Source organism: Arvicanthis niloticus, chromosome 23, assembly GCF_011762505.2.
Source record: "Arvicanthis niloticus isolate mArvNil1 chromosome 23, mArvNil1.pat.X, whole genome shotgun sequence".
Taxonomy (NCBI): Eukaryota; Metazoa; Chordata; class Mammalia; order Rodentia; family Muridae; genus Arvicanthis; species Arvicanthis niloticus.
The window spans coordinates 9,822,932-9,883,879 of NC_133430.1; the positions used below are offsets into that span (position 1 = coordinate 9,822,932).

Consider the following 60,948-nt stretch of genomic DNA (forward strand, 5'->3'; position numbering starts at 1 on the left):
GCAGGGGACTGCAGCAAGGCACAGCTCAGTAAACTATTAAGTGGAGGAATTAACGAACAGGCCCTAATGGAGAGCTAAAGCCGTACTGCCCTCCGGGGCCTGACCCACTTTCCCAGCCTACACCAGCTGCTAGGGAGCGGCTGCCCCTCTCGAGCAGCCTGCCTCTCTGTGAGCCTTTGATTGAGTGGCTCAGCCTGGTGCAGGAGTTGCCCAGCAGGACTTTGTGGGGGTTGGAGGAGGATAAAATGGAGGAGGTCCTGCCTTGGAGATGAGGGTGGGGTCCCAGTGATATCTGAGAGAGGGCCTGGGTGGGTATGTCTTTCCATGCTTATGTGCCAACCCCCTTACATCTGACCCTGTTGCGCACACTTGTGGTCATGGTGAGCTAGTTCTGGGGTCATCACGCTATTCTAAGGGCTAGAGGACAAGTATTTCAGGCTTCGCGACTCAAATCTCTGTTGCAATAAACTCGACTCTGCGCCAAAGCAGCCTTGGAGGAGATACCTGGGCAAGGGCAAGAGAGCAGGAGTGTGCCTGGGTGTGACTGGCTCCGAATGGACGTGGACTGTAGAAGTATGCCCCGTAGCACACGACAACAATACAATCGCGCTTGGTTGCCCACCAGAGCTTGGTGGTGAGATGCTGAAGACCTTATGTACTGGTCACAATCTTGACAAACTTGAGAAATGAAGCTAGCACTAAGCAGAACGCCTCCTTCTTGCTTTCGAGCTTTCCTAGTACCAGAAGGTGTGGCGTAAGCTGCTGGGGGGGAGAAAAGTCCTTAGCAGTCTTGCCCAACTGTGAACCCGTGCGGTCCCAATAACGATTAGCATGGCAGCATATGTCTATTAAGGAAATAGTGGTGCAAGGGTTATGGGGTTACAGAACACCCTCTGAATTAAGGCCCATTTCACAGAAGGAAACACACACCAGAACTATAAATCTGATCAAAAACCCATGGGTTGGGAAGCTCACAGGCACCAAGGGTAAACCTATCACGATTATTCTGCCAAGTGGACACAGGATTGAAATGCCCTCTAAGTTTATATCTCTCTGCATGTAGATTGCTATAGTATTGCTCTCAGCACCCATCAGAGAATTTTCTACGGTGGTTGGTGGGTGACACGAAAACTCACAACCGGTCAAAGTGCAGAGAAAAGGTGTCAGTGGAATGGTCGGCCACAGAGAGGACGGACATCTGCATCCCCCAAGGCTCAAAGACCATTGTGGAGGACAGAGTGGAAAGATTTTAAGAGGCAGAGGTTGGGAAGGACCAGAGAAAATGTCTTCTTGGTATGACAGGACCACCAAACTCACGAACGCACAGCAGTTAACTCACAAGACCAAGACAATCAACATTCCAGCGTGAAGGGGGAGCCCCAGCGGTAACTGAGGAACTGTGGACAGTCGATGGCTATTGGGAGATGGAGTCTTTTCTTTAATGCTATGGCCCTGGTGAGCCAACCACATGCCAGTCCCTTTCGAATGAGTGTGAGGGTAACCCAAATTGGGCTCCATGAGTTTAAAAGAAGAGCAAGAAGTTAGGAGGGGTGGGGGATGGGGAGTAGATCCAGGAAGAATTAGGAGGAAGAGCGGGAGAGAATATGATCAAAACTCATTATATGGAAGATCTCTAAATATTAGTACAATTATGATAAGTTTTCTGAAAGAAATGTGCCTTTTTCTCCCCCTTTAGCCCCTGGCCCCTTTCTACTTTCCTCAATTCAACCGTGTACTCCAGTTTAAACAGGTAATTAATTCTACATCAGTGGTTCTCAACCTGTGAGTTTCAACCCCTAGGGGTCAAATGTCCCTTCTACAGGGGTTGCCTAAGGCGAGCAAGTAAACAGTGTATCTTGATCACATAGACACTCCCCCTCCCCCTCCGTCCAAGGCACCTCTTACATGCACCCCCATCCCTCTCACAACCATCCATGCAGAGTGTAGCCAGAACCACCTGTTAGAACATTGCCTTGATCTTGTGTAGTCGGCCTTGGGCAAGTTATATCTGGAAGGAAACACTTCACAGCCCTCTCCTTATTCTCTGTACCTTCCATGCTTACAGCCCCTCCTCCACACAGTTCTCTGAGCCTTGCTGGGGGCAGGGGTGTTGATACGATGTCCCATTTAGAGCACTCAGTAGACATTTCCGTTAACCAGTGATGTGTCTGATTTTACTGCCGAGCAGTGCAGAGAGATGCTTCTCTGGCCAAGGTTGAGGGGAACACTAATGGATGTAGAGACATACATATTTAGAAGGCAGTTTGACGTGTCCACTTACTAAGACTACAGTTCCCCAGGGGGGCCTATGACCTCCTGGGCCATGGTCTTTTGACTGGATTTATAGTACCAGGAATGAATTTCCTTCTGTGGAGCAGCCCCTAAATCTAATCATAGAGTGGGTTGGTTACCCATATACCCTTCGTACCATTGTTGCTCTAGTGAGTAAATCTTACCCGGCAGATCAATACTACAGCATTCCAACTTTCTCTCTGGGCGGTCGTGTTGGCCATTTTCACCCTCGATGTATTTAGTTTCTCTTTATAGCTGAATAAAATCTCATTGTGCATATCCACTATGTTTTCATTATCCATTGTTGACAGACATTACTGTGCTTCCATTTTCTGATTGCTGTGAGCAGAGCAACAACAAATACGGGCGTATAGGTATCTCTGTGGTTAGGATATAAGATTCTTTGAATAAATTTCCAGGGGTGGTACAGCTGAATCATACAGTAGTTTTATTTCTAGATTTCTAAGAAACCTCCACACTAATTTCCATAGTGGCTATGCCAGTTTGCATCCCCCGCCAATGGTGAAAGGGGGCTCTTCCTCTCGACCACACACCATTCCACATTTGCCATTATTTGTTTTCCTGATCTTAGCCATTCTGACTGGGTCGGGATGGAAAAAAAAATCAATGCAGTTTCGGTTGCAACACTTTTATAAATATTTCTTAGCCATTTGTATTTCCTCTTCTGAGAACTCTCTGTGCAGTTCCGTGGCTCATTTTTAATTGGGTTGCTTGCCTTCTTGCTGTGTAGGGTTTTTTTTTAAGTTCTTTGTGCATTCTGTTGGATGTCTAGCTGGCAAAGAGGTTCCTGTTCTGTAGGCTGCCTCCTCACTCCAATGTTTCTCTTGCTGTACAGAAGCTTTTTAATGTCACGTATCCCACTTGTCCCTTGTTGATCTTATTCCCTGAGCTGCTGATGTCCCGTTCAGAATCCCCATACCTGTGCCTATGAGATGAATGATATTTACCTGTGCCTATGAGATGAACGATATTTCTACTTTGTCTTCTAGCAGATTCAGAGAATCAGGTCTTACCTTGAGGTCCTTGGTACCTTTGGACTTGAGGCTTGCGCAGGGTAAGGGATAAGGACCTGCTTCCATTCTTCTGCACATAGCTATCCAGTTTCCCAGCATCGCTTATGGTAGATGCTGTCAACTCTCCAGTGCAGCACCTTTCCCACCTCTTAGTTCAAGAAGCCTCCCACTGTCCTGCTCAGGAGTCCCTGGAGTGACAGGGCCTGGGCATGGTGTGAGAGACGTGCTTGCAGTCATCTGAGCACCCACAGATTGGCCATCTGCTCATCTCCCTGAGAACAGCAGCCTCCAAGAGGAGCATAAGGGGCTGGCATGGCAAGGATGAGGACTCATAGGACTGCGGGGCAGACCAGGGACATGTCCTGAAATCAGAGCGGGGGACACTCGGCGCTCTGCCAACAGGCAGCCCAGCGCCCGCTGTCTTCCCTTTCAGAAGAGTACAGGAACAAAGCCAGCACAGCTGTGTGCTGCCACCAAGCAAGGACAATGACTGGCATTCTGTCCTGATTGTTTCCACTCTCTCCCTTTCTAAATGTAAAATCCAGAAACATGCCTAATAATATTGAAGTCCTCTGTGTGCCCTGGGGTGGGGAAGAGCCAGCCAGCCAGCATTTCCTGCCATCTACCCACTTCTGCTCAGGGATTAAAGTGACCTTCTGGAGCGATGTGTACCCAGAACTCCTCAGGAGTTCATTTCCAACAGCCTTTTGCAACTCTGGAAGATGAATACAAGAGACGAGCAGTCTCCCTGCTGCACAGAAAGGGGATCTGTGCAGCCATGTGTGGCTTAAAAGTTACTCTCGCCAGGAGAAGGCCCAGGGTCCACGCCAGCCATGAGAGGACTGTTTCAGGCTCTGCGTGTCTACACCACACTCCGATGCTCCTTTCTCCACTCTTCACAGGGGTGTGTGGCCCAGGCAGAACTTAGCCCAGATTTTGCTCCCAAGATGTCACCTGCATATGCTAATGTACCTTCAGAATAAGGAGCACTACTGGCTGCATCAATGTCTACTGAATGCTAACATAATTTCACATCCCTGTCTGGTCCCCTTGGACAGCCTAGGGCCTGGCCTCCCGTGTTGAACCACAGCTGGCATGAACGCAGCACCTGACACTGTCAGCTTGGTCAAGGTTTTGAAGAAACTGCACAGAGCAATTGAACTTCCTCTTATGAGAAGTGAGAGCAGTGTAGCGATTTAAACGAGAAACGCTGCTGCAGTGGTCACCATTTGAACACTTGGTCCCTAGTTAGTGGTGCTATCTGGGAAGACTTAGGGGGTGTGGCCTTGCTGGCGGAAGTACGTCATTGGGGGTGGGCCTTAAGAGCATAAGGCTGCTGCCTACTCCTACTTTCTCTGCTGTGTGTTAGAGCTTATTTCAGCTTCTTTCTGCAGCCACCACACCGTCCCACCATTATAGATGTTAAGCCTCTGGAGCCATAAGCCAACATGAACTCTTTCTTCCGTAAGTTCTCTTGTTGATAGCCTCTCGTCACAGCAACAGAAAGGTAACTAATACAGGGGGTGTGTCATGTGAGCGGTCATTTGGGGTTGCGGCTCTTAAGGGCAGACACCAGTGATTGCCAGGCATGTGGGGATGGCAGGAGTCAGTTCATCTTTGCAGCTATACCCTGCCTAGCACCCCTCCATGCCACACCCCACGCATTAACAGAACCGCCCAAGCTCTCCTAAGACCCAACAGAACCATTCTCGCTGGGCAGTGGTGGCGCACGCCTTTAATCCCAGCACTTGGGAGGCAGAGGCAGGCGGATTTCTGAGTTGGAGGCCAGCCTACTCTACAGAGTGAGTTCCAGGACAGCCAAGGCTATACAGAGAAACCATGTCTCGAAAAACCAAAACAAAAAACAAACAAACAAACAAAAACCAAAACAGAACCATTCTCAGAAAAGCATGACCTTAGCAAGGGGTCAGATAACCCCCCTGGGCTCTCAGGTGAATGGGACCTGTTTATAAAGCACAGAAGTGGGCCAGAAAGGGTTCAGGTGCCTTGCAGTAATTCAGACTTAGATTTAAAAAAAATCCTAATGAAGGCCCTTGAAATCTCATAGCCCACCCCCAGAGACACACTTTCTCAACAAGGCCACACCCACCCCAATAAGGCCACACCTCTAAATCCTTGGTCACACCCTGGTGACCAAGCATTCAAATAAATCTATGAGTCTGTGGGAGCCATTCTTATTTAAACCATACAAGGTGTTTGAGACCAAGCCAGACAACCTGAGTTCGATCCCCACATCCTTTGTGGTGGAAGGAGAGAATAAGCTGTCTTCTAACCTTCCAAACTTGAGCTGATACAGGTATGCACATGCACATAGCTGATACAGGTATGCACATGCACATAGCTGATACAGGTATGCACATGCACATAGCTGATACAGGTATGCACATGTGAATATGTGTACACATGTGTGCATGCATAATAAATAAATAAATGTAAAATAATTAAGAAGTATATGAGATGGCAGTGGCTAATCAGGACTCACCACAGGTTAAAGATATAAAAGGATCTGGGTAGTGGTGTGTGCACCTTTAACTCCAGTGCTTGGGAGACAGAGGCAGGTGGATCTCTTGAGTTGAGGACAGCCTGGTCTACAGAGTTTCAGGACAGCCTGGGCTACACAGAAAAATTCTGTCTTGAAAATAAAAAGAATGAAAGGAACCCCAAGCAAACAGAAAGGCACATCCATGACTCTGTCCACACGAGAGAAGAAAATAATCCAAAATGAAGAAAGACTCATGGCTCTGTAAGACACACGGGGCGGGGGACATCTAAAATCAATGCATGCAGTTGATTTTCTGGGGTGAGGGAAGGAAGCTGGAGAAACAAAGCAGTTTTTGGGGAAAAAAATGTTCAAAATTGTCCAAATCAGAAATTTCGACATCTGAGAACCCCAGTGAATACAGTATAGAAGGAAAAAGGAAAGAAAGAGGGAGAAAAAAAGAAATCAAGAAAGAGAGCAAGTAGTGCTTGGTGACCCACACCTGTAATTTCAGAGGTCAAAACAACACCATGAATTTCAGTCAGTTCCAGGCTACAGAATGAGAGACTGTATCAAAAAATAAGAATAAGAATCAGATAAGGGGGAGAAAGAGGAAGAAAAAGAAAAGGATTCGGGAGAGGAGAATGGGGAGAGAGGAAGAGGAGTCACATTGTAATTAAATTTCCGAAAACCTACGAAAGCAGAGTAAAGTTATACAGTCCATGCAAAGAAACACTGCAGGACACTCTACCCAACCACGGTTCTCTTAAGAGAACACAACATATTTGTCAGAATAAAGTCTGCTGGGGCAATCAAAGTCTCAGTAAAACTATAGGGAGCTTGCGTCCTTCAAAACATGCTCTCTGATCATAGTGGAATTAAGTTAGACACCAGCAGCAGAAGATACCTGGTAGAGAGTTTCGTGTCACAGACTAGAGTTACCTGAAATAAGGAAACCTCATTTGAGAGAATGCCTTGGATAAGATCCAGCTGTAGGGCACTTTCTTAATTAGTGATTAATAGGTGAGGGCCCAGTCCAGTGTAGGTGGTGACATCCCTGGGCTGGTGGTCCTGGTTCTATAAGAAAGCAGGCTGAGCAAGCCATGGGGAGGAAGCCAGTAAGCAGCACCCCTCCATGGCCTCTGCATCAGCTCCTGCCTCCAGGTTCCTGCCCTGTTTGAGTTCCTGTCCTGACTTCCTTCAATGATGGGCAATGATATGAAAGTGTAAGCTAAATAAACTCTTTCCTCCCTGACATGCCTTTTGGTTCTGGTGTTTCCTCACAGGATAGAAATCCAAACTAAGACACCTGGAAAGCACAAAACATCTGGACACTAAATCAAACACTTCTAAGTGACCCACAAGTCACAGGGAAAAGCAATCACAATGGATTAGAAAATTGTTTCTTGGGGCTAATGAGGTGGCTCAGGCAATGTAGTGGTTTGAGTGAGAATAGACTCCATAGGCTCGTCTGTTTGAAAGTCTGGTCTGCAGTTAGTGGAACTGTTTAAGAAGCATGAAAAGGTGTGGCCTTGTTGAAGGAGGTTTGCCATTGGGGGTAAGCTTTGAGGTTTTAAAAGCCAGGCTCTCTCTCTCTCTCTCTCTCTCTCTCTCTCTCTCTCTCTCTCTCTCTGTCTGTCTGTCTCTCTCTCTCCCTCCCTCCCTTTCTCCCTCCCTCCCTCCCTCCTTTCTCTCCCTTCCCTTCCTCCCTCCCTCCGCCCCCTCTTTCTGTAAGCTCTCAACTACTGCTCCAGCACTATGCTGACTGGCTTGGTGCCATGCTCTCTGCCATGATGGTCACAGACTGCTCACCCTCTGAAACTGTAAACAAGCCCCCAAAACGTTTCCCTTTATAAGTTGCCTTGGCCATGGTGTCTCTTAACAGCAATAGAACAGTGACTGAGACAGGCGATCAGAGTATCTAATTCAGCAAGCCCGAACAACTAAGTTTGATTCCCAAAACCCACACAGCAGAAGAAGAAAATCAATTCCTTCAAGTTGTCTTCTAACTTCCACACTTGTGCTGTGCCTTGCACACACAAGCACAAACACTGGAGGGATAAACAAACACATGGAAAGAAGAAAGGCTACCTGAATTAAAATAACAAGACAACAAATCTTAACTGACAATCTAACCACAGATGGGCAGATCCAAGAAAACTTGTTTCCTGCCCAAAATTACCAACATCATATGAATGATCACCTATCAAAATGACTTTGATAAAATTTCAGATACAAATTTCAAAAGACTAACTATGAATGTTTTTCTTCATCCAACGATGTGGTAGCACACACGAATGAATCTCTGTGAGTTTGAGGCTAGCCTGCTCTACATAGCAAGTTTCAGGCTATCCAGGGCTAAATAGAGAGACCCTGTCTCAAAAACAAACAACTCAATGAAGACCTCAATATTTTCCAACTGGACACAGACTGGTAGCTCATGAAATAAGGAAGTCAATCCACAATATAAAATTAAAGTTAATAAAGAGATGGAAATATTTGGACACTCAAACCAAAATGGTGATGGTAATGAAAACTGCGATTTTCAAATAACAAGTGTAGTAGGGGATAGCAAGATGACTCATGGTTTTTCTGAAGGGCCCAGGTTCCAGTCCTACCACCCACAGGACAGCTCAAAACCACCTACAACTTCAGTGCCAGGAGATCCAACACTGTCTTCTGGCCTCAGTGGGCACTGTATGCATACAATTCATAGACACACAAGCAGGCAAAAACACTCATACACGTAAAAGTTTTTTAATTAAATAAATTTCAAAAATATTTTTAATTTAAGAACCAAAAAAGTTTAATGGGAAGCCTCATCAATAAAATATATCACGTGGAGGACAGAACATCAGGATGTGAAGACAACATAGAGGAACTGGTTCATTTAGTCAAGGTCGGTTTTTTAATGTATAAGGAGAAGTTGCAAAAACTCTGGCATTTCCTTGTAAAAGGAAGAAGATACAGGTGAGAGAGCTGCAGAGGACAGTGTACCAATCATGTACGAGTCAGGGACAAGCAGCCCCAGGGCCACTCCCCCATTGGGTTTAGGGTAGCAAAGATGGAATACAGACTTTAGTAATAACTAGGAGTTTCGGAGGGGAGTCGTTAGCAGCGTGGAAGTCTGAGAGTGGCCCAGCCATTGAGCTGATTAAGACATATTGAATATAAGGCTGCTTGTGTGTTTCATTGGAGAATCTAGCACATCGGGACTGTAGGGAGGACCTTGCGTCACCACATCAGGGGACATTAGAGCAGATTAGTCACCTACTGTTACACTTTCTGAAAAGGCAAAGCCTGTTGTATTATTAGCACATAGGGAGATAGGTTTCAAACAAAAGGCATAGAACATGCTTTTAATAAAATTAAAGGAAAAAATTCCAAAATTTAGGAAAATAGAAACATATCTACATACAAGAGGCACACAGAACATCAAAGAAACTCCCCATGTTGTATAATAATTAAAACATTAAATGGACCTAACCAAACAAAAAAGTACATTGAGAGCAGCAAAAAGGAGGGGCTAAGTTGCAGACAAAGATTAACCAATCGGAATAACTGCTGACTTATCAACACCAAAGAGTATGTGTTCTTCTCAGCAGCTCAGGGAACCTTCTGCAAAGTACAGCACACATTAGTGTCAACAAAGACAGGCAACACTGTGGATTCTATCTGACCACACTGGGACAGGGCTGGAAGTCAACAGCGAGAGAAAAGGCAGACAATATACAAACGCAAGGAGATTAAACAATGCACTGTTTGATGAGGAATGGGTCACTGCGGCAACCAAGAAGTAAGTTTTGAAGTTCCTAGAATTAAGTGATTATGAAAACGTGACATATCAAAACCAACAGGAAACAATAAAAGCAGAAATAAGAAGGCATTTTATAACTCTAAGTATGTTATGTTAAGGAGTCAGAGTGATCTCAATACAAACAACCTGACAATAGACAATAGACATTGGAAAAATAAGAATAAACCATCCCAAATGTGGTAACAATGAAGATCATAGCAAAAAAAAAAAATTAATGAAATAGAAATTTTAAAAACAACCAATTAGACAGACTTGGTTCTTTAAAGAGAAAAAAAAAAAAAAAAAAAAAAAACCAACCTGACAAACTCTCAGTCAAATTAACCACAAAAAAGAAAGAGATAAGATATAAATTAATTACATTAGAGATGAAAAGGGAAAGCTTACAACAGGCATTGAGGAAGTTTAGAAAATCATTAAGACCTACTTCAAATTTTTGTATTCCACTAAACTGAAAAAAATATAAAAGAAAAAGATGGATTTCTAGATGCATATGACCTAGCAAAGTTGAAAAGGTGAAGTAAATAATTAAAATAGATCTGTACAACAGAAACGATACTGAAGCAGCAATTTACAATCTTAAAACTAAATTTATCCCAGGTCCCGATGCGGTGTGGTGTAAAATTCTACCAGACCTTCAAAAGAAGAACTAACACCAATACTACCCCAATTATTCTGTAAAACTAAAAAGGAAATAACACTTCCCAACTCTTTATTAAGCCAAGATTCCCCTGATATCAAAACCAGATAATGATCTAACAATAAAAGAGACTCGTAGGCTAATCTCCCTGGTGAACGTAGACCAGAAACTCTAAAATTCGTATAAGAGTAGGGAGCCCATCTCAGGATGTGGGCTTAGGTGAATAGGACTCTAGTTATCCAAAAAATGAGACCAATAATCAGACAATAATCAGCAGATGGGTCTTTGTGAAACCAAAAACCTACTGTACTACATGGAGGCTGTTAAGCCACTGACGTGTCCACAGGCAGGGTGGGGAAAGTCCCTCCCCATCATGCATCTGACAAAAGGTCGGTGTCTAGAGTATACAAGGAAGTCAGAAGACTTGGCTTGATTTCATAATTTCATTTTTCTTTACAGGTAAAAACCATTTCCTTGTGTGCAGGTACCAGATTTCATTATCTGTTCTTCCTCGGGTGGACATAGAGTAGAATTCTGTCTTAGCTGCTGCAAACAGAGTAAAAAAAAAACAAGGAATCAAGCCACCCAAAATTAAAATGTGGGTTATAGAGAAGAATGGAGTTCTCAGAAGAGAAAATCGTTAAGAAATATTTTTTTAAAGTTTTCAACATTCTTAGCCACCAGGGAGATGCAGATTAAAATACTTTGAGATTTCATCTCACCCCGAGATTAAGAAAATATAAAACAATAAGTGCTGTTGAGTATGTGAGGTACGGGGATCCCTCATACACTGTTAGTGGGCATGAAAGCCGGGGTCACCCCTGTGGAAATCAGTGGGGTGGTTCCTTAAAGAACTAGAAATAGGTCAGCCACGTGACCCAGATATGTCACTCCTGGGTGCTTACCCAGGTACATGACATCCTACTGCAAAGTTGCATATTCACTCCTGTCCATAGTTGCTCTGTTCAGAGCAACCAAGACATGGAATTCCACTGTATGCCCACCAAATGGTGAGTGGACAATGAAATGTGGCACTGGTACACAGTGATGTTTTGTTTACCTGTAAAAAAAAAGAAAAGAAATTATGCAATGTTCAGGTACAAATATGTGGAGCTAGAAAATACCACGTTGAGTGAGGTAACCCAGACCCAGAAAGACAAATGTCACATGATCTCATTCAACTGTAGAACTCAGCATTGAATCTTTAGGTCTGTGTGTTTAACGAGGAGTGTCTCTAGGACCCAAGAAACTAGAAAGGGACCAAAGATGAGAAGTGGGAAAGAAGATCTTAAGCGGAGGGGTGGGTAGAAGAACAAAGGCGACATGAAGTGGGAAAGGAGGACAATGGGGAGAGAGGTTTAAGTGGGGAGGGGTGGGAGAGTAAAGCAGAGTAGGGGAGAGGAAGGGAGAGAAGAGAGGTGCCTAACACTAGGGATGTTAAAAGGCTATATTTTATTTTATAAGCTTTATAGAGGATAGATAGGTAAGTAGCTACATACGTAGATAGACGATAATAGACAGATCAATTTGTAGAAAGATATTAATAGTTTAAAAGGTCTAATTGGAATTGGCCTATACCTGGGATAATGGTCCTCCCAGAGGCAAACCTAGTGCAGGGTGAGGTTTCTGAAGACACCCCCCCCCCAAGAAAAACCATTGTCACTTCTCTTGATTGCCCACCAGAATGTAATGGTAATATTCCGTTGCTGAAGATACCACAGGACATGAAGAAATTAAGTTGGTACTGACCGGAAGCTCTCTCCCTATGAATAACTTTCAGAGTACCAGAAGATCCTATGCAGGCTGTGGGGGTGGGGTGGCCGTACTGGCCATCAACAGTATTAACTGGCTGTGAGACTGTGAACTATACTAGTGACCAGGGTACCAAGATACAAACATGGGTGCAATAATGGTGCACATGTTATGTCGCTAAACAACTGCCTTCTGGTTGGATTTAGAGCCTGCTCCCTGTCTGCTCCTGTGAATCTGGTCAAGAGCCCAAGGTTGGGAGCTGATGGACACAGTATCAAACCATACTCTAAACGTATACCTGTGTGCCTTTAGGTGCTGCTCTGACCTCATCAGAGAAGTTTCTTTGTGTAATGAGCTCAGAAACTTAAAAGAGGTCAAAGTACAGAAAACAAGTGTCAGCGGCCTGCTGGGGCGCAAGTGGAATACCTATTTCATGTCCCCGCCCCCACAAGTCTCAGGGAGGGCATGGAGATTGTAAGAGCGGTTGTGGAAGACTAGAGTGAGCCAGTATCTTCTGGACACCCCAGAATGGCTGCATTTGTGCGTGGCCCCAGGCTCAGGAGTATGGGATCGGCACAAATTGAACTCAATGTGTAATTTCAAAAAAAAAAAAAAATAGGGCATGAAGTTATGAAGTTCGCGTGGGTAGGAAGGTAGGTGTGGATCTGGGAAGAAATAGAGGGAGTCTTTGGGGGTGGATAGGCTTAAGATACATTGCATGAAATTCTCGAAAAATTAATAAAATACTGTATTTAAAAATAAATAATATGTTTAAAGGCAATGGTTTCTTACATGGAAATAATAAAACGGTGACATGTTAAAAATGAAGCTACAGTGATGATTTTAGGGAACATTATAGCTCTAAAGCGCTCGGAGGATAAAAGAGAAAGAGAGCCTGGTGCACTGAATGTGTAATTACAGCGCTTGGGAGGTAGAGGCAAAGAGAGCGAGTGTGAGTGTGTGTGTGTGTGTGTGTGTGTGTGTGTGTGTGTGTGTGTGTGGCTTGCGGTGGTTCCTTGGTAAGTTAGAGCCTACAGGAAACTAAGTTTCAACCTCCCCACACCCCACCCAAATTTAAAAACTGCTAAGTAAGTAGAGAAAGGAAACAGTTGCAGAAAGAAGAGAAGTCGGTGAAGTGGAAAACTCAATACAACGGGAAAATCACAAGTTGGTTCTTTAGGAGGCAAGAAGTTGATGTCACTCAAAGGTAAAATGCTTGATTAGGGAGCTAGAACCCAGGGTTCTATTCCCTATCCCACCACAGGAGGTGGGAGGAGGAGGTGAAGGGGGAAAAGAAGGAAGAGGGGGAAGAGAGGTCATCAATAAAATTGATGTCTCTCATTGGTGATCAGGAGGGGGTAGAGGGAAGGAGGGAGAGAGAGAAGAGAGGATGGAAGGAGTGAGTACAGAAAGGAGGAAAGGGAGAATGAGTTACCAGTACTAGTACTGGGAAGAGCTGAGACACCAGGGATTTTGCAGATGTGGAAAGATATCAAGAAACTATTTTAAACAACTCCATGCCAGCAAATCTGGTACCTTAGGTGAACCAGAAAAAAAAATGATTTAAAAGAATTCATAGCCAACCTGATTTCATTTACAAAATGGCATTTTTTTGTTGTTTTGAAATTCCACAAAGAAAAGTCAGAGGCTATCAGTTTGAGAGGAAGGGGGAGGGGCTGGAAGGAGGAAAGGGAAGAGGGAAGTGATGTAATTATATTTTAATTAAAAAGTTTAGAAGAAGAAGAAGAAGAAGAAGAAGAAGAAGAAGAAGAAGAAGAAGAAGAAGAAGAAGAAGAAGAAGAAGAAGAAGCAGCAGCAGCAGCGCAGAGCTCCTCAAGACCTGAGGCAGTAAACTGCAAGAGATGAGAGAAAAAAGAAATCTCCAGATCCGGATGACTTTTCTGGCAAAACTACCAAAGTCTTAATGAAGACATGGGAGTTATTCTTTTGGAACGCTTTCAAAAACTAAAAGAAGGAAAATTTTTCAACTGGTTTTTTGAGGCCAGTGTGATCTCAGTACCAAGGCTAGAGAGCATACAGAGAAGAAAGCTACAGAACAGGCACACACACACACACACACACACACACACACACACACATGTTAACAGAATATTTACATATTAGGAGGTAACAGAGAGCTGAGGCAGGAGAGTGCTTGCTTCAGAAGCAGAACCTGCTTTGATCCCCAGTACCCTTAAAATCCTAGCACTAAGGAGGTGGAGACGGGTGGATACTCCAGGATTGCTAGTCAGCCAACTTAGATAAATGGATGAATCCAAGGAGAGACAAGGTGGATAATTTCTGAGGCAGAGCAGCCAAGATTACCCTCTGGCCTCCTTGTGTACACACACACACACACACACACACACACACACACATATGCATACAAACATTTTCAAACTGAATGGAATAGAATAAAAAAAGAACAACACTCATCCGTCCTATGGAAGAAGGCAATGATGTTGGCAATACAAGGATGGGTTTATCTGAAAACCCATGGATTTCAACATGTTAACAAACCAAAGCACCCATAACCCTCTTAATAGATACAAAGTAACCTTTGATAAACATCACAGTGTCTCCTAAAGGTCCAGTATAGCAGACACAGAGGGTGGCTCTCCTGACTCAGGATGGCATCCTAGAAGAGCTGTGTGCCACTTTTGTGTGTGTGTGTGTGTGTGTGTGTGTGTGTGTGTGTATCAACTTGACATAAGGTAGAGTCCTCAAGAAGGAGGACTCTCAGCCAAGGAAACACCGCCATCAGATTGTCCTGAAGGCAAGCCTGTTTGGCATTTTCCTGGTTAATGATTGATTCGAGTGGATCCAGTCCACTGTGGGCAGTGCTGCCCCTGGACTAGTGTTCCTGGGTTATATAAGAACACAGCCTGAGCATATATATCAGAGCCCTAGATAGGCCAGGAAAGCAAGGACGTGAGAAAAGCCATGGACAGCAGAGCCAGAAATGAAACTGTCCCAGCATGCAAATGATACGCCGTTGCATGGTTTGTTTGTGTTAAAATGGCATTGTCATCACGGCAGTTGGAAGGGCTTTGAAAGTAGCTTTGTCGTCAGGGAGTTGGTGCTGGGGATGAACCCTGGCCTCGTACAGGACAGGTAACTCCTCTCTCCTTGAGCTACACCCTCAGATAAGACCTTTCTTAAGGGCCTGGGTTTTAGTTCCTGCTGGGGTGAGCACCTCCATTAGGGCCTAGGCGAGATTCTAAACTGGGAGGTGGCTTGGGCAGGTGACATTTGTCTTCTTTCAGTTCTGCTCCCTTTTACTGTTCGCTGCAGCCACCAGTCAAAGCCACATAAGATGCTTGCTACCCAGACACCTCCAAAACCAGGGGCCAAGTAATCCTCCTTCCTTATTCATTACCCAGACTAATGTTGTTGTAACTGAAAGCTCACTAAGACAGTCACCTACACAAAAGTCTCTAAGGCTTTACAAGGACAGGCAAGATTGGAAGACACAAAGTAGACTAATAGGCAGAAACTGTATCAGCTACTGCTTAGGAAAGCTACCTTAATACAAACTACCAGAAACTTGTAAGTATGGACTTTTTCAATTTTAAGAAAGTGCAAAGGCAAACCAAAGGTTTTTTAAAAAAAAAAAAAAAAAAAAAAAAAAATCTAGATACATAAAGAGAATTACAACTGAGTAAGGGAACACAACCAACCCAATTAAAAGGTGGGCCAAAGACTTGTGAATGCCTGCTGGCATTTGGAAAATGAAAACTGAAAGCAAGTGGCTAAAAAGAACATGCCAAGAGTTGACAAGGAAATGGAGCGACTAGAAGGTTCATTCTCTGCTGGCTAGAAAGCAAGATGCTTCCAGCATTTGGAAACAGCATGGCAGTTTCTGGACATAGCACCTACTGTGTGATTCAGCTCTACTCCTAGGTGCTTACCCAGGGGAAATCAAAGAACTGGATCTGCCCATAGTGATTTGTGCATGGCTGGTCATGGCGGCCATTTACAGTAGCTAAAAAAAACCTGGTGAAAGCCAGGTACCCATTCATAGATGAATATATTTTAGAAACAATAACATATCTGATAGAGTACTACTCAGCATTTTTAAAGGATGTGGTTTTGAAACACATGCTTGAGTGAATCTCAGGCTCAGGCTCTATTCCACAAAGACACACACACACACACACACACACACTCACATGCACACATACGCTTACACATACACCATGGTGGGAGAAAAGAACACAGAATGTGATTCCACTTACATAAGCTCTAAACCATGCAATGTTATCTGCAACAATGGAGGTAGATCAGCAATACTGCTAGGGTGGAGGGAGGGGAGATTTACTACAAGAACCAGAAAATGCTCGCAATTGACATTCTCTTGATTGTGGTGATGGTTTCTCGGCATCTACATATGTCAAAACTTATCACATTACACTGTAACTATGAGCTGTGTACTTCACGCCTCAATAAAGCTGTAACGCGCACAAAGCAAAAAGCAAAAAAGACTTCCAATGGGCTCATCCTATCCTGGAGCTACGGTCTTCCAACCTTGCCACCGGTACAGCCTTCTCGGCACACATGGGCACAGGAAGGCTATCACGGACCCTGTTTCCCATCTTCATAACAGATAGCTTTCTGGAGAAGGGGACTCGCTCATTGCTGCCAACTGAAATAGAAGGAGTGTCTCGAGGAGAGCGAGGGTAGCAACACACACGGTTCGAGTGTGTGCGTGCAGTGAACCACGGGCATGGTTGAGGAGCTTATGGAGAAGCAAGGTTCAAAAGGAAAGATGAGGAGAGTCTTCTCAGGATTCTGAAACGCCTGGACCATAAGTGTTAAAGATGGTTAGGGCAGCTTAAGGCAGGACTGACCAGGGCTGGGCAGATATCCTCACAGTTGTGTCTCTGTGCAGCTGGAAGCTCTGCTCATCTTCTGTAATAGTTATGATCAGGAGATAGGATCTGAGAACTAGAGGACAATTCCTTTCTAGCCCCTGGTGTGCTCTCTCTCTCTCTCCTCTCCCCTCTCCCCTCTCCCCTCTCCCCTCTCCCCTCTCCCCTCTCCCCTCTCCCCTCTCCCCTCTCCCCTCTCCCCTCTCCCCTCTCCCCTCTCCCCTCTCCCCTCTCCCCTCTCCCCTCTCCCCTCTCCCCTCTTCTCTCTGAATCTGGAGCTCTTAAATTTACCTAGACTGGCTGGCCAGTGAGTCCGAGAGATCTGTGCATCTCTGGCTTCTCAGTGCTTGGATTAACAGGTATGTACCACTGCACCAAACTCTTTCTGTTGGGGATACAAACTCATCCTTATTCATGTCTGTGGAACAAGTACTTTACCCTATGGATTTTCTTCCTAACCTTTTTTTATTTATTAGAGTTGGAATTAGTCCAAGAAACCCCATTTTTATTCTGACCATTTTCTCAACAGCTGTAAGGCCATGAGGATGGGCTCCTTGAGCTCAGAATTTAGGCCAGGCCTGGCAAGCTCCAAGCTGGGGCTCTCCCGTCCCTAGAGGTCCATAACCAACCAGAGAAAGGGAAGAATTAGGGTATCAAGGAGAAGTAGAAATCCTGTTGGCTCTAGGGCCACGGTGTAGGGAAGGCTGTCCTTTAAGGGGAAAGAGTACAGGGTTGAACCTGGAACAGGCAGATCCCCCTGCCAAAGCAGCCTGCCCCTGAGGAGTGCCCACAGATCCTGGGAGAAGCCTGGCAGAGGTTGCCTTCATAGCTAAACACACGGTTTCCTCTAGTGCTTGAGCCTTCATGACTTGCAGTCAAACTCTTTACCTAAGTCATCAAAAGTCCTTTAAGCCTAAGGTGATCTTCTTACCCGGTTTGGTTTGGTTTGGTTTGGTTTGGTTTGGTTTGGTTTGGTTTGGTTTGGTTTGTTTCCAAAACTGTCCCATTTTAGAAAAGAAAATCCTCATGTTGAAAAGATTTGAGTGGATGGTCATCAGCTGACATTCATTCTAAAGCCAAGGAAAAAGCCAGGTTCAGAACTAAATGTCTTAGTTAGGAGAGATGACAGAGGCTCTGGTTAGTCAACAAAATGATGGACTGGGTATTAGGACTATCTTGTACCTCACTGGTACAAATTGGCATAATTATGCTCTAATTGTATTTTGAGAGAAAAGTTTCATTTTAACAGGAAGGGTTATATGTAGGAGGAGCTAAGGTGGGAGGAGTACTGAGAGGAAGAGAAGGAGTAAGAAGAGGAGGAGAAGAAGGAGAGGAGAAGAAGCTAGGTGATGCGAGAGAGAAAGAGGGGGGAGACAGGGAGGCAGATGTTCATGTGTCTCCACCAGTCAAAGATAGTTGATATATCTAGGTTGGGTAGTGGGTTACACCTCTGATTGAGCAATACCAAACTTATAAAGCCTTTGATTAACATTTAAAAAAAAATGTGTAAGTGCAAAAAGGAAAAGGGGGCATGGGATAGGGATTTTCTAAGGGGGGGAGGGGGAAGGGGGAAAGGGGATGGCATCTGAAGTGTAAATAAAATATCCAATTAAAAAAAAAGAAAATCCTCATGTTGTAGGAGTTTGGGCAAACAGGCCACCTTACTTGTGTTTCCTGCTCCAACCTGTGGCCTCATGCGAACAGCACTCTGGGCCCCTAAGCCTCAGCTCTGGGTGCAACACCTTGCAGGTGGGGCACCTATTTACGCCCTATCCCCCGGTTAACACTTCATCAGCCCCTCCTGTCAGACGCAACCTCCAGAGTTGCCCCTGGCCCTTGCCACCCCTGACTATTTTAAGTCACTTGAGACGAGTAGCTATTGGAGGGCATGGGATAAGACAGTCAGATCTCTGCTCAAATCCCAGCCATGACTTAGCTTCATTCCAGTATCACTGCTAAGGCAAGTCCAGGGGTTGTGGGTCAGGCACAATGTCCCCAGAGTCCCCATGAACCTTGTGCCTGATAGCCCCTCTGGATGTTCCTTTGGGGCCCCTTCTCCTGGTGTGTAAATCTGGGAATGAGGCCAACACTCTGGTTGGGGTCACTAGTATAGTGCCCAGAGAAAGAGACACTTGGGCTGAGAATAGCCCTGCCAACTACAGATACCAGAGGAAGCTGGTGGCAGAGAACTCTGCCCACCTGCTCACCCAGGGCTTCTTCCTGTGTCCTGTCTCCTGCCCTTGCCACCCAGCCCCACCCAGCACAACTCCCAGTCTCCTAGTGTAGACAGGCTAGATCTCTCACAAGCGCGCATACTGGCTGGGACACACAAAACCGGCAGAAATAATTTTCCTGCCCAGTGGAGTGAGGAAAATTGGTGGCCGCCTCAGAGTTCCTGTTTTCAATGAGGGCAGTCTGCTCATGTCCCAGCGGCTGTGGCCCTGCTGCCACCTTGCGTCCCAGTGGGGAGTCCGTGCCTGGCACACTGGCTCTGCCCACCGTTGGAGTCTCCTGGTCCTGTGACCCCTGGCTGAGACTGTAGATTCTTCCTGCAGGGTGAATCTTTCTCAGGCTTTACCCAATCACTGTTGTCTTCTGAACAGTATATGGAAAAGCAAACAGACAAAGGTGGGTGCCCATTCCAAAAGTGACCCAAGAACACTCACAGAGAACTGAAGCTTAGATATGGTCTCCCAGGACCCAGGCCAGAGGTCTAGCCAGTGGTGGGGGTTGGGGGCACTCCCAGGTTGGCCTTCACTAGCTGCCCTGGTAGGAATGGAAGATACAGGGATATTAAGAATACAATGCGCCCAAATGGGGCAATAGTCTTGCTGGGAGACAAGTATGTAAAGGTATTGAAAGTTGGAAGGGAAAATCAAGCATCCCCTTAGGACCAGAAGTTGGAGATCTGGACAGACCTGAGGCCATTCTAGGGGCTTTCCTCATTGGGGTGTTGCCTCTTGTTTGATCAGGATAGAGCAAGCATGCCTGTGGGGCGGATGGAGATGGAAGGGCAACCTGGAGACAGAAGAGACTCGTGAGCCTGTGGCTACAGTGCTCGAGGTGGGAGCCAGGCTCCTTGCTGTAGGTTTCGGTAGACAGCAGGAACCTTGCCTGTAAGACTCACGGTGTGGCAAAAGGCATGACCCTGTACCAGTGTCAGGTACGTAGTGAGTAACCAACAAGGAGAAGGAGGGACCATGAAAAAGCGGGACTCACAAGACAAATGCTTCCCGAGGGAAGGGGAATCCCTTCCCGTGACTGGCCAAGTCCAGCAAGGACACTTCTGGAGGAGCAGCCCACCTTCTGTTTCCTAGATGGCACAGGTATGTGGGGACATTTATGGAACCGTAGAGTCCCCACATCTGGGAAGCTGGTGAGGGTTGGGGACAGGAACTGAGGACAAAGGCCTCTAACACACAGGGTAATGTTCTTCCCACCTCAGCTGAAGACAGGACTCCTTTATAAAGCCTGCTGGGTTTCTATGCTCTGATGTTTTGAATGCAAAAGCCCTGGGCTCTCAACTGTTAGGGTACTCTTAGGTGGCACGCCCCTAGGCTTCCCTCCACCTGGTAGAGGGTCCTGTGAAAGGTCAGACATGGCTGGGGGACACTGGGCCAGACAAACGATGCGCTCAAATCCTCCATCAGCTTTCTCCTTGCTCGTGGCCACTGGGAAGGGGCAAACCTCTAAGCTTCAGTCACAGTGTCTGCAAAGGGGACCGGCACCACCTTTTACAGGGAGTGTGACAGGGACAAAGACCCACAGCTTTCTTCCTGTCCCCTCCCCACTGGTAGGAGAAGGAGGAAGTCTGGTGGGGGAGGGGTGAAACAAGACCTTTGGAAGAACTCTAGAGTCAGGCTGGTTAAGGCAAGTCTGCAGACTTCCTAAGTGTGGCAGGCAGGAGCCACCAGCCCCTCCCCTCCTCCCTAGCCATCTGTGTGTTGGCAGCAAAGGAGACAGGCAGGGCAGAGGAGAACAACGTTCTGGCTTCATCTGAGCAGGACCCATCTCTAAGGAAAGGCTACAGCCTGGGGCAGGAAATGTAGACAGAATCCAGTTCTATGGACTATAACCGTGTTCTGTGTTTTTCCCTTCAGGCCTTTGGAGCTGTGTATGGGGGAAAATGGGACTATAAGGGGTGTACCCGCCAGCCCCAAGGGGTATACTGGCCAGTACACCCACCTCTGTCAGGACCCAGATCCCCAGAGCAAAAGACACATCCACAGTGAGTCAGAAGTTAGCATAAGCTGGCCACCATGGGCCAGAGCTGCCTTCTTGTACCTGTTCCAACTGTGGACCATGCTCCTGGAGTAGGGAGGGCATTCTGAGGCTCACTTGACCCTCCCCTTCTGCACCTGTTACAGAATAATGTCCCTGGGAAGGAGAGGAGACGTCCCTAACTTCTACCTCTTTGTCTGACTTCCTTCTGGAGACTCGCTTTTATTGCCTCTCTCTTCCTTAGCTGTCAGCACCCTTTTCCCACACTGTCACAGTGCCTGAACGCACCAGCTACTCCCCTAATTAAAGGAGAGAGAAGCCACAATGTACACAGCACATAAGGCCGAGAGGTGGATGGTGGTGACAGCCCTGTGACAGCACGGATGTACTCGCTGCCCCTGGACTGTACACTTAAAGGTGATTAAAATGCTAACTCTTGACATGCATGTTTTACCACAGTACGAAGTCAACATACATGCTGTATTCGCCGCTAGTATCCCCTTATCTGCCTTGGAAACCATTAACACACATGAACCCTGAGAGAAGCCAAAGGTAGGCTCTGCTGTCTCTTTCCCTCACCCCAGATTCTTCCTGGCCCATTTGCTTGACGCTACCAGACTGGAGAGATGCTCCCAGGGGACCCTGGTTTCTCAGGACTTATGCTAGCCTCCGCCATGTTGGGACCATCAGCGCCACTATGCCAGCGTGCCTCACCCAGGATCTGACAAGTCCTGAGTGCTACTGGAGCCACAGAGAGAGAGGGCTGCTCTACCCCAGCCACGTTGCCCCTCCTGAAGTTATTATTCCTTTTTGATTACTTCTTGGAGAAAAAAAAAAGGGGGGGCCCCTCCACTATTACCAGGCTCCCAGGTAAAGATTTACAGGTCAGGCCCGGAAGTGGGCAGGGGTCTGCTTTAGTTTAAAGAGTCCAGGACAGGTATGGGGACTAGGTATGCAGGAACTTGGAGAGGGCAGAGCAGTGGGCTACACCCTTGGAAGTCACTTTCCTGTCTGTAAACTGCAAGTTCCCTGAAAGCAGACACCTGTCCCTCACTGCCAAGTCAGTCCCTGGGGACCTGAGTGGGGCTGGCCGGTACACAGCAGGTGCCTACTAAATGCTCAAGACCCCCTAGCAAGTTGACCCAGGCAGGGCCCCGGGACGCAAGGCTTTGCACCCCACACTCCTCCATTCATGCCCGCCGCCATTCATGCGCGCGGGACTCATTCACCCCGCGCGCCGCCATTCCGCGCCCTGTGAGCCCCGCGCCCACCACGCGCGCCCTGCCCGGCGCGGCGCGGGGAAGCGCCGGAGCAGCCGCGGCTGCGCGGGGCCGGGGCTGGCGGGGAGCCGGGCCGGGGGCGGGGGGCGGGCGCTCCCTGCGGGAAGCGGGGCGCTGGGGAGCCCCGGCCGCGGGCTCGGGCGCGCAGAGCCGGGGCCATGTGGACGGGCGGCCGGCGGCCGGGCCGGCTTCGCCGGGCGGTGAGTACCCAAGAGCCGGGGCGAGCTGGGCGCGGGGCGGGGCTGGGCGGCGGGCACCACGCCGGGGCGGTCCCTGCGCGCGCCCGCGGCGGCCCTGGGTGGCGCCGGGGCCCGGGGCCCTCGCGCGGGGCGGGGCGGCCGGGCCTCCGCATCTGCTCTGCGCGTGCGGCCTGAGGACTTGCGGGAGGCGGGTGCAGGGGGCCCGGCTGAGCCCACCCCGTTCGGGGGGCGGCCCCGGAGAGGCCGCAGAGCCGGAAGGAGACTGGCCAGGGACCGCTTCCCGAGCGTGGGCCGCGCGTGGGCCCGCGCAAGCCTCGGGCACCTTCATCTCAGGCGGCCCTAGCAGGCCGCCAGCAGCCCTCCCCATTGCCAGGCGAGGAAACTGAGGCTGGGCAGGCAGGGGCTCCGCCAGGACCACTCTGCGGGCGCTGACCTGCTCACAGAGCCCCAGCACGTTGGCTGGGAATTTCTGCCCCTAGCATTTCCGCTTCCTGCCTGCTTTAGAGGCGTTTCCTTCCTCGTGTGTGCCCACCCCATCAGAACAAGGTTCCTTTGGGGCAAGAGCTGCGTGGGCAACATCCTGAAATCTTCTGAGCGAGCAGGATGGGAGTTGGGAGGGTCCCCTGGAGCAAGGGCTGGGTGCAAGAGAAGGGACCCGTGCGGGTGTTCAGCTTTGGTGGGCCAGGGTTGGCCCACCAGTGCAGTCCCCGAACTAGCGCCCTGGGCACGTGTGGGGCATCAACTTTATGGACTCCCTTATCCTGAGGTCCCAATACCCTGGGCCCCTGGAGGCCATGGGATGGTCTCTTTCGTTCTCTCAGCCTCAGTTCCCCCACTGGCCCGGAGCAAGTGGTCTTTGCTGCTCACAAGTCCAGGCTATAAGAAGGTCTCTAGGAGGAAGCCCCTTATCCACTCTGCTGTGTCTGGGCAGCCGAGTAGGGCAAGTGGCCTTTGGGGGCGGCTCTGCCTGGCATCTGTGACAAGCAGGGCGGGGAGGCAGCAGCAGGGCCTGGCAGCCTCCTGCAAACCCTTAATTTTCCCACAGCTCACTATAATCAGGGCGGCTCTGGAAAGCAAACGCAGTGGCAGATGCAGACGCAGGGCGAGGGGCTGCTGTGCGGCACCAAGGACCCTCCCAAGTTACTGTCTCACATGTGTTCATTCCTGTAGCCTGCTCTGTGTGACAAAACCTGGAACTGCTGGCTCCTGGGAAGTGAAGTGGGAAGGCAGGGCTGCCTGGGGCCGTGGCCTATAAGAGCTTCTCATAGGCTGGAGGTCAGGTGAGGGACTCACACGGGCCAAGAGCAGAACTTGTGTGTGAAGCCGTCGGGACAGGGACTTTCCAGTTACTGTCTCTCAGAGGCTTTGAGCATCTGGTTGGCCTGCAGTGACTGCCATTTATAGAATACTGACTGTGTACTGGATACCGTCACCAGCACCAGCCCTGTAGCAGCATCCCAGAGAGTGAGTGAATGGATGGATAAGTGAATGAATGCTGAGTGGTAGGGGGGAGGGGGGTAACAGAAGTTGGTCAGCAAGGCTTGGACACAGTCTACAAGAATTCTCCACAGCTTACAGGAGAAGACCCACAGGCTAAGCTGGGGGATATGAAGTTAGCGCTGGGTTTGCGGGACAAGGCTTGCAGGGAATAAGAAGGCATGAGTCTACGAACCACAATAAAGCATCTTGCAGAAATGCCTACTCAAAGGCCAGGGCACTTCTTCCAGCTTTGGACTCTTGAGGTTCAGAGCTGCAAGCTCACTGTGTTGACCCACAGCTGTCCCAGGGTCCTCTCTCACCTCCCATCCTGCCTCATAGCTAGTCATGTGACTGATGGAAAACTTTGCACAGGGTCTGAAGCCCTAGGTTCCAGTCTCTGTTCTTCACTGGTTTGCTGTGTGACCTCATGCAAGGCCCTAGACCTCTATAGAGTCTGGTATCAGAGGCCAAGGCCCTGGCACAGCCTGAAGAGTGACCCAGAGCAGGCCCCAGAAGGTGACTGATGACTGACAGTTGGTCAGTGCTGTTCCTGCTGGATCAGTCTTAGAATGGACAGATGGGTGGATGGGTTGAGGCATTCTCTGTTCACCTTGTGTAGTTTCTTTGGCCACACACTATCACTTAGGTAAACCAGCCTTCAAGGAGTTTTTGGTCTAGTGAAGATGCAGACCCTAGCAGTGTAGCAGGAAATAGGAAAGTATTTCTATGCCCCGCTACTCAAGGAAAGGCCAACAAGAAGCCAGGGGGTCAGAATGGCACTTCAAAGGGAATCTCCTTCAGGAAAGTAGCAGCCCTAGGCTGAGCTAGTACGCTGAAATTGTATCCGATCAACAAGCTTTGAACCAAGTTGGGAGATGGGGTAGGAAGACAAGTGGAGAAACCCTAGGTCATGCCACTGGTGGTGCATGCTGGGATGGAGGGGAGGGGAGATAATACTGATGGGTGTATGTAGCGAGACAGACCAGTAGGTAGGTGAGTAGAAAACTGGAGAGGTAGGAGGAGGGGAGGAAAAGCCTGATGGTTATGAGAGAAAAGGAAACGTGCAGGAGCTGAGGGAAGAGCTGATCTAAAGAGAAGACCCAATGGGTAGAAGGAAAAGTTGAGGCCTGAGTGCAAAAAGGATTGAATTCTGGTCTTGAGGCAGGATGGATGAATGGAAGGGTGGTTGTGTAGATGTCGAGTGGCATGAGGGTGAAGAGATGGATGGGTACGGAGGAAGCATCAAAACGCATGCTTGTGGACGTGGGGGAACGGTTGTGTGGATAGCTAGATTCCTGATCGAGTGCTGGGGTAGGCAGGACCTTGAATGCCTGTAAGATAACAGGTAGAATCAGCTGGACAGAGAGGTCCAAGAAGAGGGGTGACAGGGGATGACATGATGCAGACCTAGGTGTGGAAGGGCAGGTCTGTGCACAGATGTGCGAACATCCACCCATGAAGACACGTCGCAGGAGTGGCACACGGTTGAGCGGGTGGCCGACAGATTCAGGAGTGAGGTTGTGAATGACGACTGGATACGTGCCTGTCAGCGGATGGCAGGTGCAGGCCTGAAAGGCTGGGTGAATAGCTACAGGACCCGTGGGTGGAAGGCAATTGGCACAATGAGTAGGTGGAACATCGGGCTGTGCCCTCTGGGTGCCACTGTCTGTTCACGTGTGCCTCGATCCCTCTGCTTCAGAGACAGACAACTGAGCAAAGCTGGAGGGGAACCAGACCCTCGTGCTGAGTCCTCCTGATTGGGGGTGGGGTAGTGGTGAAAAGCAGCCTAAATCAGTGGCCCCTGTGCTCGCCGCACCAAGGAATGAGCTCCCTGTAAATAAATTTAGCGAAGCATGTGGCATCCATGATGCCACATCTAAAAATGAGCAGCCAGCCTGTCAGTCACATGGCAGGGCTTCTCTCCTGGGCAAGGGGCACCGGGGAAGGTCTGGATGGCCTGAGCTCATTTCTTTGAGGAATGAGAGATAGTCAAGTCTGAGTGACATAAGCCACTCAGTAGGCACGAGGTGCCATGGGTTCTGATAGCCAGGAGCTGTGGCTGTCCCAGAGGATTCCTGTACTATCAGTAGAAAGCTAAATGTCCCAGGGGGACTTTGCAGAATTGCTTCTGTGAAGGGGAGCATGGGGCAGATTTGGTGCTTGGAGAACGTAAGAAATAAGCTGTGGTCTCCAGAGTGCCTGCTCCGTACGTGGTCTGTGGTGGGTCATGTGTATTTCCCAGTAGCCCTACCTCATACCAGATCTTCCTCTGGAAACAGAGTGGCTGTCCCTAGCTTGAAGAATTCTAAAAACAAGATGACTTGGGTTCTCAGGGCTCACCACCTGCCTGTAGGTGGGGCCTCAGGTGCTGCAGGCAGTATCTGCCTCTCCTTCCTCTCCTCTACCTGTGAGACCAGGTACCCTGTGCCACCATGAGGGAGAACAGACCTGCCACACAGCCCACCAGAGGGAGAATGGCGCCCTGAAGAGCTCTGGATGTCGGCATTCAGTTCAGGAGCAGGGATCCTCTCTTGAGGTGGTGACCCAGGGTACCAAAAGGCTAGCAGTCCCAGACTATGAGTTGTGACGGCCAGCAGCATCCTCAGGGCTGAGAGCCAGTAGGTTGTTATGACAACAGAAACTGATCTGATAGTGCTGGAACTCAGAAATAGGCTCAAAGGACCTGCTGGCCAGGGCCCCAGGCCCTCCAGGGACCACACATGCTGGTGCTGCAAGCAAATGAGAGTTCCTGCCAGCAAACTCCAAGACCTGCTTGGACCCCTGCCCACCACAGTTCCTACTGCCCTGCCTACCCTGCAAGCCTAGGTACAGTTAGATGAGGGGGTACCCCAAGGTCTGATGGGCCATTGAAAGCATCTAACCTTAGATCCTCCAGTCCAAGGGGTCTGTTCTGTCAGGTAACAAGGTAGGGATGGAGGAATGTTGGGAATGCAGGGGTAGCTGTTGGGTGTCATGGCAGAGACACTGTGGTTCTTCCAGGGACTGGAGATTCTTCCACACATCTTAGTCCAAATTCCAGCCCACAGTAAGGCTTGCATCAAGTTGGATACTTGCTAGCCAATATCTGAACTAGCATGTCTTTCACGCTACCCACCCATCCACTGACTCATTCATCCATTCCTACATCCCCCTCTATTTATCCATCTACCCATTCATCCATTCATTCATTCATCAATCCACCCACTCCCTTACACACCCATCCATCATCCACCTACCCATCCATCATCCACCTACCCATTCACCCACCCCTCCAGTCACAACCTTACACACCCATCCACCTTCCCATCTATCCACTCATCCACCCACCCATTATCCACCCACCCACTCATTCATTCACTCATTCATTCATCTGTTCATCAATTAGTCTATCCATCTACCTACCTACCCATTCATCCAGCTATCTACTCATTCCCTTACTCATGGATCCACCTACCCATCTATCTATCCACCTGTCCATCCATCCACCCATTCATTCACTTACTTATTCATTAGTCTATTCATCCATCTACCCATTTATCTATCCATCTGCCAATTCATTCGTTTACCTATCCATCTATCCATGTACCCATTTACCATCCATTCATCCACTAACTCCTTTACGCAGCCATCCATCTACCCATCTATCCATCTGTCCATCCATCCATCCATCCATCTATCCATCCATCCATTCACTCATTCATTCACCTATATATTCATTAGTCTTTCCATATTCCCACCTATTCATTCATCTACCTACCCATTTACCCATCCATCTACCCACCCACTTATTCACTCATACATCCACCCATCCATCCATCCACTTACCTATCCACCCATCCATCCACCCATCCATCTATCCACCCACCATCTATTCACCCACACATACATACATCCACCTATCCATCTATCTGTCCATTCATCCATCCATCCATCCATCTATTCACCCACCTATCCATCCACCCACCCTACACCCACCCACCCACCCACCCATCCATCCACCCACCCATCCATTCATCTACCCATCCATCCATCCATCCATCCATCCATCCATCCATCCACCTACCCACCCAGCCATCCATCCATCCTAAGCCATGTTAAGCCTGTGTTATGTGTCAGGTGCAGTGCAAAGAGCTGGAGTTCAAGTGAGAGCCACAGAGACTGACAGATGACTTCTGGCAGCCATGTCATGAGAAAGGCAGTGGGTTTGAAAGAGACTGTGGCAGGCATATCTGATCTAATTGTGGGGACAGCAGGGGACAAACTACGGAACTGGGGCTCTAAAGGTTAGTCAAAAGTTAGATGAGGAGGAGAGTGGAGAGCAAGCACAGTTGTCGCAAAGGCCCCTGGGACACACAGAGTTTGGCACATTCAAGAACCAGACACATTCCTCTGGGGGCAATGGAGGGGAGGCCCTGGATCTTCTGGGCAAGCTGGGTGGACTATGACATTGCCGAGTCACCTAGGCTGGGGTTTACAAAGCTGGTACTGCCACATGTGAGAGGCAGGTGATCACAGGGTTGCAGGTGAGACTTGGTGGCACGTGGAGCCTGAAAAATGATGGTGGAGTTGGTGGGGAGGTGGTCAGGGTAGCACAGCGCTAGTTGCAGTTTTCCTACATTGGGCAGCTGAGCCCTCAGTGATGCCGGTACATGCTGAGTCCTGCAGCCATTAGGCTGACTCTCGTGGGCTTCAAAGAGGTGTCTAGCAGCACCCAAAAGCTGGGGCCCTGGGGGTTTCCCCTGCAGCATCCCAGCAGGCTTCCAGGTGCACAGTGTGAACAGGTAGTCATGGAGGCTGCCTGCTGGCTGAGGGCTTGGGGGTGCCACAGCTTTAGTTTCCTTTGAAGCTCAGGGGTGGCACAGTTGTCCAGCTTTCCTGCCTCGTGGCACTATCTCATGCCGCTGCACCTGAGCCATCACTACAAGTCCCTGCTCCAGAGTTTTCAGCTGCCGCCACCCACTTCATCCCTGTGTATCTCAGTGCTACATGGACACTGGTAACTAAGACTAGAGCAGCTGTGGCTGAAGCAGGACGGGGCCATCTTCCTCCAGTTGAGGTGACAACACAGGCAGGAGGGGCGGGGCTACTGTGAGAACCCCAGTGGTTAGCAAGGATCCAGCTGTGTTTGTCTTTCTGTTCCTCTTTGCATATAGCCTTTACCACAAGCGTGCTTCATGGTGCAATGTGGCTGCCACAGCTCCAGCTACAGAGAGTCAAACAAGGAGGTGGAGGAGTGGGACCCTGAGAGACATGGGGAAGCTTCCTGGGCGTCAAAGAACTCTCTAACCCGGTGTTTCTGTATTTCCCTGGCTGCAAGGGAGCCTGGGAAGTATGGGCTTTTAGTTGGCTGTCTTGCATCCCAGATGAAAATTCAGGTTCTTTTTTATTTTTTTTAAATTAATTTTAATTAATTTGGGGGGGGGGTTGGATGTGCGTACCTGCTGTGTGTGCACATCTAAAGGCGAGAGGTTAACATTAGTTGACTTCCTGTTAGTTGCTCTCCACTCAGTTCAGCTAGGTTGGCTGGTCAGAGAGCTCCTGGGACCCACCAGCCTCTCTCTGTCCAGCACAGGACTGACAGAGAGCTCTACCATTCTCACCTATCATTATTTATGATGATGATGGTGTTAGTTATTTATTTTACATCTAGATCAATCGAAGCGTCCCCTTACCCCTTCTCCTCCCACTCTTTCCTTCTCTCCTCCCCTCCCCTCCCCTCCCTACCCCCGTCCACCCCTCCTCCTCTTCTGCTCAGAAAAGGGGTAGCCTCTCATGGATATCAACCAGCCTTGGCATATCAAGTTGCAATAGAAGAAGGTGCATTTTCTCCTTCTGAGGCTGGACAAGACAGCCCAGTTAGGGGAAAGGGATCCAAAAGCAGGCGACAGAGGCAGAGACGGCCCTTGCTTCTGCTGTCAGGGGGTCCCACATGAAGACCAAGCTGCACATCTGTACACATGTGCAAAGGGCCTAGGTCAGTGCCATGCTTGCTTCCTGATTGGTGGTGAGACTCTGTGGGTCCCTATGGGCCCAGGTTAGTTGATCCTGTAGTTTTCCTTGTGGTGTACTTGACTTCTCTGGTTCCTTCAATCCTTCCTCCCCCTCTTCCATAGGATTCCCCAAGCTCCACTTAATGTTTGTGGGTCTCGGCATCTGTTTCCATCAGTTGCTGGGTGAAGCCTCTCTGATGACAGTTATGCTAGGTTCCTATTTGCAAGTTGAGCAGAATATCATTAACACTGTCATGGGTGGGCTCCCTCTCATGGCGTGGGTCTCAAGCTGGACCAGTTATGGGTTGGCCCTTCCGTCAATTTCTCCTCCATCTTCACTCATGCACATCTTGTAGGCCTAAGGTCTTGTGGATGGGTTGCTGTCCCAATGCTCCAGTGAAATTTTGCCTGGTTACAGGAGATGGCTGGTTCCGGCTCCACATTCCCCATAGCTAGGAGTCATAGCTAGGGTCAACCTCATAGATACCTGGGAGGTTCCACTGCCCTGGGTTTCTAGCTTGTCCCAGGGTTGTCTCTTCCAGTACTCTCTGGTTCCCTCCTCCTCACCCCATCCTCCCCTTGCCACACTCACTCCCAACGCTCCCCCCTCCTCCCATCCCCTCTCCACTCTCACATTTACACGGGTACCTAACTGAACTCAGCCCCTGATGTTTGCACTCTACCCACAGAGCCATCTCACCGGCCCTGAGTGCAGACTCTTAGGAAGAGTTAGTAGACACCTGTGATCTGGTTGCTACACATATGGTTTTCCTGTGCTTATACTGAGTGGTAGCTGTTATCTGTCCTGTCTCCACTACCTAGCTCCAGCCATGGCATCCCTTATCTGCCCACCAGGCAGAGCTGAGAACATGACCTTCTCTCTCTCTGGCACTGAGCATCAAAGCTCACATTTAATGACAATCAATTTTAGGGGTGGAGCCACCATGTGCTGGCATTGGGTCAACGGGTAGGAGGGCATTGGCTGGTCATTGTGGCCTGACCCGGGAGGGTATGGGCGCTCAGCCTGTGGAGACAGATGAAGGAAGGCATGACGCTAGACCGCCTGAGAAGGATGCTTCCTGGAACCAGCTCCCAGGCCCAAAACCCTGACCCTCTCAGCTCTGGACAGATAGGTTCCAGCTGCCTCCTGCCATCCAGGGCGGAAGCCCATACGAGGGAGATACACAGTCACAAACAGAGCCCCAGCACGGTCCCAGAGAACACTGTATCCCACCCAGGCTGGGAGGCAGGCCGCTGTAAGGCCAGGGCAGTGAGGTGTTCAGGCTCTTCTTGCCCAGATGAATCCCCTAGCTCAGGCTGCAAGGTTGCTGGGGGATCCCTTGCCCGCTTGAGCCGCCAGCGGGAAGCCCGGATGCCTTTCTCCAAGTTCCTGGATGAGGTCACTGTGCGAGTGCTGGATCCAGTGACCCTGGAGGGCTTCAGGGGCTCCCAAGGCCACAGCCAGGAGCCCTCTCCAGGTGACCACAGCACCGGCCCAGCCCAGGAAGCCCAGACCAGAGCCACAGCTTCAGAGGAGAAGGACCTGGCTCCGAGTCCCTGGTGTTCCTTGGAAGCCACAGGCATCAGGGGCCTTGGAAGCAGCGAGCAGGGAGATCCAGTTTGTTCCCCCAGCCTCAACAGGGTGAGTCCCAATTCTATCCCCCATACCCCAGCATGAGCATGAGTCTATTCCCCACGGGTCCTATCTGACCTCCTTATCATTCTATTATTCTGTGATTTGTATGAAAGATCATAGGCACCCAAAGCATGAATCACTAAGGTGAAAATGAAGGTTCTGGCTTCAGAGCGACAAACTAGGTCTGGGATCCGAGTAAACAGTAATAGTAGCCTTGCTGAGTTGACCAAGCCTTTCTGGTTCGCCACAGGCTCCGAAAGATGTAGTACACTGAGGACAGTGTTCATTCTATAGTTCTGGTCCCTTCTCTGCGGACTCAATTAGCAAGGTACTATAGCTACCAGGATTGAAATCAGCGGTCTGGGGAGAGGTCTACGTGCTTCTTGGCTCATCCTGCTCTAAGCTCCTGGGTGGACGGTCTCAATCTATATTCCTCAGTGTGCAGGGAAGGACACTGCAGAAGCCAGCTGCAGGGAGCCTCCAGTCCATCCTCATGGCCTCCAAGTGGCCTGCCAGCAGAGCCAGTCCTGGAAGGAGGCATAGAGTTCTCTGATTCTTAGAGGTCCCCAGAGCCTCCCTCACGGCCCACCAGGGCCAGCTGCCTGCTCTGTGACTGTATGGGTCCTCCTGCCTTCCTGGACCTCAGCTTTCCGAGCAGTGAATGACTCCTGAGCATGGTCCCCATCTCCTCTATGAGGTACCAATAGTCAGGGACCCCCACCGTCTGCAGCTATGGGCTCTGTATACATTATCCCCCCACCACCACCCCCATGCCCTGCCTCTCAGGACTATTGGATTCTGGAGGAGTTGCTGACACCCAGGGCTCTGCAAGGCTTTGTCCCAAGGCTCATGTTACAGCCTTTGGGGTTGGCACATGGTGGTGGGGAGGGGGGGTTGTAGCTGAGAGACTTGGGGACCTGTTAGGCCAAGGGTACATAATGGGGTGGGACCACCCTGAAAACCCTGTGAGAGCCGATGCCTGGCCCTCCGCAGCTCCTCGAGGGAGGAAGCAGATGACTAGCATGTGGTGCTGGGTTTTAGTCCTGCCTCTGTCCTGTCTGGATGAGTGACCACAGGTAGATAAATGAGGAGTCAGTATGGACGGTCACAGGAAACCCCAGCTGCTACCGACTTAGACTGCTCACTCATAATCCAGTGTGAGTGACTTCAAAGCCAATTTTTTTTCTTTTTCCTTTTTTTTTTTTTTTTTTTTTTGAACTAAATTGTCAAAAAGAAACCAAGAGACACAGAGCCAGTGACATGCTAGGGTAGGATTGTGACAATATGCTTGATACTGAGTGACCTAGAGCAAGTAGCACCCTATGGGCTTGGAAAGTCTGTCTGTCTCTGGGTGCTAGGTGCCTCTGCAGGGCGGCTGCTTCATGCCCCCAATCTCTTACCATGTGGGAATGTGGGACGGAGTTGCTAGATCTTCCAAATTTTTCAGTAGAAGCCAAAAATATGGATTTTAAAATGTAAACTCTTCCAATTTTTAAATGTTGGCTCAAACATTTAAAAAAAAAAAAAAAAAAAAAAAAAACGAAAGAAAGAAACCTCAAACAGGCCAAATACAACGTTAGCAGGCCAGATTTAGCCTGGTAGGCCAGTTTGCAGGCACAGGCCTCCGTGACGAACGTACAAGGTTGCAGGGGGATCCCTGTGAGCCCATAGAGCCCAGAAAAGCCCGAGGAGGCAGGGTCTACTGTACCTAAGAAGGATGGCATGCCCTCTTCTTGGGCCAGCGCCAAGCCAAGCTAACTTGCTAGGCAGCCTTGGAAGGGTGTTGTCCTTGCCCCCACCAACTGAGGTTGCCATGGGGACCCTACAGCACAGACAGAGCCCGGGGTGGGGGGTTGCCTAGGGATGCTAGATCCTGTCCTCAACTCTCCCATGACCCAGCCATGGCACAAAGGTAACTTCTCACCCTCCTAGAGACATCTGTCCCTGCTACCTACTTCTGGACACAGTAGAGCTTATAGGTACTGTCCTGGCTTCTGTGACCTCAGTGGGCTTCCGTGACCAATGTCAGGGCATAAGTACCACTTCTGGTCTGCCACCCCCAGATCTGCCTTTCCTGACCCTGCTCCCCAACTCCAGGTTTCTATGTCTCTCTCTCATCCATGCCTCCCTCCAGACTGTGCAGGCAGCTTCAGACCCTCTAGATCAAAGTCCTGTCCTCCCTCCTCTCTCATCTGTACCATCTCCAAGCAGTCTGTGTCCAAGAGCCTTTCCAACTCCACCTGGTCCCCTCCTGGCCTGATACAGGAGGTTCTTCTAGACCCCTGGGGTACTGAGTGTCCCCAGCTTAGGGAGACACTGCCTTTCCCCATCAGTGGGGGGGGGGGGAGGGGGGTCTCAGCACCCATGTTTGTTGAATGAATGCAAGAAGGCCAGAAGCAAAATGAGATCCCTTGGGAGGAGTCCTCCCCAAATAGCCCTGTAAAGGCTGGCTTTCTGGAGCAGGTACCCTTCGCAGCCTAGTCCTCAGGACAGCCCCTTCCACAGGCCACCTGGGATTTTCCATTCCCCCCTCCTAGATGAAGCACTGAGGCTCAGACAGGGAGAGAGCCTTGCTTGAGATAACATAGCTGATTAGGAGATTCCCCATTTCAATCAGTGAGGGGTAGGCTCTCTCCCTCCCCCATATGCTTAAGCCATCTTCTCCACTCTGTCAGGATGGAAGTGAAAGAGAAAAAACCAAGGAAGGACAGATAAGGGTGGGCTTGGGCTCAATGCAGGCCCCCCTCCAGGCTGACTTGGCCCTTGGAAGTGGCTTCAGTACCTAGGCTGTGTGTGAAGCAGGACCTGTGCTGAACTCAATGGGCTGAACTCTTCACAGGGTACCCAGGAACCCAGGCTTCCAGCTGGTAGAGGCAGGCTTCAGGGAGGGCCAGGAAGGGCCTGTGGAGGATGAGACAGACAGCTGCACTGGGTTAACCGCATCTTCTTTCACACAGGCTGTCCTTACCTGTGCATTGAAATGCCACAGGTAACCTTGTGACACAGTCACCAAAGCTGAGGGTCCTGCACTGCCTGGCTAGCCAGAGAAGTGATCAACTGTGCAGAAGTCTGGGTATAGCATCCTAGACGTGCTAGGTCCTGAGACAGGAAACTGGATGGCCAGATGGCCTGTGTGGGGAAGGATGGGGTCACAGCTAGGTAGGGCCGAGTGTTCCAGTCCTACCTCCTCAAGGGGACACATGAGATATTCAAGCCTTCATTCCCCGATGACAGAGACAGGGTGCCAGGTGGAAGCAAGCCACTGGACCTCTGTCATTTTGCACTTGTTTTATGAGAATGGTATAGGAAATAAAGATGCAGGTGGCAGGAAGAAGGTGGTCCACCCTGGTCACAGGGAGCTCAGTGTGGAGCCCAGGACACATGATGGGGGGACACTTGGGGCATCACAGGCCCTAGAAGCAGGCTCAGGTAAAAGTGCCAGAAAGCAGAGGTTCCCCTGGGCCACCACGGGTCCCAACCTCCACCTTCCCTTATGGATGCTTCTCCAGGTCTGAGGTTAGTGGAGGTGAGCACAGGACTTGAAATGCACTCTGACAACACCGTGGCCCAGGAGGCCCAGCTTCAGGTCCCCAGTTCCTGCAACTCCATGCCTGGTGGCCCCTCCTCCACCAGGTTGGGCTGTTCTGGATGGCACTGGAAAAGACAGGGGCTTTTGGCTATCTAGATCTTAAACCCAGTAGCTATCTCGATTCTCCATGCAGGACTGCTTGTGGAGATGGACTGTAAAGGCCAGGGGCCATGGTGTCCCACCGGTGCTGGGTCAGAGGAGAATGATCAAAGCCAAGGGCCAGAATCTGAAACAGCTGAGAAAAGGGCAGAGGCTCATTCCCATTGTCTCTTGCCCTGCCCCACCCCCACCCTAGCCACAAAGCTACCCACCGCCTTCCTTGCCTCTTTCCCAGTCCCTGGGGAGGGGGGTGGGGGGGGTTTCCCAAACGAGCCTTCTAGAAGAGCTGAAATAGTCAATGTAAATAATTGATGCTAGCTTTTTAAAATTAAATTTTAATACATTCTTATTAATTCCAGACAAACGCCCTGGCAGGTCATTCACTGTGAGTGATTGAGAAGGCGGAAGACAGATGAGGGATGACCCCTGCCTTTGGGTGAAAGAGGCCTCTAAGAATGGCGTCCAGACCCGAACAAGCACTGTCAGCTTGAGGGCCCGGCTTCTTGTAGATCTAGGGCCCGATGTCTGGAAGGAGCTACTGCCCTGGGACAGGGGGGGCAGGTAGCTTTCTTTAAGGTAGACCCCAAACTTGGGGTGGAAGTGTACCCCCAGATAAACCCCTGGAGAGCCCGCTGCTCTCCTTTGCGCTCCTCCCTGGTGGTAGAATCCCCGTCAGCCACCAAATGAGTGGGGAGCCATTGGTGGATGGATGGGTAGATGAACACTTGGATTGGGGGGGTTGGTTCCATCCTGGCTGGCTCTGACCCTGCCAGTGGACGGCTCCTCCCACCCTGCGCTGGCTCGAGGAGGCCAAGACTGCTGGGTGCTGGGTGTCCTGGGGAGATCCGGGGCTCCTGCGTAGAAACTCACAGCCAGCCAGGGGAAGGCTGGAGAAGCCGTATTTCTGTGCCATAGGACCCAGGCATGCACTATCCGTGTTTATTGAGTGTCTGCTATATGCTGGGACCCAGTGCAGGAGATGGGCGTTGTGATGGGGACTCGAAAAGGTGGGCCTGGGGCCGAGGGACGCTGGGGGTCGTGCTGGTATGCGCCAAATTCTTACTAGAGAACTCTAGTCCTGAAGGATGATTCGTAGAAGGGGGTCTGGGCTCGTGCTTTTTGTAAACTTTTATTAAAGTGTGCGGGGAGGGAAGCCCACCGGGCGCCCCAGGGATCCTTTCCCTAACCCAGCCCCTCTGCAGCCCGCCAGAGCTGGAGGGCAGCAGAGCGCCTGACCGAGCTCCTCCCGCTTTCCCTCCTCCAGATTTCAGGAGAGGAAACTGAGGCTGGGGGAGATCTGGGGAGGCCTGCTCGGGCGCCCGGGGAAGTTGCTGGCCAAGCCTAGCCGCGGCTCCGAGGCCGGGCTGCGCCCTCGCTCGGCGGGGCGGTGGGGGAGGCGGAGTGGGGCCCGGACCGAGCAGAGCGCGCTCCCGGCGGACGCGGCGGCGGCGCCCGGCGCGAGGGTCCGGGATGGGCAGCCATGAGTCTTCTCAGGTCTGTGGCGTCGTCCTAGGTTTCAGACTCCGGCACAGCCTTTAGCGGGAGGGCGGGGGCAGCCCCGGGGCGGCCTCGGCCGAGCGCAGGAGAGCCCATTGCGCGCAGGAAGTGCGATCCCGCTCGGGCCGCTCGCCGTCCCCGGGGCTCGCCGGAACCCGCAGGGTTAACAGGGGCTAGTGGGTCCCGGGCTCGAGGAGAGGTCGTCCAGCCCTCAAGGTCTCTACGCCTCGAGCGGGCGGGTCTGCGCCAGTGGCCCGGAGCCCCGCCAGAGAACCGGGCGCGCCGGGGTTAATCCCTCGGGCCCAGGAGGGGGGGCAAGCTCCGAACCCCGAGATCGGAGGGCAGCAGGGTCCTGAGCAGAAGCAAGAGTGCCTCGCTTACGATGCCGTTCCCCTCGAGCTGCGTGAGCGCCGGCCGGGTGCGTGGTTCCAACACTCTCCAGCGACTCGGCGCTCCTGCGCTGCCGGGCTCGGGAGGGACAGAGGGAGGGAACGGGGCAGCAGGGGTTAACGGAGGGCCGGGGAGCGGCGGGGGCCGCAGCCGCCCGAGAGTCGACGGGCACGGCGGGGCCCCTCCATTAGCGAGGCTGGAGCCGCCCGGGCCGCTGCACTCGTCGTCCCCGACCGGTCCTCGGCTCGGCCCGGGGGGCGTAACTCGGCGGCGGCCCGGGCGGGCTCACCTGTTACACAGCCGCGGCCCGACGCGCCCATTGAGGCACGGGGGTACAGGTTGGGGCGCGCACGGGGCTCCCCACGGAAAGGGCCAGTGGGGCGCCCTGCTGCGCGCTGACCCTCTCCTTTGCTCTCCGCAGGCCTCTGCCGCAGACATGGAGAAACTCAGGTGAGTGCCGCGGGCGGGCCGGGGGTGATGGGGAGAGCCGGCCAGAGGGCGCGGCGGGGCCCGGTGGGCGCGGGGTGGGCGCGGGTGGCGGGTGGCGGGGCGCGGCTGGGCGCGGGGCAGCGCACGGGGCTTGGGGCGGCCACGGCAGGGGCGTCATCCCCGGCCGGTCCCCATGGCCCTCGCGCGCTCGCCCCCTGGGACCCCGAGACCCTGGCGCAGCGTCCCCGCCGTTGCGCCGACAGTTGTCGGGGCCAGGGTATCGAAGTTTGCGCCGATGGCGGCGGGCGGGGATGGAGCCCGCGCGGCTTCCCAGGCCCCGCGTCTTGGAGCCATTTTGGGGGAACCCCGCGGCCGCGGCCCGAAGCGCCCCCAAGGCCTTCCCGCGCACCCCAACACAGAGCGGGGCCCCGGGCTCCGAGGGGCCCCGGCGCGCAAGCAAGGGACCAGCCCATTTGAATATTCGCGGCTTCGGCCGCCTTCGCCCTAACCTTCGGACAGCCCCCCTCCCCCCCACAGTGTTTTCCTCCCGAGCCAGGGCCCAGGCTGTGTGTGGTCACTAGGCCCGGTCCTTTGGTTCTGGGTTCGGGGCCATCGCCCCTGGCCTCAGTGGTCTCCTGGTCCCCTTGTCCAAGGCCAAAATTGTCAATATGGAAATATCTGGGTACCAGGCCACCAGTCCCTGAGGGGTAGGCCTGGCTGAGCTCAGGCCTGGCCCAAGGTGGGGCCTGGATCCGGGGGGAGGGGCTGGGCCTTCCCATTTGACCTTCAATACTGATGATGAGTGGTCTCAGATACCCAGGTATCTTGAGACAAGAGCAAAGATCACAGGCCTGGCACCAGCATATCTTGAGCTGGGAGGGGTCCAGCCTCTTGGGACCTCAGAACAAAACCTGATGTCAGTGGGCCAAGGCCCACCTTGAATGGTCCAGGCCCAAATGGAAGCATCCAGGCCTAGAAAGCCATAGTTCTATCTATGGTCATAGCAATGACCTCAGGCCCAAGCTGGGGCCCTCCCCAGGCCAGAACCCTCCCTAGTGCCCCTCCCTGGCTGTTTTTCATCATCACCCCCACACTGAGGGAGGGGACACTATTCAACCCAACTGGGACTGCAGAAAAATTCAGAGGTTTCCAGAAAACAGATAGATTCCCTAAACTTGATTCTCTCTCTCCCTCCCTACCCTCAGCCAAGGGTCTTGAGTGTGGTATGTGTCAAGCCTAGGGCCTAGTCAACCTGACTGGGGACATAGGTAGGTCCTGTCAGCTGAAAGGGGAGGGCTGGGGGCAGTGGTTAGGGCCTGGGCCCTGGGACTGAATTGGATCACATGACCTTCCAGATTTGGTAAGGTCTAGAAGGGGGGACTCAGTATACCTCCTGGAATTGGAGTGGGAAGGGTCCTGCCCCCCCCCCGAATTGGGGAGGGGCCCATCCTTGTCAGCTGATGGCCCTCTAGCCTTCTGCTTCCCCCAGCTCCCTCCAGAACATTCCTTCCCTGATGATATGGTTACTGAGAGCCACCATGGGTTTCTGGCTGGAGATTAGGGTTGGGCCTGAGGAGCCAGAGACTAAGGGAATCCAGCCCCATGGCCTCCTTCCCGGTGTCACAGGATTTGGGGTCCCACAGATCTAGCTTTTAGACAAGTCCTCCTGATCTGGGTTTGAGCTTCCTCAGCTGCAGAATGACTGTCCCTACCAAGAGATGTGGGGGAAGGGGGGGACAAGTGTCTAGTCTGGGGTCAGGAGCACATCAGAGGCCCAGGTAGACTGTCCCCAGAGAGGGGGCAGCCCACTAGTCCCAGGCAAAAGGAAAGGTATCTGTGGTTGAGTGAGAGAGTCTTGGGTATCCAGACAGAAGGTGGTATGAGCTGGGTTCTGCCTCCTGGGGCAGAGAATGTGGGTTCTCAATGCCATAGCCTGGGACTTTGTAACTAGGTTGAGTTCTGGGAGGTCCAGCCTTGGTCCCTCCCACTGCTCACCCAACCCCCTCCCCCACCCATCTCAGGCTTGAACCTGAGTGGCTAACTTGAAGAATGGTTCTGATGGAAGCCTTTTGTGCTCAGAATTGCAGCAGACTCTCCTTTCCTCACCCCTCTCCCCGACTCTCACTCCTCATCATGGTCCCTCCATGGAGCCCTCAGCAAGTTACAGCCTTTCCCATGGACGTCTCCGCCCAGGCAGCCTTTTCCTATACAGCTGTACAGCAGCAAACTTGGAGGTTCTAATGACCCTCTACGCTAGGTTTTTTACCCGATCTGTACACCAAGCCCTGTCCAGGATGCTGAGATCCAGCCCAGCCATTCAAAGCAGGCACACAGGATAGGGGACAGTAAGGTCTGCGCAAGATGCTCCAGGCTAGGAACATTAGCTTCTGGGATACTGGAAAAGGATTCTTAAGGATGCCTGAACCTGGGCTTGAGATGACAGGTTAAACGGGGTACTCTCCAAGAGCACAAAGACCTCCGGGCTCAGAAAGCATTATGGGACAGAGGAGGAATGGGATCGGAGGTCAGGGGACAGTCCCAGACACCTGGAATGAGGTTCCTTTCCTTCTCAGTGCCACATGTAGGCACTCTGAGAACAAGACTTGGCTCTGACCTCTCTTCTGCTAACCCCAGTGTCTGACAGACACTTGCACACAGTAGGACTCTTTGGGTCCGGTGGCGCATAGTGGGTGCACAGCCACACTTATTTGATGGCTTGGCCTCTTGACTGCAGCCCAACATCTCCCTCTGAGTCCTGCACATCCCTGCGTAGATACTTCACCTCCATCTGTCTATGAAACTCAGATGCTGCAGCCCTGGGACGTCCCTGCATCTCAGCTGCCTGATGTGTGGTGGCCATGGGCCTCTCTCTGTTGCCCTGTTAGGCAGCCCCTCTCTCTGAGCTGCAGCTTTACCTCTGTGCTGAGGTGCAGGGGGTACTTAGCCAGCCCAAAGATCCCCTCACTGGTGACCACGCCTTCTGCCAAAGCCAGTCCTTAAAGCAGTGGAACTCGGTAGTCTCCAGAGAAGCAACACAGAGCCAGTGATCAACTGCACCTCTCACATGTAGAGCAAGCCTGAGGACCACCCGCACACTGCCAGCCATCCCAGATCTCCAAGACCCAGCCCCCAAACACAGCCCCAACCTCAGAGTTGTTAGAACCCTGGCTCTTTGAGTCTATGAGGAGCCCCAACTGTGTTTCACCTGAATCCCCATCTGCCTCCTGGAGTTGGCATGGGGGCAGCCCCAGTGATTGACCACTGAGCCACAGGCATTCCTGAGACATTGAGTCATGGTAGGCAGAGGTGCTGTGGGCATCCATGGACCAGTGCCCTGTGTGTGTGGCAGGCACACATGATCACAGGCCAGAGGCACCGGATGCCACTGCCCAGATCCTTGGCAAGTTCCCCCATCAGGTAGGCATGGGGTCTCTCCTAGCTGGATTCCTGTCATTTGATATCCATCTTGGGTGGCATCTACAGGCACTCTCCCTGCAGGATCCAGTGTGGCTGTGAATTGTGAGTATTCTTTATACAGCCAGTTCCAGCAGGTCAGCACCTTCCGCCACCGCACGCCGCTCACTGTGGTCCTTGGGTGGACAGGACATCATGGCTTTGGCACTGTTGCATGTCTCAAGCTGGGGTGCCGCTGGGTTGGTACTCAGGGCCTCAAGTGCCAGCAGGCAGGCACTCCACCTTTGAACAGAACCTAGCCTGCTCCTGCTTTCTGTTTGAAGCCTTTTGTGTGTTACTAATGCATTTTCAGGAGCCCCGAGTGTCCGCCTTCTTCTTGAACTTGGTCCTGAGGTTGGTATTATTTTCACAGGGATGGCTGCTCTTGCATTTGACCCACACTTTGAACTACTCACCTTAATGCTTTCATGGAGCCTTGTGGGAGCCAGGCTGTCTTCCATGCTGGGATGGGGGAGGGGGCGCACACATAAGGCTGGCTCCAGAGAAACAAGGGGCTGTCAGGTAGCCTCACACGGTGTCAATGTCCCCCTCAGGTCCACATGTACCTTTCCTGAAGCCGAGACTGAGGATGCAACAAAGACTCCAGACCCCCTGCTCCCCAGGCCCCTTGTGTAGCCCCCCAACACCCAGCCCGCCCCACCACCTCTACCCCCTCTCACTGGATCCACCCTGCTCTCCCTCCTGCCTTGAAGGTCTAGCCTTGGCCCTCTGACTTGTCCCTTGGACTTTAGTTTGCTCATTGATCACAGGTTCAACACATTTATTAAGCACCACTGTTTACCAAGGATATTATAGTCAAGGAATATATAGAAGGAAACACCTCAGTTAGTGCAGACAGGAACTTTCCTAAACAAGTAAAATTGACAGTTACATGTGCTTTGGGGACAGACATAGGAGGATGACCAGCATCTGTGGGGCGGGGCAGTTTTGCAAGCCTGGGAAGGTAGGTGAAGAACAAGCCCCAAGAGAGTCCTGAGCTCCAGGCAGGCAGAAAAGAACTACTGCAGGGGCCTGGTAAGAGGTCTGGAGGTGGACCAGGGGGTGGGTTCTGAGGACAGGAGAGGCTCGCTGAGCCAGATCTGCTGACAAATGGGGCATGACAGGTGTTAGGTCTGAGCTCCTGACAGATGTGACAGGGACAGCTGTGAGGAGACTTGTACTTTTGGGGTACACAGACTTGGGTCTCCTTGCATGTGGGGGTGTCTCCCCACACCAGATCCCACACTCTTCATCCTTTTCCCTCCAGCCCACCCACCCACTACTCCAGCTGGCCAGGCCCCTCAATAAATGAGGTTTTTCAAGGCTCCTGCCTCTACTTCTAAATCTGATGCTACTAGAGAAAACCTTATTCTTACTAAGGTGTGAGTGACTACCTCCTCTTGAATTCTTCCTTTAAGGATCAGAGCATTGTAAAGAGACCTGGCACATGGCGTATTATTTCTTCTTTCTAGCTGTTTGTCCCTTCAAAGTTTCCTGTCCCTACAGCCTAGCTGGAACCCTGCTCTACAAAGCCTCCTTCACGGAATATGTTGTTCTATGAGAGTGGAGCCACCATCCTAGCTGGAATGCCAGGTCTCTACCTAGTGGCTGTGTGACCTTGAGTAAACTTCTGAACCTCTCTGATTCTCTGATAATGGTACCTACTTTAGATAAACAGAATACATTTGAATGAACTTGGCTCTTGGGGCCATGTTGCCCCACCCACTGGGCAAGTGACATTATTCCCATAGTGAGGAGGAGGATGGAGGCAGGAGGGAGGGAGTCCAGGGTTTGTGGCAGGCTCTGCCATAGTGTCAACCCTGGATGGGAAAACACACGCAGGACTAGAGATGGATGGCCCAGCAGCTAAGAACGTTTGTTCTTGCAAAGGACCCAGGTTTGATTCCCAGCAACTCAGAACTATCCACAAGTCTAAACCTAGGGGATCCAACATCTTCTGATCCCTGTATGTACCAGGCAAATATATTGTGCACAGACATGCAAATAAAATCCTCATACCCATAGAATAAATCTAAAAAGATTTAAAAAGAGAAAGAAAACAGCCATGGGAATGGGACCTCCAAGATGCTCAGGGACTGTCTGCTTCGTACACACCTTGCAGTGGTCCAGGTAACCCACATCCCTAGGCAGGGCACTAGGTGTCAGGAGGCCTCATGACCCTGGGGCAGAGATGGCGGGAAGCTCAGAAGGCAGAGAGAGCCTCTGGGAGGGACATCATGGTGGTCACAAGTGGCCCATGAGCTTTGTTTCAGATAGGGAAACTGAGACACCCCAAAGACAAGCTTTTTTTCTTTATGGGATGCCTCCTTTCAGATGCTGGCACAGGAGACAGCCTGTGAGAGTATGCATGCACATATACGGAGGAGAAACCCTGTGGGGATGAGGAAGAAGAGACCCCATGGAACCTGGGTTTCTGGAGACCTAAGTGTTGAGGGCTCTGGGCAGGGACTGTCCACCTTGCCCAGCAGCCTATGCCCCTGCACCATCCCAGCCCTTGATGGCTTTATGACTACAGAGCAGAGGAAGCAGGCTTCCTACAGCTGCCCGATAGTCCTCCCATAGTTGTTGATAGTGGCAAGTGGCGAAAGAATTGTCCTCATGACAGCTTAGTGGCCCAGGTGTCAGTGCAGCCCCTGACCCAGGTTGTGAGGGGTGTGGCACCCAGGAGACAGGTGACAGGCCATCCATCCACTGTCCTCTCCTGCATACTAATCCTGTCTTAGGATGGGAGACAGTCTGGTGTGGGGGATGGAAGAGAGTACCAGGCAGGGGATACAGGAGCCCCAATAAAGCTGAGTACTGTAGATGCTCCTGGGACCTATGTAGCCCCTCTGCTTAGACTCCTTCAGGCTCCTGTTTCTACTCTATCCCCCACTATAATACCCCCAAACCCAGAGCTGCCAGCTCTCCAATGCGGGGCACCCCTGGAGGCCGTGCCTTTCCCTGGCTGATCCAGATCCCACACCACTTCCAGACCCCAGCTCCATATATACCGTCCCAGAATGAAACTCCCTCCTACCTTTGTCCCCAACCCAAGCAGAGCTTGGTGACCTCCCCAACCCAGGGTGACTGCTTCAAGACTAGGTCCAGAGATGGGGGGTGGGGGGGATAGGGGGCAGGGCTGAAGAGCACAGGAAGGAAGGGGCCCATCCTGTAGGCAGGGTCAGTGGAAGGGATGAGGAATGTGCAGGACTCTTCAGACATAGGAGAGGCTGTCTGTGAAGGGATTCCTGTGCGCCTTACAGACAGGTGAGACAGAAGGATGGAGACGACTGGAATTAGAAGCACCGGGGACCGTGGCAGCAGTGATATTTGCTACTGGGGATTATTGTGAGCGTGTGCACCCAGGGGAGGAGAGTGGCTCATAGGAAGCAGACACGAGGAGCAACCTCAGAGGATGCTGGGAAAGGGTAGCCAGCCAGCCAGATGCCAGGTGAGGGACAAGAAGGGAGCAACGGGCCTTATTCAGTGCCGCAAGCCTGGCAGGGATATGGAGACAGACAGCAGGGGCAGAATACATTTCCGGCAGCGGAACGGACAGTGCCTGAAGATCAGGGAAGGTGGTTATTGAAGTGTGAAAAGCAGCCACCCACAGGACTGCTAGAGAGAATGATCTAGAAGGAGGAGCTCACTGATTCAGGAAGGAAGCCTGTGATGGAACTGGCAGAAAGCAGGCAGGGCCCAGAGGGTTGTCCCAGGCGCAGAGCACAGGTGTCAGGCAGATGTGGGTAGGTGGCACATGGGGGGGGGACATCTGTGGAGGTTCCCTTGGACGGCTTCCCGTGCTCCATGCTGTAGGTGGGTAGGAGAAGGAAGAGGTGCTGGGGGTAGGGCAGAGACATGAGGGCGATGGTGGCACTCCAGGTCAGTCTGTCTTTAGGGGCTGAGTCCAGGTGGGAACCTCCTGTCCTTAGGGTGGGGGTGAGGGCATTGGAAAAGCCTGGGGGAGGAGTGTAAGAACGGAGGAAGGGATGGCCCTAGCAGGGGCGGGGCTATAGCAACCCCTATGGTTTTATAGCTGCCCTGGGCATCTAGCTCTACCAACCTCAAGGGCTCTCTAGGACATAGCTCCCGGCACATGGCTCTCTTGGCAGAGGAGGGTGGCTGGGTAGGGCTGCAGCTGCCTGATAAGATGAGGTGAGGAGCTGCTTTTTTCCTGTCGTAGCTCCTGATCTGACAGAGGGTCCCTGTCAGCCTGAACTGCATAGCCATGGAAGCTGGAGATAGAACCAGGGCAGATGCCCAGTGTAGACCTGTGATCTCTAGGGGCAGCCCCCTTCCAGACAATCCCTTGCTAGGGCCACAGAACCACAAGAGACGGTCCCATCCCTAAAACATGCCAACAAGAAGGCACACAGGCACACGCGCACAACCTTGGGGGGAGGGGCTTTTGATTTTGTGACACCTCAGTGACCATGATGGCAGGACAGTGGTGAGACTCACATTAGCACCTGGCCTCTCCACTGGGGACCAGGGGGTTGGAGACCAGACAGCACAGAGCCGAGCCCAGCCAAATCCTGTGACCTAGGACAGGCCTGACCTTACCCTCTCCATAGTGTTTTCTCAGCTGGAAAGTGGGGGTGGGGAAGGGAGCTCTAAGATGGTGGACAAGATGGATGGGGCGTCTGTGCAGGCATGAGTGTCCAGTCATCCCCTGTCCATGACTCACCAGTCCTTGAGGGAGGGGCAGCCACAGGTACGAAGGGTGGCGCCATCTAGTGGTGATACAACAGACTCTGAAGCTATGCAGAAATGTCTGGTACAGACATAAGGCAGCACACACAGGTCAGGGCCCCCGAGGTGCTAAGGGTAGGTTGCTGTGGCTATTCCATGGGGATGTGGTGGCCCAGAGCCACCACAGGGAGGCTGGGGCAATTCTTTGAGGTTTAGTGATGTTTCTACCACTTGGGCATATGGTTCCCGGGAAGCTAGCATGAGCCTCAGGAGAGGACAGATTAGGTAATCTCATGCATTCTAGGCTACTTGACAACATGAACACAGCCAAAGGGTCATGCCTGACCCTGCTTGATTAAGTGCTGATACCTGAGATAGCCCATCCATATGCTTAGTGGGCAGGTGAGCAGGCAGATCACCGCAACTATCCACTCAGTAATAAGACTGAGAAGAGGCTATCAGAGGAGGTGGCATGTGGGTGGGGACCCTCCTGGAAGAATACCCCAGGCCCTGTAAAGCCATCAAGCTCCAAGACAAACACAGACCAGGGCAGTGGTGGCCTGCGAGGTGGGAACCTGGACATTTAGGCTGGGTACAGTGGCCAGGGCAGGGTGTGCGCTGCTTAACCATCCAATCGCCAGAAGAGCTTGGAGTTAGGAGGCCAGAGTGGCATAGAAAACCCCTGGCATCCAACAGTAGATAGGCTGGCAACTTGACCATCCTGGGAAGCAGCTTTTGACCTCAAGGGAGAGTTAGCCAGCTGGGCATTCAGGTGGGGAAGAGTTAACCTGGGGCAGGCAGACCAGGATCCTGGCAGAGGGGACATGAGAACAAAGTCACCAAGATGAGAAAGCGCTTACAGCATGTGAAGAATGACAAGCAATTTGGTGTTGTTGGAGCATGACATCAGGGCCAGGCTGGGCCAGGCTAGAGAGAAGACAGGCTGAGCATGGGCTTTCTGCAGGGTCCCACAAAGCAGAGCCTCAGCAACCCCCAGCCCGCCACTGAGCCTGGAACGGTGAGCAAAAGCCTAGCCCCACCCCATCACCGTGTGGACCAGAAGGCAGTCACTAGGCAAACATGAACATGAGTCCCCTGAAGGACAGGTGGCCCAGCATGGTGAGAGAAGACCCCCAGAGGCAGCAGAGGCATTAGGCTGAGCATCCCAAGAAAGGGGGGGGGGCTGGACATTGTGGGGTGGGGTGGGAGTGGGGCAGCGTGGCTGGCAGGAATAAGGGCAGTGGCCGGTGAGTCTTGAGAAAGAACTCAGTGGAAAGGACTGGCCCAGCTAGCTCAGGAGCCGTCAGCTATGGTGTAGAGTCTGCAGATGGGGCTGGAGCTGGCCCTGCTTTGTGGGGCCCTGCAGAAAGCCTTTCTTCTTTCTTGTCTGGGCACGCTGGAGCGAGCACAGGCAGCCTCGGGCTCCACAGGTAGCTATGGCTGTCTGCATCTAAGACGAGTAGTGACAGCCCGTGCTTCATTGCTGTGTGGGGAGGCTCTGGTCTACACCTGCTGTTCCTTCAGTGTCCTGGGCTTTCTCTACCCTCAAGGACCCTTGCTGGTCCCCAGGGTCCCTTGGAGCTGCTTTGTCAGGCATTTCCCCGGTAGAGGAAGACAGGCATGTGTCAACAGATTCCCTCCCCTAGGAGAAAGGATTACTTCCATGCCTAAGAGGGAGGAAATGAACTCCAGCATACTGGGAAGTAGCATATGACAGAGCCCCACCCTGTCTCTTCCCGAGAGGCACCCAGTACCAGGCATCACCTGATCTTATACATCCTGGTGGTTTGGTCTCAGGGCAGGCAGCCTTGATGACCAAGCTAGGGCAATCTCTGGCCTTGCTAGAGGTGGGTACAACCCACAGCTAGCTCACTTCCCCCTATCGTCTCTCCTGAATGGGGTGCAAGAGAGGAATTGGCTGGTCCACATCTCAGTCCTGGAGCCTTTCCTCAGATCTGGGAGAATGTTTCCTGTATCAAATGCTATACTGACAGTTTCCATGGGTTGCCTGGCTCAGAACAAAAGCAGATATTCAATGGTGCTTGATAAATGCCCTGTAAGTGACTGGAATCAGACCATGTATCCCTCTCTCAGCCCAGACACATTCAGTCCTTCCCTGGACCTCAGTTTCCCCTTAGGTCCCAGATGTCATCTAGTGACAAGCTTCTGAGGTCCCTACAGAGGGGCTGTTGACTGGAAACTTGTTGGCAAGGGGTGTGAGGAGGACCGTGGCCACTGTTGTTGGCTTTGGCCAAGCCAGGAAGGGAGACAGCTCAGCCTGCTTCAACCTCTACAGCCTTGGAAGAGGCTACCAAGTGAAGGGTGGAGAACTCCCAACCCCTGACCCCTGTAGCTGTCAGTGCATCACTCGATGCATCACTCGATGAACTTTTTTCCAGTGACAAAATTTGATCCTAAGAAAAGTTTTTCTTCTGATTTTTCATCTATAGAAAAGATGACAAACCCAGAAAAGTATACATTTATTTTCAATTACCCAGCATTCTACTACTCAGGAGTAACAAATGAATGTTTCTTTTCTTCTGTGATGGTTTTTAAAAATGGGATTATACTGCTCTTGTCCTGAAGCCCTAGTTTCTGGGCCAACCAGGAGCTTCTGTGGGTGGAACTGGCCCACCTTGGTGGCTGCCTGACCCTACCTCAGCCCTAATCATGCCTGCCATGTGTCCCCCTCAAGTCCATGGGTCAGGCCTGACCAGGAAGGTTCCAGGTGGACCATGGCTCTGTGACAGGCACACATGTGTGACACTATCCTTCAGCAGGGCAGCACCAGATGAGGACTGAGCCAGACCTGTGTCCTGCACTGTACCCATCCACTGTCCAGCCAGGCTCCAGCACAGGCACACGGTGGGTGGGCATGGGTGGGTAGATGAGCAAGGTTCCAGATTAAGAGACACCTATCATCTGCAGCCCCCAAATCCTGAAGGACAGTCATGTAGCTCTCTCTACATCAGCCAATGTGACCTCCCTGTGGAGAGGAGCTGCCTGCCCCTTCTACCAGGAAGCCATGCACATCAGGAACAGAGTCTACCAGAAACCCAGCCCCAGTGCAGGACTGACGATTGACAGATCTAGAGAAGGCAGGATGGGAGCCTTTCTCCCTACAACATACCTGAGGCTAAGATAGAGGATGCAGCCCTGTGGGTAGGAAGAGAACCCCCAAATTAACCCAGCTGATGACCAAGGAACCCTACCCCAGGGGGACTTAGTGTCACCAATGAGCTCAGAGCCTTTGGAGCCAACAGTGGGGCCATTAGATTCACAGCTGCCCCTCAATAATCCTGGCCTCTTGTCTCTTGGCCTCAGCCCGGGGCTGCAGCCCCATGCTGCACCCCCACATGTTCTGAGCAGCTCTGTCCTCTTCGCCCACAGGCTGCACAGCCCCTGGGTGCCCTTGTGCCTCGGGCAGCCCCGAGTCCTGCAGGGCCGCCTGGCCAGGTCCTTACCCTCGCTCTGGGACAGGTAACACACCTGTTGTCTCCCCTTGTACACCCCACTCCTTGGTGTCTCTTTGTCTGTCCTAGGACTTGTGTCCCATGTCTGCGTCCAGCTCCCCAGGACAGACGGGCTCAGAAGAAGTCTCTTGGCTCCCACTACCTTGTCCCTAACAGCCCAGCTCCATCTTGGGGCTTCTTCCTGTGAGTGGCCAGAGAGGCCTTATAGAAAGAAAGCAGTTCCTTCAGGCCCCCTACTGAAGCATGGGGTTAGGACTCTAATGCCTGCCCAAGGTCTTCCAGTGGGTAAAGAGGACCTAGGTGCAACAGTAGTTGCCTTTCCCTCACCAGGATACTGATCAAAAAGAAGCCACCATCATTACTGCTGGGGATGCTGAAGTTCTGCCCCCTTCCCCTTCATATGTTAAGGGGCTGATTCCATGGTCCCCCTTCACAATTTGATGGCCTGTAGCCTGTAAACCGAAATAAACCCCACTCCCACTAAAGACAAGAAGAGGTTATGTCTAGGTCCCAGGAAGCCCTGACCCAGCTGCTACACCTATCCAGCCTAATCTTTGCCCGTTAGGAGCACAACTTAAGCTGGTCTCCAAGTGGCCTTGCAGCCCCGCTCCCACAGAGTGACACCTCCCACACCATCCCATGTGTCAGGTCTTGTATCCAGCCACAGATGTGCTCCCTGTATATGGAAAGGCCATTCTGCTTTACAGGTGTGGAAACTGAGGCCCTGGGAGAGAGCCAGTTAGTCTGTGGGAGAATAGGACATTGGATGGAGATGATGGCAGTACCCAAGTAACCACCAGGGTCTTCCCTGTCCAGGAGCTTCTGACCCCGGGGTATGGCCAGATGTGAGGGAGGGCCAAGGAGGAGTTGCCATGGCCCTCTCCAGGGTTCAGGGTTCAGAGGCTGAAAGCAATAGGACACAGACCGGTGGGTGGAGCCCAAGAAGATGCTGAGTGTGGTGGCAGTTCTGGCCAGACAAAGGCCTGCAGGTAGGAAGGTGCCAGATGCAAGGGAAAAGACACCATGAGATCACCATCAGCAATGGCTGAAGGGTGTGTGTCTGGGTCAGGGACCGGGGTGAAGTTACCTCTGGAGGAAGCAGCTACGACTGTGGGAGGGGGTGGGGTACTGGAGGGATCAGGGGAAGGAAGGGCTGGAAGTGAGTTACCCCATGTCTAGAAGACATGTCTAGATGCTCAGGGTAAACTGAGGCTTTGTGGAGCAATGCTTCTTGGTGGGTCCCAGCTCTGCAGCTGATGCAACCATGGAGTCTGTTCTTGTTGGTTCTCAAAGCAAGGAGGAGGAAGGATGGGAGTGACTTTGACTCAGTCTTAACAGGGTGGGCAGGGTCCAAACTGAGTAAAGTTAAGTGTCTATAGGCAGGTGGGGCAGGCTGCCTCACAAGCCCTAGAAAGGTCAAGGTTGGAGGCAGGGGCCTAACACGCTGCAGCAGCAGCCTCTGAAGAGCTTGGCCTGGAGGCTGGCAGAGCATGAAGAGTCAGGCTGAGGGGTTGCCCCAGCAGATAGACAATGCCCTCGCCTATTCCCAAGGGCACAGCCTCCTCCTGTAGTCTGTGGCCTACAGTCAGGAGCCTCTGCAAGGAACCCCCAACCTCGGGGGCTATTGCCCACTACAGCTCAGCCTTGGATAAAGTGGGCACTCCAGGAAGGTTGCCACCCCACAAAGGAGGGAAAGTCTGAGTTGTGGCTGCCTGGAGTGGGTTGGTGCAGCCAGGCGGGCTGCCTGGAGGAGAGCGGCTTAGAGACAGCTGGGCAGGGCGGCAGAACACCTGGCAGCTGGGCCTGTGTGGGCAGCAGTGCCTGGCTTCCGGGTTTCCTTTGCTACTCTGGATTCTCCTTTTGGGCACTGACTCTCAGGAGGACCCGCCTCCTTCCCTTAGGCCTGGGCAGGAATCCAGGAATTCTTACTACGGTGGCGGGCGGCTGGGGGTGTGCCTACAACACGTGCGGCTTGCTAACAGGGTTGAGGACACCTCTGACGGGCACACCTGCCCACCCTCCACTCCCCTCACTGGATTTTGAGTCAGAGAGGTTCCCACAGCACCCGCCACCCCCTACCACTAGGTTTCAACATGGCTCCTGAACTTCCCTCCTGCCCCCTGCCTTAAAGCAAGTCTACGAGAAGTTACCACCCCCTTGGGTGTTGGAGCTCCCAGGGGGCAGCACAGAGTCCTGATCACTGAGGGGACCTGAGTGCTGGCACAGCCGCCATTGGGGGGTATGGAGGTAGGGGAGGATATGCCTGAGTGCACACACACAAGTCCTAGTGGGGTTGAGTGCACAGTACATGCCCAAGCAAAGCATGCCTGGCTGGCCAGTGTGGCCTCAGTTTCCGCATTCTCAGAGCCACAGCCTGGACAGCTGCCTGGTGTCTTGCAGTGCCCTGCAGGAGCAGAAGGGCGAGCTGCGCAAGCGGCTGTCCTACACCACGCACAAGCTGGAGAAGCTGGAGACAGAGTTTGACTCCACGCGCCACTACCTGGAGATTGAGCTGAGGCGTGCACAGGAGGAGCTGGACAAGGTCACGGAGAAACTGCGCAAGTGAGGATCGGGCTGTGATGGGCGGGGCAAGGGGTGGGGGAGACGGATCACTCCAGTCCCACTTCTGGGGGACGTTTGGTCTGCAGAACCAAGAGCAGGGCAGCCCACCTAGGGCTTGAACCTGGGGCCACTAATGCTAGAGGCAGGCTCCTTCAGCATCCTCTTCCAGACCTGGCTCCTTGCCCCCTCGTACACAATCTGCTTTGGCTTCGGACAAGCCAGCAGCGGCACAGAAGGGTCTGCTTCCAGTCCTCACCCCACCCCCCACTGGCCACAAATCTCCAGAGAGATGAATGTGAATGTAGGAGCTGCATCCTTGAGTGGCTTGGGGACTCGGGATGCATTGAGAGGAGGACAATTCTTAACATATTTTCCTTCTGCGTATTTATTTTTCTAAACCCTATTGTGGGTATGCCCAGCTTAGAGATACAAAGGCGACACAGACTGCTGGAGGTTGAATTTGTTTTAAATATTTAGAGTAGCAGCTGGCGCTGTCCTGGGGACATTTTGTCCCTCATCGAATGGCCCCATTCTTCTGGGCTTCTGAATGTCACCATCAAGCTGCGAGGAAACCATGCTTGGGCAGTGCAGCCAGACCTTGGTTAAACTCCCAGCTCTGCCACTTAACTGTATTAAGCATCTTTTTGTGTCCCTTTCCCATTGGCATGACAGAAATAATACCGCAAAGGTTGTCTAGAGGACACACGGGCCACCGTACCCAGTCCCCCAGCCACCAGCAATAGCCGTCCAAAGCTCATCCCCCATCTCTACCTGCTTTCCCATGTGGAACCATACCTGCTCACTAGCACTCATCTCAGGGCCACACACGTGTCTCCTTCACATGTGCAACTGACCCATAAACCACCCCATCAGCGTCTGAAGCATGTGGATATGCCTTCCTGTGTTCTAAGGAGCCTGACTGTGGGTGGGCAGAACAGTGGGGCTTCGACCATGGCCTAGGAGATCTTAAGCACAGACACTGAATCAGGTAGAGCTGGTGGGACAAGCTTAGGTGCCTCACAGCCATGTTAGGAAGGGCATGATAGCAGGGAGGTTGCTAGGGTTGTAGGACGGTCAGTCCTTGCAAGCCGTGACCCTGCTGCTTCCTACTATAGGATTCAGAGCAACTACATGGCGCTCCAGCGGATCAACCAAGAGCTGGAGGACAAGCTGTACCGGATGGTAAGGCTTCAGCACGTCTCACTGAGTGGCCCCTGAGGCTTGCTCCTGAGTGGGAGGTGCCCTCAGGGTAACAATGAGGTGGGCTTCAGGGCAGCTGAGCCTGTATGGGCAACACAGAGAACGGCCATGGAGTTCTGGCACCTCCCCTATATTAGGAGGAGGAGGTTCCCACTTGGTTTTGTCTGGTGTTGGGTGTTCAGTGCCTGCCTGTCTTCATACTGACACCCAAAGGCACAGGACAGGTGGGGGCCATGCTGGGCATCATTCTCCCAACTCACTGAGAAGGGCAGGGTAAGCCACACCCGCCACCAGGGTAAGCCACACCTCCACCTCCAAAAAAAGACACCAGGAGCAGGTGACTGAGGGTCACTGGACTCCACTGGCTTAGACTGGTCCAGCAGGCCAGCGGTAGGATGGGATTAATCCTGGGTCAGTCTGCGGTCTTAACCTTTGCACCGTTATCTTTCTGAGCACATTGTCGTCAACAGCTGTTGGGCTCACAAAAGCCTTCACCCAACAGCTGGGCTATGGCACTAACCACGGACCACTCCTTCCCCACTGCCCAGGGCCAGCACTATGAAGAAGAGAAGCGTGCCATGAGTCATGAGATTGTCGCCCTCAACAGCCACCTGCTGGAGGCTAAGGTGACCATTGACAAGCTGTCAGAGGACAACGTGAGTGCCAGGGACATTTGGGGCCTGAAGGGATGGGACAGGTGTTTTGTGGGAGCTTCCCAGGGGAAGCCATGGCAGGCAGGGCCTTTCTGATTCCAAGGGACTCCAGCCTGGCTCCAGAAGAGGGTGGGGACTGGGCAGTGAGGACTTGGAGCAGTGTTCAGGATAACTGGGAAAGTACAGGCCTCTGATGGAAGGGTTGAAGATGGGGTTCAGGAGGCCTCTATCCCACACGAGATGCCAGACCACTCAAGACTTTTAACTTCAGCCAGCCCCAGTATCATACCACAGCTGTGTAGATATCCAAAGGGCCCGAGATGGCCAGTCACCCTCCCACTGTCTCTGTGGGCTGACTGTGAACACACTAATTAGCCTCTGGTCCTCACTGCGAGATCGTGTGAGGTTCTGAGATTACAGTCTGGCCAACACAGTCTGAGGAAAGAAAAATGGCTGCCCTTTTGAACCATAAGTCCATATGGGGAAAGTACAGTTAATTGGACAGCCAACAGTCTGGGTGGTGTGCTATTAGTGCAAAGTGCCCAAGTGTGCCAGCTCTGGCTTCTGTTAGTCTCATCAGTATATCGCTTAGGGTTTGGAGATAAGTCACTCAGTGGTCAGGTGGCCTGGGCCCTTCCTGGGACAGGGAGGTCCCAAGTAGAAGACAACTCACGCAAGGGGCTTAGCTCTTTTGTGCAGTGACTTTCCAAGGTCACCTGCTTCTCCAAGTGGCATCCCCTATTCATTGTGGCTGACCTGGGCTGACTGTTCAGTGCCTACAGCCTTCTAGTCCCCATGACAGCTGCTGGGGGGTATTATGGGGGCTGACTTGTAACTATGTTCCTAGGAAGTTCAGGGAGGAGTTGAGAGGGGCTGGAAGACCCAATTCCCCTCCGTCATGCAGGCCTGGTGCAAAGGCGGGACGGGAGAGGGCAGCTCAGGACACTGAGTGGAGCCGAGGCAGTAGTCCTGGGCCTTTGGGCAATGCAGGTGCATCCTAGGCCAGCTGTGGTTTCTGGAGCAGGAAGGAACAGTCCAACACAGGAACATGCAACAGAGATTTATTTCCACAGGGAAATGTCCCTCATTCCTACTGTTTGCATCTGTTCTCAGCTCATGAGGCTAAGCAGGGTCCCACTTGCATCTGGGGTCACATGCCTGCCCTGACCCCAGCCCCACCTGAGAAACCAGCCCAGAGGCCAGACAATACCATGAAGTGTGTTGAGCACAGGCAGGAGACTAAGATGGGGGAGCTGGGGCTCATCCCTGCCCCCTGACTTGGGCCCAGCACTCCCACTAAGTCATCTTTGGAGCTACAGGAACAGGGACCCCAGACCTGGTAGACCAACCACCTGCTAACTTCTGGGAGCTCAGAGCTGATGAGGGCCCACCTGTTGCTGCCCCAGCCTGTGGAGGGCCTAGTGTTGACTGGGCATCCTCCACACACCAGCAGGTCAAAGCGTGACAGTGTGGAGCCCGGGCAGGGACCAGCCAGGACCAGCCACCCTGCCTGCTCTTGCTCTCCCTTCCCATTGCCCTGCTGGCTCTGGGCACCGACCAGGGCAGCTGCGCCAAACACCGTCTCTTGTCTTCCAGGAGCTCTATAGGAAGGATTGCAATCTAGCGGCCCAGCTGCTGCAGTGCAGCCAGACCTACGGCAGGGGCCATAAGGTGTCCGAGGTAACGTGGCCCCACCCCACAGCCAGGCCCGCCCTGTCCCAGGACCACCCGGCTCCTTTTGGGCCACCCCACCCCGAAGTCTCTCCCCACCCTCCAGGAAGAAGCTACCCGGTGAGCCTGAACCCTCGTCCCTCGTGCACCTGGGTCCCGGCTTCCTGATGGTGAAAGGTGCCCCCACACCACACTTGCCAGACCCACTTGGCACACACACACCTGTTTCATTTGAGGACTGCCCCTTGTGTGTACCTCACACATGGGGCCTGGTCACAATTAGAGATGAGAAACAGACATGAAGGACAGGGGCTTTGTTGAAGGCATAGAGAACCCAAGTCGACACTAGACTCTGCAGCAGAGCCCAAGTCAACACTAGGCTACCTGGTACCAAACTAAACTAGACAGAGCCTACGCTGCCTGTCTTGTGACCATTCTGGCCAGACTGTCATTCCAACCACACATGCACAAGGAATCTCCTACCTAGACCCCTTTCCATGACCCCTTTCCCTAGGCCTGGCCAAACCTGCAACACTCACAAAATAGATCAAACAGTAGCAAGATACCCCCTACTTGTCACGAGCATTCCATGGAGACCCTTGGCCTGGCATTGGCCGCTCAATCTTTGTTGCATCTGTTTTCTGAGTCTGTCTGGTTCGGCAGTGTACGGGGGACGGGGCCCTACACTGGTCTGGCAAGAACAAGTCACCCCTCACTAGGCAGGACCCAGAAAGGGTCCCAGCTTCCCTAGACTGACCGCCACCTCCGTTGGGCCCATTGGAGTAGGGTGGGTGGGTAGAGGTGATGGGGAACCCTAAGTGCTGAGGACATCTTCGTCCTTGAGTTTGTTCCCGCTGGTGTGAGGTGAGACACCTAGGGAGGCCTGTTGTCTGTCTCTCTGTCTCTGTTGGCGATGCTGCTGTGACCCCGGGCTCCTCGGGGCCAGGGTTGAGCCGCTTTGCTATGACCTGTCCCCATTCTCCTCTCCTCCTCACGCCCCGTTCCAGCTGCCCTCGGACTTCCAGCAGCGTGTGAGCCTGCATATGGAGAAGCGCGGCTGCAGCCTGCCGTCGCCACTGTGCCACTCGGCCTACGCCGACAGCGTGCCCAGCTGCGTCATCGCCAAGGTGCTGGAGAAGCCCGAGCCTGGCAGCCTGTCGTCGTCCCGCATGTCGGATGCCTCGGCCCGCGACCTGGGCTACCGCGATGGCGGCGTGGAGAAGTCGGGCCCGCGGCCCCAGTACAAGGAAGACCTCTACTGCAGCGACGCGGCTCTCTACTGCCCGGATGAGCGTGGGCACGACCGCCACCGCCGGCCCAGCGTGGAGACGCCCGTGACCGACGTGGGCTTCCTGCGGGCGCAGAATTCCACCGACAGCGCGGCGGAGGAGGAGGAAGAGGCCGAGGCGGCGGCCTTCCCTGAGGCCTATCGCCGCCGCGAGGCCTACCAGGGCTACGCGGCCTCGCTGCCCACGTCCAGCTCCTACTCCAGCTTCAGCGCCACGTCCGAGGAGAAGGAGCACGCGCAGGCCGGCACGCTGACCGCCTCGCAGCAGGCCATCTACCTGAACAGCCGCGAAGAGTTCTTCAACCGCAAGCCGCCCTCCGCCACCTACGGGAGCAGCCCACGCTTCGCCAGGGCCGCGGCTACCCTGGGCTCGCCGCTCCGGGCCCAGGGAGCCTCGGGCTTCGCTCGGACTGTGTCCCCGTACCCGGCCGAGCCCTACCGCTACTCGGCCTCCCCCGACGCCCAGCAGGCTCTCATGCCTCCCAATCTGTGGAGCCTGCGCGCCAAGCCGAGCGGTAACCGGCTCGCCCGGGAGGACATGCGAGGCCAGTGGCGGCCCCTGAGCGTGGAGGATGTGGGCGCCTACCCTTACCAGGCCAACGCCGCTGCAGGCCGCGCCGCCTCGCCCTTCCCAGAACGTTACTACGGTGGCGGCGGAGGCGGCGGCGGCGGCGGCGTTGGCGGCGCTGCTGGCGGTGGCAGCCCCGGCGGCAGTGCCGAGGGCCGTGCCAGCCCCCTCTATGCCGCCTACAAGGCCGATAGTTTCTCGGAGGGCGATGACCTGTCTCAGGGTCATCTGGCCGAGCCCTGCTTCCTCCGAGCAGGTGGCGAGCTGAGCCTCAGCCCCGGCCGTTCGGCTGATGCTCTCCCTAGCTACGCAGCCAGTGATGGGAATGGGGATAGGCTCCGGGTGCAGCTGTGTGGGGCAGGCAGTAGCCCCGAGCCCGAGCAGGGCTCCCGGGATTCCCTGGAGGCTAGCTCCATGGAGGCATCTCCTGAGATGCACCCTCCCACTCGCCTCAGCCCCCAGCAGGCCTTCCCAAGGACCGGAGGCTCTGGGCTGAGCCGTAAGGACAGTCTCACTAAAGCTCAGCTCTATGGTACCCTGCTCAACTAACTGCCATCAGCAGGCTACAGTCAGGGGCTCCCTACCACTCTGCCCCATATAGGGAGTAGCCAACCCCTTCGTCCCAACCCCTGCCGAGGAACCCTAGTTCCAGCTCCTCCTGACCCTCTTACTACCACCCCAGTAGAACCGGAAGAAACCCCCTCTGCCCGTCGTCTTGTCCACCCCAGCTTCTGCTGCAAACCCAGAATACTTCTGCTCTGCACCCAATCCCTGAAGTGAGCATCCCCTGTTTTATAAGTGAAGCTATTTTTTTAGGGAAAGGAGTGTGTGTTCGCGCACTTGCTGCCAGATTCTGGATGGCAGCCCTGGCGTACCCCACGTGAAGTTACTTCGTTTCCAGTGAGGGTGCGTGGGGCCTGCCCTAGGGAAGGGGAGGCTGGGGCCCTAGAGGGACCAGTCTCCACAAGTGGGGAGAAGCCAGCAACAAGGGAACAAGTGGGAAGTTCTGTACACTGAGGAGGGGAACCAAAGCCACTTAGGGCGCAGAAAATGTCTTGTGCTCCCGTCTCGCAGTGCAGCCAGCAGTCCGCCGCCCTGATCTACCCTGAACTCTCCCATGGCCCGGCGTGTGAGCCCAAGAGGGGCCAGGGACACCCCCCCCCCCAGAACAGCCGGTGCTCGTTCCTCCCCTCCCCCTCCCAACACCACCTGACTCTACCTCAGATATGAGGCTCCTCCCACCCCTGTGCACTTGTCGTGTGTGATGCATGCCAGTCTGTTAGTACTGTATTCCGAATTCCTGAATAAAGAACAGCTGTGGAAAGAGCCCAGGTTTGCATTGTGTCTTTCCCGGCCGGTTGCGTTAACCAGGACCGGAAGCAGGGACCTGGTGTCCCTCACTGGTCTCTGTATGACAGAGCCACCAACTCTGTCCTCTGATGGCACTGCTGTGTCTCCCTCCTTGTGACTCACCCTGCAGGGGTCTACACGACTTACCTTTCAGTTCAGATAAGCCCGTGTCTGCTCCACTGCCAAACAGAGACAAGGAGTTTCGGTTCCACGTCTGCCACGCCTGGGTGCTCTTTGGTTGGCACAGATGCCCTGGGCCCTCATCCAGTTTTCTGTTCCCCTGAATTTCTTTCAAGCCCACCTCTTACTCCTGCAAAGCCAGTGGCCATTTAAGAGTCAGGGTCTGGCTTTTTGGCCACACAGACTCAGTGGGTCTGTGTCTTTGCTTCCTGCTCTGTCACCCCGTTTCTTTGTGTGCCTGGCTATTCGATACACTCAACCCCTGAAAATGCATCATGGGGTTTTCAACGAAGCCTAGGACAGTGGCTCCTTCCTGCAGAAGGGCTCTCCATCTGCTTCCTGTGGACACCCAGGGGCCTTTCCTGTTGAGAACTACGTCCCAGCTCCATACCCTGCAGCTCTGCCTCGGCCTTCAAAGCTAGGAGCCGCCAGAGCACTGGCTGCTCGGCAGAACCCCTGGGCTGTGCATCACTCTGGCCCACAGCACTTCTTTTCTAGAGCAACCTCTGGGTTGGGGTTTCATGATTTCCTTTTGTCCTCTGTGCTACAGCCATCTCCCCAGCCCCATGCTGGTCCCGCCCACAAGAGGCTGGGAGGGAGGGAGACAGGCTCGGGGAGAGAGGAGATGGGGTCAGGAGAGGCTCGTACTAGCTATTGAGGGATAAACAGGAGTTCCCCAGGTAACTGCAGCAAAGGCCTAGGCAGATGACAGTAGGACGTTCTAAAACAATCAGTGCTCTCTAGTGCCTCTCTGACAGGGAGCCCTGGAGCCACCAGTTTCCAATGTTCTGTGCCCATACCTGTTGTCATAGGGGACGGTAGCTTCTGGCAGTCCCCATATATCCAGATTGGCAAGTGAGCCCTCATCCACAGACCACCCTCTCTGGAGTCCACTCAGACCCTGCCTAGTCTACAACAATGCCCCATCTGTATGCTCAACCCCTGCAAACTATGCATGCCCCCCAGAGACCCCAACAGGAAGTACATGGATACACTCCCACTGGTTGGCTAATACTGGAGGTAGGGCTAATTTCCCCTCTGCATCCGGACGACACTGGTCCTCTCCTAGGGCCTTCTAGACAGTTGGCAACCTCCTGTATGGAGTCCAGCTGGGTTGAGGAGTATAGAGAACCACTGGGAGATAGTAAAAGGAATCAGGGATGCAGGCTTCTGGGACAGGTGGTCCTAGCAGGCTTCTGTGCCCTTAGAGGAGCCTCCTCAGTAAGACACAGAGGGTCATGGCCATCCTGTGGGGGGCTGCATGTTAGTACAACTCAGATGAAAGTCACAACCTGACTAGGTGAACAAGCCATGAGTGGGTACAACATCTCTAGACAAGGCGGCTTTTCTCCCAGGATCCCTCTGATCTGATGTTGCAGATGTGAAAGTGGGGATGGGTAAGTTCGGCCGGGGAGGGTGGGTGGAGGGAGAACCCACACTCCAGGTTCATCTTTCTCCAGTGCTTTCCAAATTTAGCTTACCTATTTTTAAATTGCAAATGGTGAACTCCCGACACCTCAGCTAGGATCAAAGTCAATCTTTCTGAATGTTCTTTGGAAGAGGTGTTTGAAGAAAGCAGAGGAAGCATGGGACACACCTGCCCTGCTGCCCAGGAAGCCAGCTGAGGACAACTACACAGGGGCACAGTGCATCAACCCCTACAGGAAGAAACCAGACCCTAGGGATGGCACCAGGAAGCAACCACAGTGGGACCACCAGAAAGCCATGACTGTTCCCCTGCACCTGAGTCAGAGCATGGAAGATTCAGGTGGTGTCTGTCTGTCCTGGTAGCACCATCAAGGTGACAGTCTGAAGAGCTCTTTCTCTACCCTCACTGTCCCAGTGGACCCACTGTGCAGATGGGAAAGCAAAGGCCAATCCCACAGCCAATCCCATAGCATCAGGAGGCAGGCCCAGAGTCTAATTGGGGCTCCATGATCCCATTTTCCCAGGGACACAGCAGGAGAAGGCTGGGTGCTGAGGTAGACAGGGAACCCCTCTACAGCCACCTGCTAGCCCTCCTGGAAAAGCCTGGTGACCAGAGCCAACCACTGCAGGGGGACAGTGACAGAAGATACCCTGGGGAAGGTAGAAACCCGGATGGTAACCACAGGAGGAGGAGGGACAGCCAGTGTGAAAGGC

General features: G+C 52.7%; 1 protein-coding gene across 6 annotated transcripts; it reads left to right on the plus strand.

Moving 5' to 3' along the window:
• The first annotated feature begins 22,489 nt into the window (after nucleotides 1-22,489).
• Begain (brain enriched guanylate kinase associated) lies at nucleotides 22,490-58,603 on the plus strand. Of its 6 annotated transcripts, none has more exons than XM_076921184.1 (7): nucleotides 22,490-22,604; nucleotides 37,706-37,734; nucleotides 51,735-51,896; nucleotides 53,012-53,078; nucleotides 53,645-53,752; nucleotides 55,346-55,429; nucleotides 56,428-58,603. In XM_076921184.1, the coding sequence occupies exons 1-7, from the start codon at nucleotides 22,563-22,565 to the stop codon at nucleotides 57,823-57,825; spliced, it is 1,890 nt and encodes a 629-aa protein (XP_076777299.1). In that variant the 5' UTR covers nucleotides 22,490-22,562; the 3' UTR covers nucleotides 57,826-58,603. The 6 variants fall into 6 exon arrangements, with proteins under 6 accessions (XP_076777299.1, XP_076777298.1, XP_076777302.1 ...); XM_076921183.1 differs by lacking the exon at nucleotides 22,490-22,604 and adding an exon at nucleotides 31,096-31,715; XM_076921187.1 differs by lacking the exon at nucleotides 22,490-22,604 and adding an exon at nucleotides 36,204-36,404.
• Nucleotides 58,604-60,948: the final 2,345 nt, after the last annotated feature.

Bases quoted from the DNA above. Each gene is read 5' to 3' on its own strand.
- Begain (XM_076921183.1), top strand. From the start codon at position 31,110: ATGAAGGAAGGCATGACGCTAGACCGCCTGAGAAGGATGCTTCCTGGA. The intron at 51,897-53,011 runs GTGAGGATCGGG...TTCCTACTATAG, and splicing joins GTCACGGAGAAACTGCGCAA to GATTCAGAGCAACTACATGG. The intron at 53,079-53,644 runs GTAAGGCTTCAG...CCCACTGCCCAG, and splicing joins AGGACAAGCTGTACCGGATG to GGCCAGCACTATGAAGAAGA.